This window comes from Medicago truncatula, chromosome 4 (assembly GCF_003473485.1).
Source record: "Medicago truncatula cultivar Jemalong A17 chromosome 4, MtrunA17r5.0-ANR, whole genome shotgun sequence".
NCBI classification, from domain to species: domain Eukaryota; kingdom Viridiplantae; phylum Streptophyta; class Magnoliopsida; order Fabales; family Fabaceae; genus Medicago; species Medicago truncatula.
The window spans coordinates 42,394,462-42,459,010 of record NC_053045.1 but is presented as its reverse complement, the minus strand read 5'-3'; the positions used below and the strand labels follow the sequence as shown (position 1 = coordinate 42,459,010).

At 32.9% G+C, this 64,549-nt stretch overlaps 5 protein-coding genes and 1 pseudogene across 12 annotated transcripts; 2 read left to right on the top strand and 4 right to left on the bottom strand.

Annotated features, from left to right (window-relative positions):
- The first annotated feature begins 17,883 nt into the window (after positions 1-17,883).
- LOC112421440 (uncharacterized) lies at positions 17,884-18,066 on the top strand (annotated as a pseudogene).
- A 109-nt stretch (positions 18,067-18,175) lies between these two features.
- Positions 18,176-21,655, bottom strand: LOC11446990 (putative transcription factor bHLH107). The gene is made up of 2 exons (XM_003608082.4): positions 20,888-21,655; positions 18,176-18,948 (listed from the first exon to the last, which is right to left on the bottom strand). The coding sequence occupies exons 1-2, from the start codon at positions 21,206-21,208 to the stop codon at positions 18,451-18,453; spliced, it is 819 nt and encodes a 272-aa protein (XP_003608130.2). The 5' UTR covers positions 21,209-21,655; the 3' UTR covers positions 18,176-18,450.
- Positions 21,656-23,335: 1,680 nt separating this feature from the next.
- LOC11446988 (acyl-coenzyme A thioesterase 9, mitochondrial) lies at positions 23,336-28,863 on the top strand. 8 transcript variants are annotated; one of them, XR_005645840.1, is made up of 6 exons: positions 23,336-24,078; positions 24,204-24,381; positions 25,712-26,181; positions 26,432-26,560; positions 27,294-27,498; positions 28,502-28,863. XR_005645840.1 is itself a non-coding variant. In XM_024782353.2 (6 exons), exons 1-5 carry the CDS (start codon positions 23,635-23,637, stop codon positions 27,429-27,431), a joined length of 1,359 nt encoding a protein of 452 aa, XP_024638121.1. In that variant the 5' UTR covers positions 23,336-23,634; the 3' UTR covers positions 27,432-27,466; positions 28,502-28,863. The 8 variants fall into 8 exon arrangements, 5 of the variants coding, with proteins under 5 accessions (XP_024638121.1, XP_024638119.1, XP_024638118.1 ...); XM_024782353.2 differs by having other exon boundaries at positions 27,294-27,466; XM_024782351.2 differs by having other exon boundaries at positions 27,294-27,466; positions 28,425-28,863.
- Positions 28,864-30,362: 1,499 nt separating this feature from the next.
- On the bottom strand, positions 30,363-34,121 carry LOC11444093 (formin-like protein 2). The gene is made up of 4 exons (XM_003608078.4): positions 32,477-34,121; positions 32,025-32,254; positions 31,588-31,832; positions 30,363-31,406 (listed from the first exon to the last, which is right to left on the bottom strand). The coding sequence occupies exons 1-4, from the start codon at positions 33,865-33,867 to the stop codon at positions 30,606-30,608; spliced, it is 2,667 nt and encodes an 888-aa protein (XP_003608126.3). The 5' UTR covers positions 33,868-34,121; the 3' UTR covers positions 30,363-30,605.
- A 9,692-nt stretch (positions 34,122-43,813) lies between these two features.
- Positions 43,814-46,131, bottom strand: LOC11445178 (ferrochelatase-2, chloroplastic). Its single transcript, XM_003608059.4, has 2 exons — positions 44,853-46,131; positions 43,814-44,575 (listed from the first exon to the last, which is right to left on the bottom strand). The coding sequence occupies exons 1-2, from the start codon at positions 45,003-45,005 to the stop codon at positions 44,438-44,440; spliced, it is 291 nt and encodes a 96-aa protein (XP_003608107.2). The 5' UTR covers positions 45,006-46,131; the 3' UTR covers positions 43,814-44,437.
- Positions 46,132-46,263: 132 nt separating this feature from the next.
- On the bottom strand, positions 46,264-54,503 carry LOC11445740 (proteasome subunit beta type-3-A). Its single transcript, XM_003608058.4, has 6 exons — positions 54,278-54,503; positions 54,090-54,197; positions 53,045-53,134; positions 49,713-49,797; positions 48,528-48,622; positions 46,264-46,717 (listed from the first exon to the last, which is right to left on the bottom strand). The coding sequence occupies exons 1-6, from the start codon at positions 54,463-54,465 to the stop codon at positions 46,669-46,671; spliced, it is 615 nt and encodes a 204-aa protein (XP_003608106.1). The 5' UTR covers positions 54,466-54,503; the 3' UTR covers positions 46,264-46,668.
- Between the last annotated feature and the right edge of the window lie 10,046 nt (positions 54,504-64,549).

Here is a 64,549-nt window from a genome sequence, read left to right as displayed (position 1 = left end):
CGGCCAACACCGCGTTGCATTTTTCCTCCGAGGTCAAGACATAGGACTTTTGGATGCTAGTTTGGTCCTTCAAATATCTAGTGAAGGGACCAAGCTACTACTTTTTGTATCATTCTCTAAAGTGACAATTACTTTGTAACATATAACATATTTTCATGAAATAAATGCTAGTATTAGGTGAAATGTACGAGACCAATGGTTTGATAATGCAAGTGTTGCACGCTTTCACAGTAAAAACGACTTTTTAATTTGTATTGATACTGCTATGAATTTGAGTAGTAAGTCAAAGATCTATGGAATGTTATAAAAACCATATCAAAGATCTATGGTTCAATGTTAAAAAAACATGAGCGGCTTGTGTATGCTAGTTGTGAAAATGAAGCCTTGAGATGATACTTTTGGAGGGTGGTGGTGATCACTTGGAATCAGAATGAATCTATTCCACAGGCACCCAGCTTCCACATGTAGATGTGCTAGTGGATCACTGAATGAAAGGCAGGGAACTTTATTTTGTGTGGGTGAAGGTGTCGGTATAGAGAATTGGGGCTAAATTGACTTGAGGGGAATTTGATATCATTCCTCCAAGTCCATTTGGTGTACATGGTAGCTTAGGAAATCTGGTGAAGAAATTGCATGTAGCCTTTGTCGAAGAGAAGGGAGAGAATAACTGTTGTGTGCTTGTTTAATAAGTAGATTATTTCTGCCAACATGATTATTGATTACTCCCTCCGTCTCAAATTGTATGACGTTTTGGGCATTTCACATATATTAAGAAATGTAATTAATATTATATGGGAAAGAGATATTATGAGTTGTTTTACAAAATTATCTTTAATAAATGATATGGGAAAGATAAATGAAAGAATTGATATGAGAGTATTATATATAACACAACAAATAGATACTATTGTTTTTTTTTTTTTTTGAAGAAAACAAATAGATACTATTGTTAACACTAAAAAAAGCGGATAGCTAAAATTTGTTTCAATGCACAACTATTTTTGTGAGAAGGAACTTGCAAAACAATATTTAAAAATGAGAGGAGAGGAATAAAAAAGAAGTAGTAGGAAAGAAGAACGGGTTTAGTGTCTTGATTGGGATTCCATTCGTAGTGCCAATGATTTAGATAGCAAACAGCCGTTTGGAAAAAGATTTATGCAGTCACACATTTGATCACGAAGGCGTTTCACATTCCATCCTTTGATTGGTAAGCTAAACTCGTTGAAGCTGTGCTGATAAACAAGGAATTCAACTGAGAAGATTCTTTGGTTGTTTGTTCTTTGAGTTCAAATCTGAGACCTCACACACTTCATTTATGAAAAAACTTAGAAGATTCCTCGGCTGCATATGAAATGGTTTTATACCGCGATTTTGATTGCTGCTGCTGCAGAACCAAACAAAGGCTAAGAATGATTCCAAGAGGATTGATACCACTCCTTTCTGGCATATAGGTTTCCATTCTCTAACACAGATGCCAAAGTGCATAGGGCTTGCAACACAAGATTTCTGGCATCAAATTTTGAGCATAAGTTAAGAATGTTTTTAATAAATGGTTGAAAATCTAATGAAGCGTGAGGGAACGTAATGCTTACTGCATATGATAAGGAAGAGACCAAGTTTGCAAATTCACTTACTATTGATTCATCTTCAAGGTCTACTCTCTTAGGCAGCTTGAGTAATATTCTAGCCTCCAACATGTTGTAACTAAGTATAACTTAAGCAAGATTGCCCTAAAAAAAAAGTATAAGCATTGAAACATATTCTTATTGTGTTGTTGAAGTCAGTGTCATTATGTCATTTCCCACATTCTCAATCCTTTACTCTTAGTTACCCTTTTGATAGGAATCTAAGAGAATGTATAGGGTTTATATATCAGTATTGCACATTAAGCATGATGGTGTGAAATCGAATTTCCTGTCTTTCTTTTTTGTGTTATTTTAATTTTAAAATAAAAAATAATGAAGATTAAAAATATACCTATTTTAATTTATAATTTATGGACATTAATTAATAGCATACAAGAGATCATATTGATGGGAAGATTTTGATGTGTTTGAAATCAGTTGCTTGTCTCAATTCCAACAAATTTAGAGTTAGTTTCAATCTGGGTGTTGTTTTTGCAGCACAGGCAAGTCCCACATCGTTCAAAAGTATGGGAAGCACGCAAAGCCTTTTTATAAATATCGAATTCGTTGTTCTTCCATATCGTTGTTCTCCTCTTTTGCTTAATAAGATTCACTTGTAAATTTGAATTTTGTTTAACTAAAAGGAGTTTGGCGAATGGGAAGAATAATGTTCTATTGTGTTAGGTGATTTAAAATTATAATTTTTGTATTAATTCAAAAAATAGCTTATAATGTAGTGGTTGGTAAATTTAGCTTAATTGAACTTTAGATGAAACTACGTAAAATATATATATATATATATATATATATATATATATATATATATATATATATATATATATATATATATATTAATTAAAATTACAGAGTTAAAGTAAGTGAGATAAAATATGTTATGTTATAGAATTTGCCTATATTATATGCTACTTGTTGAGAAACTGACGGTTATCAAAGGAGTCTATTCTAGTTAAATATACTTATAAAGACAAACTATAATTATAAACTCAAAAAATGTCATGCAAAGTCTATTTTTGTTAAATAAACTTATAAGATATAAACTATAAGTTATAAACTCATAAAAATATCTTGCCAAATAGATCCTAAATAGTTTAAATGTTTTCGCTCTTAGTGAAATCAAGGCTTTCAGTAGACAATAAACCTTATTAGAACGGGTCTGTTGAAACAAAAATCTTTTTGATAAATATTTTAATGATAACAAACCTTATGGAATAAACGCTAAAGTTTTATGAAAGGTGATATACTGATGTTTGCGCTTAAGTCTTTTCGCAGAAGTAGACAAGAAAGAAGTCTCTTACAAGTGCATAAATATACTCAATAGAAGAGTACTGTTGTGAATTCGGTCAAAATCACACCAATGAAAACAAAGATGTGTGGAGCAAAGGTAGCGGTAATCAATGGACAAAATAGCCTCAAGCAACAACAACAACAAACAGTCCCAAAACTAAGTGTAAAGCATCAACACAAGCATAATCAAAGCAATAAAACAAGCAATGAAAGAAAGAAAACAAACACACCAAGATGGTAACCTAGTTCGGTCCAACATGACTTACTCTGGGGGAGAGAGCAGCCCTCCAATCCACTAAGATGAAAGTGATACAAATGGGTTACAAGAAGATGATTTTTATGATTAATTGATTCATCCTCGTCACCACATGATTTTCAACAAAGCCATAAAAATTCAAGGAAGAGAAGGTTAATAGTTGAAAGGTACACAAGATCACTTTTACAATCATGTGACAGAACACAGATTGAGTTTTGTTACATATCTTGAGTATCTACAAGATATGAAAATTCAAGATTGATCTTCAAATAGTTTCTAAAAGAGTTTAAGAAAAAGGCATAAAAGTTTCATTCAAGAGAATGATTGATTTTAACTTTGTGACTACATGCATGCCTAAACTAAAACATCTCAAAGATACGCAATGCAGTAAAAACACCGTGTACAATCACCGAGATGAATTATGAGAATAATTGCATCGTCAAAATAATTCAGAGTTAATGACCAAGAAGATATTGTCTTCTCATATAGATGAGAACATTATCAACTTTGATGAAAGAATATTCTCATGATGAAGATGATTATTACACTTGAAATTATTCTCATTACTTCATCAAAATGATAAGAATCAACTTTGAAGAGATACCAATCCAGGAATAAATTATTCATTAAGTCATTCATTAATGATATTGATTGGAGAATTATCAAAGAAAATTCAAGACCATAAGTTTCTATCATAAAAGACTTAGGCTATGTTTGGATTGATGGAATGCAATGGGATGGAATGGGATGGAATGGAATAAATTAAAATTCCATTGTTTGGATAGTAATTAAAAGGATGGGATGAAATGGAACTCAATGGAATGTATTCCATCACATTCCATCACTTACTCTCATTTTGCTTACCCTCCAATTTGGATGGAATGGAATGGAATCATCAATTAATTTATTTTCCAATACTAATTACAAATATATCCTGCCTTCTCTATCTTAATTATATCTTCTAAATTCTATTATTTCGAGTCTTCTTCACTTCACCTATTCTATTCTTTTTCTTCGAAATATGCATGCAGTGTGTTGGTTCACAGAAATTATCACAATGGCCTCTTCTACCATTTTTTTTTAATCATCGTAACTGTCACAGTTCAATAACTTGCGTCCCTTTTGTTTTATAGAAATAAATAAAAATTGTTGCACTTTTTATTTTAATACCTTTTATTAATATTAGAAAGCTTTTTTCATTTCGTCCTACTATACCCTAATACAGTTTAGAAAATGTAAGATTATACTCTAATACAGTCAAGAAAACGTAAGATTTCAATTTTTTTTTATCATAACTGTATATTTTGTAATTATTTTAATACAAGGGTAAAATTGGAATAAGAAGCTGTAACACATTCCATTTCGTTAATTTTCCAAACAATGGAAAGGTAAATTTGTTCCGCTCCATCATAAAATACTCAAACAATGGAATAGACTCCCTACTCCATTCCGTTCCGTTCCATTCCGCTCCGCTCCGTTCCGTTACGTTCCATCAATCCAAACAGAGCCTTAGGATGATCTAAGAATCTTCCACCACAAACCTCTTCAAGAAAAACAGAACATCTTTAATTTCTCCCTCTTCAAGGATAATAGTTTGACCAATAAGGTTTTTTTCTTAAAAACGGAACATCTTAAATTTCTCTCTCTTCAAATATAATAGTTTGACCAATTTGATTCTAAAATTGTGGAATTTGACATTATGACATAGACCTATGTTCATAACGAATAAACTATCTATCTTAGATATCCATTTAGGTCTATAAAACATGTTGGGGTTGGTTGATTTACGGTAGAAACGCGATGAGCTTTACTAGTGGTTATGGGGTTGGTTGGTTTACGGTAGAAACGCGATGAGCTTTACTAGTGGTTACCAAGATTGATAATTTTAAGAATTAGGATGTTGATAATTTTACATAAAATGCAACAAAGACCATTAAAAATTATGTTGACGGAGTTTTCTTTTGGTTGAGAAGATGTGACATTTCCAGCTTCTACTCTCTTCTCATTGACAGATTTAGGGGTTAAATCCGACGATTTTGGGGTTGAACCAGATGGTTTAAGGATTGAAGACATGAGTTTTTTGGTTGAAGCCATTGAAGAAGTGTAAAGAGGAGGGGAAGATGAGAGAAGAATGGTTGTAGTTTCTTCTATGGTGTTTGAAATGATCAGAAGAAAGAAGAGTTGAAGTGACATTCAGGGATGTGTCTTGAAGAATTTCCATTTTAATTCTAAGTAACAAGCTTGACTCAAGCAGCAGGATCGACATTATTCCAGATAAAGTAGAAGAAAAAATTGATTGACAAAATGGAAAAGAAAATTATAATATATGGACATTAATTAATAACATACAAGAGATCATATTCATGGGAAGATTTTGATGTGTTTGAAATCAGTTGCTCACCTGCTTGTCTCAGTTCCACCAAACAAATTTAGACTTTGGTTTCAAACTGAGTATTGTTTTTGCAGCACAGGGAAGTCCCACATCGTTCAAAAGTAAGGGAAGCACGCAAAGCCTTCTTATAAATATGGAATTCGTTGCTTGAATTACCATGTGCTTAATGTTTGAAATGAATGTGCTCAACATACCATTCTTTCCAATTCCTCTAGCTCCATCTTTTATTTAATGAAATTCTCTTGTTAATATGAATTTTTCTAATTTAAGAGAGTTTGGAGAATGGGAAGAATAGTGTTTAGTTGGCATAAATGTTAGTTTAATGTTTTAATGCGTCTCCTATTATGTTACGTGATTAGTAAATGAAAGAAGGACATGCTATTTAGGTCCCACAAGACTTATATTGAAGTGCAATGGTGTACAAAGAGATGCATATATAAGGCAAAATGAACAAAAAGCATATGAAATTGGAACCAAAAAAATGAACAAAAAACAAACTCAGTTTTGTACCAAAATACACTCTCTATTTCTTTGCTCTTGGTTTTGCATTCATAACTTTTACCTCACAATCTCACAATGCATTTCACTCAATTTTATGGCATTAATCTCTCAATCAATATCTTCTCAACTAAAAGAAAACTCCGTCAACATAATTTTTAATAATCTTTGTTGCATTTTATGTAAAATTATCAATATGTAAATTCTTAAAATTTCCAATTTTTATAACCACCAGTAGAGCTCATCGCATTTCTACCGTAAACCAACCAACCCCAACATGTTTTATAGACCTAAATTGATATCTAAGGTGGATAGTTTATTCGTTATGAACATGAAACACATCTTTATAATAGAATCATTGGCTTCTCCTCCTTATCAATAAACTGCTACCTTGCACTAATTCAAGATGTTCAAGCTTCAACTGCTACCTTGTTTATTTTTCACTCCGTTTCCATATTAGTTCGTGGTATAAGCAACAAGCTTGATTCAAGCAGCAGGATCGACATTATTCCAGAATAATTGATTCACAAAATGGACATTAATTAATAGCATACAAGAGATCATGTTTGATGAAATCAGTTGCTTGTGTCTCAGTTCCAACAAATTTGGACTTCAGTTGCAAACTGAGGGTTGTTTTAGCAGGACAGGGAAGTCCCACATCGTTCAAAGGTATGGGAAGCATACAAAGCCTTCTTATAAATATGGAATTCGTTCGTTGCTGAAATCATTACCCTTTTATATTTGGCCTAAATCCAACGTCTTATTTGTTTAAGCAGGATAGCAACATACTTTTTTTGGTAGCAGTTTTAGGATGATACTTTTTTTGATTAATGAGAGTATCCTAAAATGTGTTTCCAAAGTAAGAATTTTGTTAGCAATTTTAATATATTAAATTATTTTTTCGAGGTAACAATTTGTCAAAAAAATAAGTTTAATATATTAAATTATTTTTTAAAGATAGTCCACTTAGAGTAGTTCAAATGTTTTCGCTCTTGTGCTAATTTATTCATTGAAATCATGGGTCTTTAATTTTTTTTCCTTACTTCCTCCGTCCCAAATTGTATGTCACTTTAGAAAAAATATTTGTTCCAAATTGTATGTCACTTTAGAATATCAATGAAACATTAATGTTACTTTTCCTATTATATTCTTAACTATTTATTACTCTTTCGTTTTTCAATTCTTTCATTTATTTTTCTCATATCATTTATTAAGGATAATTTTGTAAAACAACTCATAATATCTCTTTCCCCCACAATATTAATTACATTTCTTAATATGTGTGAAATGCTCAAAACGTCATATAATTTGAGACGAAGGGAGTATTATGTCCTAGCCCCCTTTAGCAAACGTTAAAGCATACTTTGATCAAAATTTGATTTCCAAGTTTTTGAATAATTTGATAATTTTCTATACATATTTTGACACATGTTGGACCTCATGGGATTTTTAAATTATAATTTATAAGAACAAACTCAATTTCTTTGCTCTTAGTTTTGCATTCATAATTTTAACCTCACAATCTCCTTTCTTTGGTTTTCATTGGACAATATATTCACTCAATTTTATGGCATTAATCTCAATCAACATACTTCCTCTGGTCATACTAGATACATCATTTATTCAATAAACTTAAAAAGTATTTTTTTTTTATCATAATAGTGACTAGAAGGTGTAATTTTTAATAGTCTGTTGAATTTCATGCAAAATTATCAACATCTTAACTTTTAAAATTCTCAATTTTTGTAACCACAAATAAAGCTCATCATGCTGGACCAAAAAAAAAAGGTCATCATGTTTCTACCTCCGTCAACCAATCCCAACATGTTTTATAGACCTCAAATGGATATCTAAGGTGGAGAGTTTACTGGTTATGAACTTGAAACACTGATTGAGTCTACGTCGAAAGATGGAGAGTTTACTGGTTATTCACAAGAAATGATTACACACTTCTTAATCAACTGTGGCTCGGCGTTTCAAAGGAACCAGTTGTGGAAGTTCGGCAAAAACCATAAATTTTTTGGTTCATGGCTCGACGATTGGGTCTATGTCGATTATGGGAGTTATTCAAGGAATCATGATACACTTATTAGTCAAACATAACTCGACATTTCATTTCATTTTATCATGAGACAAATTCAACGAGTTAACTGTCGAATCGAGTTCTAAACTATATTTTAGTTGATTGATCATTGAAGGTCATATTCAAACTAGACGTTAGTCGGATATATATATATATATTCTCATTCTATTCAAGTCTAGCAATCTGCTCTCACGTTTCTCTACTCCAATTAATTTAGACGACCTTAGTAGTCTCTTTTGGCTTTTCGGAGTTGATAGAGGTTGGATTCATGAACAACGATGATGAGAAATTATTGATACAATGCTAGAGAGAAAACAACAATCTAAAAGTTCTACTAGGACCATAAAAAAAACAATGATAGATTGAAGTCGTGAAGGGCATATTCGATTGATCAATAACAATTTCTCTGAAAATTTGGTATACACAAGATGCTAAATGTTGACTAAGGTTTCAAATGCATAAGCACATATTTCTTTCAAATTGTAACCATGCTTAAAAGTTATGATGAGTATTTTCAAATGAGAGTTGAGGATGGGTCTTTCACCGTTGTAGAAAGGCATCGACGGTATTATTTGTATATTGTTTTTTTAAAGATGGTGTTTATCTAAATTAAATTAAGACCTTAACGTAAATACTCTTACTTATAATTAGTTTAAATGTATATTGATAAATAATTAATTTGTTTTCCTGGTATTTTTCATTATTTTGAGTAGATTGAGGATGGTTATAGTATAGAATTATTGAGCAATGGAATTAGAAAAGGATGATTATACTTGGATCATTGTAGCTGGTATGAGTTGAGACGTTTAACAAGAATTAATATAGGAGGTGAATTATTTGATATCAGTTGTTAACAACATACATCTCTCTTAACAATTAATTACGGACATTTTCCCTAAAAAAAAAAAAAATTAATTACGGACATTTGTATATTAAAAAAAAAAAAAAAAAGTCTAACCAGTTTTGACTACGAGATTTTTTTAGGAGAATATGAGATTCTTAAATTTTAAATGCAAATATTCCTTGTCCCACATCAACAGTAGGTGCAAGTACACACGGCTGTGTAATGCATGTCCACAACAAAACTTTAAAGCAATATATCTTAATCAATCTGATTGCAATGAAAACTTTTCTTCTTTATATTTTTCTCTTTTGATTAAGATCATCAAATTAAAATACCTTGTAAAAAGAAGGGTGCAGACACATTTGATCAGTTAGAGATGATCAAGGAAATGTGTGATTTATTTCTCGAAGGTGTTTTCACATTCCATCCTATTCTATATTGGATGCCACAAAAAATAGCAGAAATTAAGAAAAAAAGAAAATCTTAGTAAGATAAAATCTTTGAACTTGTAAACGAAGACTTCAACTTAGAAGATGACTTACAGAGATTACTTTGACGGTTGCCTCGATATTTTTGGAATAAGAAGTGACATTTCAAGCTTCTCCTCTATTCTCATTGACAGATTTAGGGGTTAAATCCGACGATTTTGGGGTTGAAGTAGATGGTTTAAGGATTGAAGACATGAGTTTTTTGGTTGAAGCCATTGAAAAGGTGTAAAGAGGAGGGGAAGATGAGAGAAGAATGGTTGTAGTTTCTTCTATGGTGTTTGAAATGATCAGAAGAAAGAAGAGTTGAGGTAACATTGAGGGATGATGTTTCTTGAAGAATTTCCATTTTAATTCTAAGTATCAAGCTTGATTCAAGTAGTAGATTCGGCATTATTCCAGAATAAGTAGAAGAAAAAAATTGATTGACAAAATGAAAAATAAATTTATAATATATGGACATTAATTAATAGCATTCAAAGATTTTATCTTACTAAGATTTTCTTTTTTTCTTAATTTCTGCTATTTTTTGTGGCATCCAATATAGAATAGGATGGAATGTGAAAACACCTTCGAGAAATAAATCACACATTTCCTTGATCATCTCTAACTGATTTTGATTTTGATGTGTTCCAACAGATTTAGACTTTGGTTTCAAACTGGGTGTTGTTTTTGGAACACAGGGAAGTCCCACATCGTTCAAAAGTATGGAAAGCGTACAAAGCCTTTTTATAAATATCTAATTCGTTGCTTGAACGCAGCACGTCCTCACCGTTTGAAAAGAATGTGCTCAACTACTTTTTTGCCCTATTCTATTGGCTTTCTCTCTTTTTGTTTAACAAAATTCACTTGTAAATTTGAAAAGAATTTGCAATTCACTTGAAAATATGAGTTTTGTCTAATTGAAGAGAGCTAGAAGAAGGGATAGAGTAGCGTTGCTGACATAAATAGTTTAACGTGTTAATGTGTTTAAATTAAACTTAAATGCACTTTTGACCTTCTATGTTTGTCATGTAGCAATTTTGGTCCTAACTTCACTCCTTTTTGTAACTTTGGTCCTAACTTCACTCCTTTTTGTAACTTATAGGCTCAGGCTCCCTCTGGTTTTGATCCGGTCCAAGACTATTCTTAAATTAAATTTAAATTGAAAAGAATGATAGGAATAATTAATAGCCTTAGGATTAAATCAATGGTCGAGATTAAAAGACTCAATATAAGTGTTATTGTGTCTCTTCTATCTAATAAACCTCATTTCTTCTTCTATTCTCTTGTTCTCACATCATCTTCACATGGAAATTTTACCATGTACAAATCAAATAAAATTCCAATTTTATCATTGTATCATTTCACTTCACCCCACAAAACAATTTAGACACATAATTGGTGGACTTTTCTTCTTTAATTCTTCAACCACGAACTCCAGCACATGCCAAATGAAAACTCCGTTCGCATCCATCACACACCAAACCACCGGCGCCGGACTTAGTACAAACATCACGAGGTATCACCGCCGGGAAGAGGCGCCGGACCTAGAGGTGTCAAATGGGCCGGCCCGGCCCGACTCGGGCCCGAGAGGCACGACTATAGAAATGGGCCAGCCCGGCCCGTTTATGATTGGGCCGTGAATTCTAGGGCCCGGCCTGGCTCGGTTGGGCCATGGGCCAGCCCGGCCTGGCCCGTTTATGTTTTATTTTTAAAATTTATTCACTTTTTTTTATGTATTAGTTATTCACCATTATTTTTTTGCTAAAATATGAATGAATGGACACAAAAATATAAATAATTTTTACATTAACATTGAATAATAATTAAACTCTAGATTATTCTTTCAATTAAATCAAATTAATAATTTATAAACTTTAAAATTTTAAAACTGTAATCTAAATTCATCCATATTTATTAAGTTTATTTATTTAAATGTTTTTTTGTTAATAAATTTTAAATTAGTTGATAATTATTAAAAAAAAATATGTTGTTTTTTAACAAAAATAAAATGAAATATGGGCCAATGGGCCGGCCCAAAGTCCGGTGGGCCCGCCCAACTTTTGTATGGCCCAAATGGGCTTGGGCCAAAAAAGCCCGAGTGCATTTTTTCGTTAGTTTTTTAGGCCCGGCCCGGTCCAAAAATATGGGCCAATGGGCCGGCCCATGAGCCCGACCCATTTTTGACAGCTCTAGCCGGACCACCTAGAGGAGGAGCAGGATTCTCGTGATAAGTACGAACGATGTCGACACTGAAGTCATGTAGGGTTTCGACGAAAACAATCAAATAAAATTCAAATTTTATCCTTGTATCATTTGACTTAATTCTCCTTTAATTGCAGACTTGAATGTGGAGTTTTTTAGTTTCTGGGTCTGTGGTAATGATATGAAGGTGATACTGATGGAAATTGACCTTTCTAGGTTTGTTGTTGTCTGGGCGTGTGTTGTTAAGGATGAGAAAATGAAGTAGTAATGAGTGGAGGAGGAAAAATTAGCTAGGACAGGGAGCATGTGAGTTCTTTTAATCTTGACCATTGATTTTTAATCATAAGGCTATTAATTATTTCTAATTTCTTTTTTTTGTTGTTTTTTATTTTAAATTACAATGTGGCCTTTGACCAGATCTAAATCAGAGAGGGCATATGAGTTGCAAAAGGGGGTGAAGTTAGGGGGCTGAAAAGGGGTTTTATTTTAATATGGGGCCAAAATTGCTGCCATGGTAAACATAGGGGGCCAAAAGTGCATTTAAACCTTTAAATTAATATTAATTTTTGTACTGTCTAAAAAAATTAATTTTTGTATTGAGTCGAGTAGTTCAAAAAATAGCTTATAAAGAAGTGGTTGGTAAATTTAGTTGTTGAGTTGAACTAACTTAGTGTGATATGTTATAAGCTACTTAAATTTATAAGCTATCATATCACAAGCTACGAGAAAGTGACGGTTATTAAAGGAGTCTATTTTAATTAAATAAATTTATAAGACAAACTATAAAAGTATAAGCTCAAAAAAATATCTTGCCAAATACACCCCAAATAGTTTAAATGTTTTCGCACTTTTGCCAATTTTTTCATTGAATCGTGGCTTCGTACACAATAAACCTTAATTTGACCGGCACGGGTCTCTTTTGACTAAATCAAGGTTCTGGGTTCGAATCGAACCTTGGGTATGCATCAACATTAAAATTATTAGGGAGGATTTGCCGCCATTTAGATCACACAAGGTTCGAGGAATTAGTCTCCACAAGTTACGTGCAGAGGATACCCAATTTACAACAAAATAAATATTCTCTTGGCCATAGAGAATAATATTTTCTTGAAAACGCTTCAAAAAAAATTTCCTGTGAACCCTTCAACTTTTTTTTGGGTAACAAGTTTAATATTTGATGCGTGGTTATAATATTAAATTATTTTTTAAAGATAGTCCATCAGTGTAGTTCAAATGTTTTCATTCTTGTGTCTCGTGGGTTTAACTCAGTTGTGCATAATATTTGCATGGTGAACTCAACCAACCAAAAAAAAATGTTTTCACTCTTGTGCCGATTTTTTCATTGAAATCACGGCTCTTCAATTTTTTTTCGTTATTATGTCCTATCCCCCTTAGCAAACGTTAAAGCATACTTTGATCAAATTTTGATTTCCAAGTTTTTGAATAATTGAAATTTTTTATACATATTTTGGCACATGTTGGACCTCATGGGATTTTTCAAATTATAATTTATAAAAACAAACTCAATTTTGTATAACAGATAAAACTCAATTTATGTGCTCCTAGTTTTGCATTCACAATTTTAACCACGCAATCTCATTACTTTGGTTTTCATTGGATATTATATTCACTCAATTTCATGGCATTAATCTCAATCGACATACTCCCTCTAGTCACACTAGATACATCAATTACTTAATGAACTTAAAAAGTTTTTATTTTATTTTATTATAATAGTGATTGGAATGTGTAATTTTTAATAATCTTTGTTGAATTTCATGCAAAATTATCAACATCTTAATTTTTAATATTCTAAATTTTTGTAACCACGAATAAAGCTCATCACGTTGGACCAAAAACAAAGTCATCAGGTTTCTATCTCCGCCAACCAATCCCAACATGTTTTATAGACCTCAAATGAATATCTAAGGTGAAGAGTTTACTCGTTATGCACATGAAACACTGATCGAGTCTATGTTGGAAGATGGAGAAAAAACTCAAGAGTTATTCACAAAAAACGATTATACACTTCTTGCCAAGTCTATCAAAGGAGTCTATTCTAGTTAAATAAATTTACAAGACATAAACTATAATTATAAGCTCAAAAAATGTCTTGCCAAGTCTATTTTACTTAAATGAACTTGTAAGACATAGCTTATATATTATAAGCTCAAAAAAATGTCTTACCAAATAGACCCCAAATAGTTTAAATGTTTTTGCTTTTGTGCATATTTTTTCATTGAAATCGTGGCTTTTAGTAAACAATAAACCTTACTTCGATAAATTTGAATAATTCATAATGTTCTAATGCTTGATGAACCATATTTCACATTTGCAATACTTTGACATGCCTCAGCATTATCCCTTTAATTTGCAACATGTAAAGACAAACACATTCTTCATCCTGCTATCCAATGTTGACATTTCCACTTTCAATAGTTGAAGTTGAGGTGTAATAACCATTGACCTTCAAAATCAAATTTGGCGCACTTGATAGTTTTTAATTGCTTAAATAGTAATTCTTTATTCATTTTTTTTTTGGAAAAATAATACTTTTATTGTTAACCGAGTTTATTTATGTTAGGTAGATGAAGGATGATTATACTATTGAATTATGGAGCAAAGCATTTTAGCCTGTTCAAAAAAAAAAATTATTGAGCAAAGGATCAATGGAATGAGTTGAGAAGTTGAACAAGAATTAATATAGGAGGTGAATTATTTGATATCAGTTGTTAACAAATACCTCTCTCTTAACTATTATTCACTGACATTTGTGAATTAAAAATGGAATAAAAGTCTAACCAGTTTTGACTATGAGATTCTTTTTTTAGGAGAATATGAGATTCTTAAATTTTAAATGCAATATTCTTTGTCCCACATCACCAGTAGGGGTAAGGCAACAAATTAAGATAAGATGGTGGTGTGCAAGTAAACAAGGCTGTGTAATGCATGTCCACAATAAAACTTTAAAGCAATATATCTTAATAATTTGATTACTAGTGAAGAATTAAATGACTCAAATTTAAATTAAAGTCACAGTTAAGTTTATATTGAAGTGCAATGCAGACTGCAGTACAAAGAGATCAAAACTCTTAAGGAGAGTTTACCGTCCATTTGGCTCACACAAACTCGAGAGACTAGTCTCCATAAATTGGGCGCGGAGGATATCCAATTTAAAAAAAAAAAAAAAAAAAAAAAAAACTTGATTTGATCAAATCTGAATAATTGGTAATGTTATATACATAATTTGACAAATGTTGGACTTCATGGGATTTTTCAAAGAACAATAATTTATAAAAACAAACCCAGTTTTGTACCAAAAAACCACTCTCAATTTCTTTGCTCTTGATTTTGCATTCATAATTTTAACCTCACAATCTCATATTTTAGTCTTCATTGGACAATGTATTTCACTCAATTTTATGGCATTAATCTCAATTAACATCTTCTCAACCAAAAGAAAACTCCGTCAACATAATTTTTAATAGTCTTTGTTGCATTTTATGTAAAATTATCAACATGATAATTCTTAAAATTTCCAATTTTTGTAACCATCAGTGAAGCTCATCGCGTTTCTACCGTAAACTAACCAACCCCAACATATTTTATTGGACCTTAATTGATATATAAGAGCATCCACATTGATAGAGTCTTTACCATTTAAGATCCAGTACCTAATAGGTATCCCAATGTGGGGAAAAAAATTGGGGTCTCTTAAGACCCTCAATCTTAAGTGGACCCCACACCACTTTTCAATAAAATAATCATTATTTGAGTTGTTTTTCATTAATAAATAGTTATTGGTGGGACCCATTTAGACATTTTGATAGATGATCACCATTGGAGTGGTTGAGTACCTATTAGATATTTTATTAAAAAATAATAAAAAGTGATGTGTCCATGTGAAACCCATTTAAGACCTCAAATGTGAGGGTCTCCACTTTGAACATGAAACATGTTTTATAGGCTTAAATGGATATATCTAAGGTAGAGAGTTTACTCGTTATGAACATGAAACACCGATTGGATCTATGTCAGAATGTCAAGTTCCACAATTTTAGACTTAAATTGGTCAAACTATTTGAAGAGGGAGAAATTAACGATGTTTCGTTTTAAAAAAAAAACTCGATAGTTATTCACAAGAAGTGATGATACGTTTCTTACTCAATCATGACCCGGTGTTTCAAATGAACAAGTTATGGCTGCTGGACAAAAAGCATAGTTTTTGGTTCACGCCTTGACGATTACACGTCATATTCAAACAGTGTGCTTTCGACAACCGTGAATTTGAATCCCATCCAAGGCTTATTATGTATTACTTTGTTTTAATTTCATTACACTGCAAATAAAAAAAAATCTCAAACTTTTGCACACATTCATACATTCATGACAGCTTCAATATAAGATATATCGTAGTTCTTAACAATACAATTGACCTGATTAAAATCTAGATAGGCAAAATATATAACATAATACAACTCACCAAATGGTCACCCTTAGCATGAACAAGATCCATGGTTGCATGAGGAAGTAGATGTTTCAACAAAACTGACAGAGATTGCCTTGAAGGTTGCCTCGATAGTGTTGGAATAAGAAGTGACATTTCCAGACAAATTTAGGGGTTAAATCCGACGATTTTGGGGTTGAAGACATGAGTTTTTTGGTTGGAGCCATTGAAGAAGTGTAAAGAGGAGGGGAAGATGAGAGAAGAATGGTTGTAGTTTCTTCTATGGCAGTTCGCAAATGGAAAAGGTCACCAAATCAGAAAAAGTTGTCACACTGACTAGAGGATGATCTATTTGTATTATAGGTTGTGAATTCTGAGATCCAAAAAGAGTTAAGCTAAAGAGAGAATTAGAATAGAGAACCCTATATTTGTGCTGTGCATATGAAACAAACAGGGAAGCATAGAACATGGAGAAGAATTTCCATTTAAATCTTATGGTAAATATTTATTTGAGCTGTGTATCTAAAATTGTGAGTTCTTTCAGCTAAGCAAATTGTTTATTTTTCACTCTGTGAGATCCATATTAGTTAGTGTGTATACTAGTACTAAGTAACAAGCTTGATTCAAGCAGCAGGATCGGCATTATTCCAGAATAATTAGAAGAAAAAAATTGATTCACAAAATGGAAAAGAAATTAATAATATATGGAAATTAATTAATTAATAGCATACAAGAGATAATATTCAGGGGAAGATTTTGATGTGTTTGAAATCAGCTGCTTGTCTCAGTTCCAGCAAACTGAGTGTTGTTTTTGCAATACAGGGAAGTCCCACATCGTTCAAAAGTATGGGAAGCACTCAAAGCCTTTTTATAAATATCGAATTCGTTGCATGTATTAAGCATGTCCTCAACCTTTGAAATTGATGTGCTCAACATACTGTTCTCCCTATTTCCCTGGCTTGCTCTTTTGTGACATGCCTCAGCATTATCCCCTTAATTTGCAACATGTAAAGACTAACACATTCTTCATACTAGTTGAAGTGCTTTTTTGAGGTCAGATAGTTGCTATATATGCAAGACATGCATCCTCTTTCTCTTCCCAGCTCCCAAAGTAAAGCTTCTCCTCCATATCAGTAATCTGCTCCTCCATTACCTTGCACTAATTAAAGATACTCAACGTTTTAGGTTTGATGTATCAAATTGATTGCTTCTTTTTGTATTTTAGGTTGTGAATTCTGAGGAGGCCCAAACAGAGTTAAGCTAATGAGAGAATAGAAGAGAAGAACCCTATATATGTGCATATCAAACAAACAAGGAAGCATAAAACATGCATATTAAATTTCCATTTTAATACTTAAGCTGTAAATCTAAAATTGTATGTTTTTTTCAGCTAAGCAAATTGTTTATTTTTCACTCTGTGAGTCCATAAGCAACAAGCTTGATACAAGTAGCAGGATCGGCATTCTTCCAAAATAAGTAGAAGAGAAAAGTGGATTCAATAAATGGTAAAGAAATTCATAATATATATATGGACATTGATAAACATACAAGAGATCATATAATATACTCTTGCGAAGATTTTGATAAATTAGCTGTTTTATTGGTCTCAGGTTCCAACAAATAGTACATATTTAGAGTTGACTTGGTTGCAAAGTGAGTGTTTGTTCATTGTTTATGCACGGGAAAGTCCCACATCATTGAGAAGTATGGCAAACACGCTAAGCCTTGTTATAAATTTGGATTTTCTCCACTAATAGAAGCATGCCTTTCTCAGCCTTTTGGCTAAGATCGAGTGTAGTATAATATCTGATATGTGAATCAATGATCCACAAGATATTAAATTACTTTTTTTAAGGAGAGTTTGCATAAGTAGCTTGCTACTTGGGCTCTTAAGTGTTGTTGCATGGGCTGACACATTCCACCGATTCATTCAACATAAAATATAATTTTAGACTGTGTGCTTACACCTTTCAAATTTTCCTATGTATTATGGTTTTTATGTTCGATGTTCAATGACAACTTCCCTGAAAATTCAATATACACAAATGCTCAATTTTGACGAAGGTTCCAAAACGCATTTTTGTTATTATTCCTTGTTTTGACAGCACGCACTCAGACAAACAAAACACACTCAAGCATTAAGCATACAAGTTATTCCTTGTTTTAATAATGTTACACGCAAATAAAATAAAATAAAATAAAATGAAACAAATTTCCAACTGTTACACACATACACTAATAGCAGCTTTCACATAAGCCATTTTTAGTATTCTTATACCTTTGAAAAATTCAGATTTGTAGAAATACAACACCTCAAAATGGTCGCCCTTAGCATGAACAAGATGCATGGCTGCATGAAGAGGTAGATGTTTCAACAAAGCACATTCTTCTCCTCTTGTTTGGATATGAAGTTTTGAGTGAGAATTCCATTGAGTTAGAAGCCTTTTCCAACACAGAATCAAGTGCCTTGTGAACAACATTTGCAATACTTTGACATGCTTCAACATTAAAACTATTCCCTTTGCAACATGTAAACACAAACATATTCTTCATCCTGCTTTCCAATGTTGACATTTCTGCCTTCACTAGTTGAAGTTGAAGTGCATCGATTGCTTTTTTGAGGTCACATAGTATCTCAGGTTGGTAATCACAACAGATAGTTGCTATGTAAGACATGCATCCATATCCTAATTTAATATCATATGGTTCAACTTTCACTTCATCAACTTCTGTTGGAATGAGAAAACCTTTGCTTGCTTCCATTGCATTCTTCTTCAATTCCTTCACTTGACTAATCACTTCAGCAAGTATTGTGGCTTTATCCATCTAAAGAGTTATGAAACATTGACCCACAAAATCAAATTCAACACATTTTATAGTTTTGAATTGCTTAAATAATTTTCTTTTGTAAGGAAAAAAATGGTTGGTCTCTATAAAATCATGATCTATCAGCATTAGCATGTATACAATTACAAGCAACATAGACAACTGAATTAACCACATATTTGAACGTGATAAGTCATGTGTCGCACGGGTGTACATAGAGTGGACGTCCATGTATTATTACTGTAAAAAAAAATTATTAAATTTTGGTTTTAGTAGAATACAACAAATGTTCAAAAATTAACCACATATTTGAACTTAATTTAGTCAAGTTGAATGATCCTTTGGTAACATTGTCTTGAATCATTTTAATAACTGATGAAGAAACCAACAACTGAGTTGATTTATCTATCAAGGTGGATGAAGAATAATTATAATATTCTAACTAGTTTTGATTATGAGATGCTTAAAACATAAATACAATAGTAATAATTGCCCCACATCACCATTATATAAGTTAGGCAACAAATAAAGATAAGATGGCGGTGCAACTAAAATAGCTCAAGAAACTGACTGACTGTGTCATACCATCCAGAAGAATAAATTAACTGGCATGTCCACAACAAAACTTGAAAGCAATATTTTAATCAATTTGATTACAATGAAAATGTTTCTTCTCTTTTTTCTTTTCCTTTGACAAAGACATCAAATTAAAATACACCTTGTCAAAATTGACATTAGTGTTTAATGTTTTATACTTTTGTTCATGTCATGCATGGAGACCTAATCAAGGAAATAATATTGGATATAATCATATACATATGTATAATAATTAATGAATTATTTCCAGTTTGGGACCATAGAAGAAGATACCATAAAATACTAACAACACTAATGTCATGAACTCTATAATCGGTTGGATTGTTTGTCATATGGGATATATATAATTGCACATTATTACATAAGAAAGTGATGCACCATTTGACTTTAGCAATCAGTAACTCTCACACAAAGTTGACCATATAATGACAACCATAATGCTATCAGAATCCCTTAATTTAATTACAATAATGCACTTCAAATTTAAAAACTTGTGGTACTTATGATAACCAACTAAATGAGCTCCATTTTTCAATTATAATTATCAAACAGCATGAAAGTGAAATATATGTTCATGATAAATAAGCATTAAGAAATAGGGAAATACCAAAAGAATTTGTTAAGAAGTCTAAAGTATTTTTTTATTCTAAATTAGGAACGTGAAATGTTTAATTTTTTTATAAGTCTTGAGGAAAATTGGTTGGTAACACTGTTATTTAAAAATCAAAATAGAGACACATATGCAATATCATGTGTTTATCTCCATCTCTTTTACTTTTTACCGTATGCAACTTACACATATTTCAAAAATAAACACAAACTAAAGGATATGAAAAAAAAACACTCTATTTAGTATCAAAATTAAAAATAACTTCTTCTTGACAATTCATTTTTCCCTCAGGTACCCAATTATATTTCATTCTAACCTCTACCTGAAAGCTTGTATTGTCATGTTTGTTCAAACTTAAACTGGTTTACCCAAAAACCAAAACTATATTTGTTCCTCACCCAATTTCAACTTTCCATTAAATCTACTATAATTCCCTTTCTCATCTCCACAACACATGCATTTTATAGAAACACTAATATAAACACGGATAACCGACACGATATTGACACATGATAGATATCCGTAATAATTTAAGCAAATGAAAGTGATTTGATGTAACCACATACCACCTTCAATATGAAGTGCCGGTGCTGCATATGTTTACTTTTTACGCAAGAATCCGCTATTTTAATCATAACTTTTCAAATATAATATATTGATAAAATTCTAAACCAATCTTACAATTAGAATGAAATTATAAAACTGACAACAAAAAGAAGGAACAAAACATACCTTTTGATGAGTGGAAGCCACAAGACCACGTAATGTTCCAAGGTGACCATTTATTCTCTCCCTTCTTCTCCTCTCTGCTTCCCTATGATTCTTCAAAGAAGCTAAACCTTTGTCCTCAGAAACCTCATCTTTACCAACATTTTCAGTAACAGGACCCTCCACCACCTTTTCCTTCTCACTCTCCAAAACCAATGAACGTGGTGATGACAACCTACCAGTAGAATCACCATTGGAAGCTCCAAAGTTATTCAAAGTTGGATTGAACAAGCCCAAATCATCATACTCTGATGAATAAATTTTGTCATAAAAAGAGTAATCCATAGTTCTGAAACTTCGTAGTGTGATCAATGATGGTACTACTACTACTTGAGAAAGAGAAGAAGAAAACCGGGTGGACGAGTTGTCGGGGCGAACCAAAATGAAAGCTTTTGAGAATGGATGTTGTTTTGTTTGTTGATAATGTTGTTGGTCATAATTTCCATTAAGCAAAGGGAAGAAGAACGTTTGAAAGGGGTTAAAGGGGAAGTAGATTAATGTGAAAACATCCACATTTTCTTCTTGATGGTATTGAGTTCAACCATTTTTACGTAGGAAAAGACAAAATCAAGTACAGGAATTTTATGAATTTTTAGAGTGAGGTTTAACTCTGCCTTTGATTTCAATGAAAGCACAGAGAAGGTACAAAATGGTGCTGATGGAAACACGCGAGGTTTTAGAATTTTTAGATATATGGAGAGATAATCAATATGACCACCGTTTTTGTCTTTTGAACTAATAATATATGTAATGTATATTTATAGTGCTAACTTTATTGTAACAAAAAAAAATAGTGCTAACTTTATTCTGTTTTTTTAGTACTATTGTAATAGTATTAATAATAATAATAATGTTAGCTATTACTCTTTTAAAAAGTCTATTGGTTAAACCCGTGCACACTAAATATGGAGAATACGAGAAAGTGTAGTGTGCGTGTTCGAAGATGCGCTTCAACATATCAAATATCTTTACATTCTATAATTAAGTTGAACGTACGGATACGAATAATATTTAATTGGTATGAATTTTAAAATAGAATGAATTTTTGAGTTTCATTACTTTGACATGTTAAGTTTGGATGAAGTAGTGAGACTCAATTCTCAGCAGAAAAACTCTGTCTCTCCAATCCCTCTAGTCTAGTAGAAGACTTTTCATAGCCGAAGACAATATTAATTTGTATGAAATTTTATAATTTAATGAATTTCATCTAGACTTTTTCATTATAACGGTTAATTTAATGAGTAATAGTCAATTTTCCCCCCTGAAATTGTAAGTTTCATCAATTACGCCCCTGAAATTAACAAAACTTCAATTACCCTCCTGAAATTTCACAACGTTAGTCAATTTACCCCCTCCGTCAAATTTTTCTGTTAGTGAACATGACGTTTTGCAAATACCCCCGCTGAAGTTTTGCACTTATGTGCAAAATGTCCCCCAAACTTAAAAATTTATATTATTTTTTTCTTAAAAACAAACAATTAATAGTTAAATATTAAAGCTAACTATTAATTTTGGAGTTTGAAAAAACTACATATATATATATACATCAAAATAGGGAAAAATGAATATTTTTAAAGTGACAATAATGATTATTTCTAATAGACAAATTATTATTTTTAGAGGTTTATAAACAAATTAATAATCATATTTAAATTTATATTTTCTCCTTCACCATCTTAGTCTTTTAACTCCTCCAACTCCTTCAACAATTTGCTCAAACCATTTAAACTACACAACCCCCAATATTAATCCACAAATCATCACATTATTGTCACTTTAAAAAATACATATTTTCCCCCATTTTGGAGCCTATTTTGATGTATATATGCATATAGTTTTCCCAAATTCCAAAATTAATAGTTAGTTTTAATATTTAACTATTAATTGTTTGTTTTTAAGAAAAAAATAATATAAATTTTTAAGTTTGGGGGGCATTTTGCACATAAGTGCAAAACTTCAGGGGGTATTTGCAAAACGTCATGTTCATTAACAGAAAAATTTGACGGAGGGGTAAATTGACTAACGTTGTGAAATTTCAAGGGGTAATTGAAATTTTATTAATTTCAGAGGATAATTGATAAAACTTTACTCTTAATTTAATTGACTTTGTCTTTCATAAAGTAATAAAAGATACTATTAAGTGATCTGAATGTATAAATTTAATACTCCATCAAAGTACCTGACTTCAACTCATCCCATCTTATAATTCCACACAATTATTTACATCAAAGTGCTATTGTGACTTGCTTAGGATTTTTGCTGGAGCACTATGTATGTTTATGTGTGAGTTGAAAAATTCATAGAAGTATTGTACCAACAATTTGGTTGATTTGGACATCCCACCAAAAACTTTTTTATTTTATTTTGACATTGTTATAGGGTTGAAGTACAACTACCAGATTAGTTATTTCTTTGATGTAAATATAAAACCACTTCAGCATCTTCCATGCCTCCTTTTTTCTTGGTCGAAGCATTCCCCATATAAAAAAAAAAAAACAAAAAAAAAGTGAAGTGAGAGATTAATTGGAAAAAACTCAAAGTTGAGCCGTAAGTAAAATAAAGTTTAGAGGTAGTTGAATCTTGAAAATTTATGGTAGAAACTTTCATTCCAGTACACCCTCCAAATCAGGAGTGGGAATATTAGACACATAAGCTCCACAACAGCATTATTCAGAATCACAACATAATCGATTAGTCCATGCAATGCAGCAATGCAACCATTCAGAAAACCAAAGCTATGTCAACAGCTCCATCACCTTTTTAGATTCACTACCACACTGAATCTTCATCTTCCCCAAATCAAATCCTTATCCACTGATTCCAATGACCCAAAATCATCATCACCACTTCCCAATCCAATCGATGCAGGCTCATCTAACCGAAAACCCATCAGTTTATGGCCAGGGATGCATCATTCCCCAGCCACTCACGCTCTTTGGGAAGCAAGATCCACCATTTTTGAAAATACCATTAATGGCAATAGTAATAGCAATGACCCTCATCCAAAATCTCCATCTCAAAGTAGAACAAGTATCTTGTATAATTTCTCTTCTGATCTTATACTTCGTGAGCAATATAGAAACCCTTGGAATCATATAAGAATGGGGAAGCTTGTTGAGGATTTTGATGCTCTTGCTGGAACAATTGCTTTAAAGGTTTTTTCTTTTTTTGAAATTGAATTATGGGTTTTGTTTTTGACAGGTTTTGTAACAATGGGTTTTGATTGTTTTGTTGAAATTGATGATAAATTTCTAATTTTTAATGTTTTTTATGAGAATAGCATTGTTGTAATGAAGATGGTAGTACAAGACCTCTTTTGTTGGTTACTGCTGCTGTTGATAAGATGGTTCTTAAGAAACCGATTCGGATTGATGCTGATTTTGCTATTGTTGGTGCTGTTACGTGGGTTGGTCGGTCGTCTATGGAGATTCAATTGGAAATGATTCAGTCACCAAATGGTACTAACTGCATAATCTATGCATATTTATTGTGCTTTATTTACTATTGTTTTAATATTATGCATATGTTTTGATTGGTGGTATAAGGTGGAGTGAAATGAAAATGGATGCTATATTGGATTGCCAATGGTGTGAATTTCTTACAGTTTATTGCAGTCGATCTATCTAATCTGTTTGATAGAAATCAGACAGGCCACATAGTGATTTTGACAAACTGAAAACCTAGAATCTTAACCGTTTGATCTTGATTAACGGTTGAAATCACCAAACTGAAGTGGCTTCTGACATCAGAAATACCAGTTCTGTCATTAAGGGCTTACAAGCAGACACATGACATGTTGACAAATACATGTTGTGTCGTGAATTTTGCTCAATTGCCTTTCTTGTGTATGTATGGAATAATCCATGCTTACTCTCATTTTATGTAGCATCTAATGATTGTCAAAGTGTGCTACTGTGAGTAAATAAGAATGCAATATATAAGAAGTTCAACGGCTAAATTTGATCGTTAGATAAACATTGACGTTGCTTGTCACTTACCACGGACTTAATTGTCATTGCAATAGTTGGATGTGTTTGTACTGCTAGTAATAAGTATAGTTAATAGTTAATCTGGAACATATGAAATTTTAGTTATAAAACCTGTGTAAGTTTATTCTGTATCCTGTTTATTAAATTCTACATTCTGGTATGAATATTGTGGTTTTCTATTCTCATTCTCACAAACTTAATAGTATGTTGTTCAGTTGTTGTGGATAAAAATAGTAAAGGTTCAACCTTGTCCTTCAAAAAAATAGCGCGAAAATCTATTAGGTCTCTGACAAATGAAAAGTATAAATTTGAACTTAAAAAACCTTAAATGTTGGTCAAATTAGTCTTTTTAAAGATAATTTTTAAGTACATTTTAGTCCATTTCAATGACTAATATGACTGACATTTGATTTTTTTTGTTTAAGGTCAAAATGTTACTACTCATTTCTAAGTGATCAAATCAGTCTCCATTTTTTTCTCGAGGATCACTTTCTGCCTCTGCTAATAACATGAAGGTACTAGAGTAATGAGAAATAAAATTTCGGTAAAAGAGTGATTGAGTATTTTCAGATATTATTGGATTGATTTCTTGTATCTTAGTATAGTTTAATTTACTGGTAATATTAGAGTAGCACACAGAAATTGATTACAAACCAGTTCATGATGTTTTGGTTTTTATAAGCTCAAGTCATATGTTTGTAAATTGTAATGCTATGTCTTTTGATAGTCCAATAATTCTGCATGGTATTGGTATCTATCACTGCTGATTTTTCCCTAACCATACATTGAAATTTGCTAGCAGGAAATCCAGATACCTCAGACTCACCTGCAATTGTTGCTAACTTCACATTTGTGGCTCGTGACACTAACACAGGAAAGGCAGTCCCAATCAACCAGGTCTCACCTGAAACCGAGAAAGAAAGATTGCTCTGGGAAGAAGCAGAACAGGGAAACAAATTAAGGAAAAAAAAGAAGGAAGAACAAAAACATGGAGAGAATGCAGACAATGCCAGGCTCCGTGCACTATTAACTGAAGGGCGTATCTTCTCTGATATGCCGGCATTGGCAGACAGAGACAGCATCCTAATAAAAGATACTTGCCTTCAAAACTCTTTTATCTGCCAGCCACAACAAAGAAACATCCATGGTCGTATTTTTGGGGGATTTTTGATGAGAAGAGCTTTTGAACTTGCCTTTTCAACAGCTTATGTCTTTGCTGGTGCAGCACCTCATTTCTTGGAAGTTGATCATGTTGATTTTTTTAAACCTGTAAGTAATCAAGGAAAAAGTTTATTACAATATATATTGAACTGAATTTCATGCTTATAGGATCGATGTTAATAATTTGCAGTACCTTCTGTTGTTATCTTTCAACAATAAAAATCTGTTCTGAAGAAACAGACAATTATGATCACCTCATTTATGTGATTTTTTTATAGAAAGACTTAGTAGAAGAGAAAAAAACTATATTGGCATTTTTAAGCAAGGTATGGAATTGAAAAACAATATGATGATGCAGGTGGATGTTGGAAGTTTTCTTCGTCTCAAGTCTTGTGTTCTGTACACTGAACTTGAAAATCCAGCTAGACCCCTGGTGAATGTGGAAGTAATCGCGCATGTCACAAAGCCTGAACTTCGATCAAGCGAGGTGAGCACTGACCTTACTCTTATATTATATATTAGATGCTCATAAATTCCCTTCTCAACTCGAAAAAAGTAAGTCATTGACTCATTGTGTCTAGACATTTACGACTGTTGCATACAAATTCCTATCAATTTATTTTACAACCCGAATGAATAAGTAGTGAATCGCCAATTTAGTCCATGATATTGTGAGGTTCCATAATGCGGTCTTCGAAACCACTTGAATTTTAAAATAACTCCTAAAAATTGATTAACATTCTTACTTTATGTGAAAACCAGATACTATATTTTAGATAATGATCAATGTACAACCACTAATGTGTTTGTATATGCTATTCTAACGTAATGGGCATAATTGATGAACTAATGGGCTGAAAACAAATTAATAATAATAAAATAAAAATTACTACTAATGATAGTAAAAATACATTATTTACAACACTTTATGTACCACTACTTTAGTCTCTAAAGTTGCTCAGGAAGACTAATATGATCGAAAAATTTCTATTTTAAAGACCAATATTAAATTCATTTATTTCAAGAATCAAATTGTCTAATATTTAATTTCATAACCTAATTTGGCGATTTATTCAACAAATAAACTAATATCAGTTTACATATTCATTATTTAGTTCTAATAGAATAGAATACGTTTTAAAAAAAAAAATTAGAATACAATCAACGTCTCATTCGTATATTAAATCATTTCACTTCAGTCCTTACTTTTCTTGAAATAGGTATCCAACAGATTCTACTTCACATTTGGTGTTGATCCTGAGGCCGTTAAAAATGGATTGAGGATCCGAAATGTTGTTCCTGGTACAGAAGTGGAAGCACAGAAGGTGCTTGAACGCATAGATGCTGAGAACTCTTGATTTTGTTGAATCAGGATAGTGCTGGTACGTCTAAGGTGAGGGAATGGTCAAGTCCATCACTGGTGAGGTAATTAAATTTTACCATATGATTGGTTCAATGGTTTAGAATCTATTACTTTAGATGTGTTCTATTTAAGCGTAGAGAACACTTACACCTCTCCACACACAATCACAAACCACAATTCTCAACAAAAAATTGCATTAACCACGACTTATTTTCAACCAAATCTTGTCCAATCCAAAACTCCCTCCTCACCATCGCCGGCGACATTCAACGCCATCCACGGTGGCGAATCACACCACCAACCACCACACAACAAACGACGGCCACCAACTACGACATTTTCTCTCATTTCTGTTTCGATCCAAAACTCTCTAACCTTTGGTCATTTACTTCTTCGTCCTTTCCCATCTTCTTCGAAAAACTCTAATATACATGTATAAGACCAATTCTAAAACACATGTCACAATATCTCAATATTTCATAAGACCATCAAGAACACAGAGCACAAAACCAAAACTAATATATTGTGTTTTTGAATATATAGACCAATATATTGAGACAAAAATTGCTGCCTTTTTAAATATAAGACCATCACTCAAAATCAATATATAAAAATCCATCATTTTAATTAAGAAATTTTAATTTCTAGACAAATACCAATACCTGGACTTTTTTCTCCTTGCAGCAACTTTGGTTACATCAACCACCCAATTGTAATCTTCATAAAGATCACGATGTAACCAATCATCATCACCATCTGACGAATCGTCATCAGTGTCGACTTCAAACACGATATATTGGTCTTATATATTCAAAACCACGATACATTGGTTTTGTGATCTTGATGGTCTTATATAATATTGTGACATGTGTTTTTGAATTGGTCTTATCAGTGTATGTTACAAAATTATCACTTTGCATTTGCCATTTCTTTGAAGTGATTACACTGTTAAAATTGCAAATGATGTTATATCCATTTCATTTTGTAGCATATTCCTGCCAACACATCAATGTTTGTCATAAAAAAAATAAAAAATAAAAACGTGAGTCAGTTAACCTTTGCTAGGAGGGCAATGATGCAATGAGGTCATAACTTCAAACAGAGGTGAGTATGAAAAGTATATTGGAGAAAAGAGGATAAACTTGTGAGGAAAGCAGCTCAAGGTCGGGGACAAATTATAGTTTTCTCTTGATGAGCCACTGAATAATCTGTTTGTTCAAATTGTTCGCCGCAATGCACGTAGCTGAACAATTTATGGAAGAAAAAAAATTAATGTACGTAACATTACGACTTCATATGGTGTATTGAGTTGATCTGTTAAGCTTAAACTACAATTTGAGGTTGTGTTCTAACCACAAATACAATGTTGTTTGTTTTGAAACACCTGGTTGTCTATCTATTATAGCTTAATGTTGTTTGACTATCTATTATTTCCTTCTAATCAATATTTATAGTTTTGTGAATATAAAAATCAACAGATTGTGCGTGTGTTCATTGGCGAAATAATGAAATTAGAATCTGATTTCATATCATACATTTTTGAGAGGAGAATCTAATATCATACATGTATGTATGTTCCTTACAATTTATAAAATACATTTTTTTAAAGGAACAATTTATAAAATACATGTTATTAACTTTTTTTCACCCGGTCATACAGAATTGAGAAACATGAATGATTTTTATCATCTAATAGTATATCTCTATTCACTATTGTACAAATAAAATTATATCTATAACTATTAATATTATTTGTCAAGTTGCCAAACGATTATAACAAACTTAAAATATATTCTTTTGAAGAGGGCTTAAATAATATTTTTGTTACATGCATAAATGTGAATATATGTCGATAATATTTTGCATGCAGATTGTGTTTATATTTAAGTTTAACTGTCATTTTGACGGTTTAAGGGTACAATTTGTGAATAACATGCTTTTTTTTTTTTTTGAGGGAATGAATAACATGCTTTATTATTTTTAAAATTTGCCATTAAAAATTTGTGAATAACATTTCAATTTCCGATGCATTAAATGCACAATTTTTCATAAAAATTTATTATTTAAAGTTTTTAAAGAGTGCCCAACATTTCCCTAAAAAAAATATTATATCTGAAATTTCAAGGAACTTTTTCCATTCTCACTTTGCTAAATATACTTGTCCTATCCTGCTACGGGAAGCTGTAGCACCTCATGCCTCAAAATAATGAAGAGGGAAACCAAGAAGCATAGTACAATGTACAATTATGAAGTCCATTCTGAGACACTCCATTAACCTCCAAGGCTTTAAACTGGTGTGGTTTGGCCATTTATGTGTCAGAAACACATCAGATTTCAGCTGGCAATAATGGTATTAATGAGACAGATGATGCCATTATCGTCCTTGACCTAATTGTGGTTGCTATTTACACTGGCTGTCACAATGATACTAAGGTCCAAAAAACTCTAGTCAAAAGTTTACCAAAGAAAACTCAAATACCCCTTTTGTCATCATCCAAATAAATTATGCTTTGCCATGTACAATGGTTACTGAAGTTTAACACAACATAGCTGCTGTATTAGTTACTGCCTAGTTAGGGTGAGGCATATAAGTAACACAACCAAAATATACAATTGGTTGTCCCAATTGATTGCCGCTGCCACGGCGCCATTCTGGCACAGCTGCAGCCACTGCAACGATGTGCTTTAACACTCCGTGTTCTATTGTGAAATCCACTCAAAATGTCAGTCTTCGCTGAACCGATACCAGAGTCTAGTGCCTCGCCTCAAGACCGATGGCCAGAAAGTGCTTTATGACCCTGCTCCGCCACCATAGCTATGATAGCCATTTTTGCATTGGTCCGAACAATTAACATGCCCAAGTTGTGCACCGTATAAGCCACAATTCGTTAGTTACTCTTTTTTTTTACAATAAAATTCCCAGTTCTTGAAATACATTATGATTAGTATAAACAATTCCATAATTTTGGTTGATCATTCATATGAATACAATGCAGAGAAGCAACCAACTGAGCAGTGAGCACAGAAAAAAGTACTAATTAACTTGTTATATAATAGTTAAACATGTACAGAATTCTTAAGGTACAAAGACAGTGCTATGATAGCAAGAGCTTCTCATTATCATCGAAGAGATGATAAAATCCAACCCATCAATGAACAATGGTGTAAGCTAATCAGATTCTGAGGAATCAGATGTTTGCTTACCATTAAACTCAGGGAAAATTGGTGTCAATGTAGTGACTGCAGGCATCACATATTGCCGCGACCCAACTAAAGTCCTCTCGTTTGCTTTCCCAACTTGCTTGCATACACCATCTAGTATCGAAAGAAAATCCCGTACAACCATGAATATCCTAAAACGATGAGCTTCTTCCTTTGCTGAATTACCATGGAAATACTCGGTTATATCCTTCACAGAAGAGAGAGCATTTTTCTCTTGTGCCATGATTCTTGAAATCTCTTCCTCTCCCCTCTCCAAGAAACCTTTCATTGCCTCAGAAAATTTTTGGTTAGTTTCTTTCAATGGTGATTCTTCATTCAATTTTACCACTTCCGCAACCTTTTTGATTCCTTTGGCAAGTTTAGAAACATCACTACTCAGTGCGTCTGAATCCATAACAGCTGCCTTTTTAACATTGGCGAGTTCCCCACTCAAACCTGATACAACTTGCAGTCCAAGCTTCATAGAGTCAACCTCGTCTTGAAGAGTATATTCAGGGTTGTTGACGGAGTGATTACTGGCACGAGATACATGAGAACACTCAGTTCTGACAATTTCTTGCACAACGAAATGTAAAAGAGTAGTCTTTCCATCAGTTCCCTTGATATCAACCAACTTCAAAAGTGTGTCCAGTTTGAATGCTTGTGCGTCACCACGGTCGGTGCCAACGTTCATTCGATTTCCTGTTCTAAGAACTGCCTCAAGTATCTTCATAAACATTCTGCTATTCTTTAATTCCTCACAAGCCACCTGAGGCAAAGAATAAACTATGAGAACTGCAATTATATTCAAACAAAATCCAATGCATAACAAGATTAGAAATTAAAAAATACAAGCTAATGTTAAGCTTGATTGACACAGAAAGGTCACTCAATTTCATACCAGTGAAATCAATAGAAAGAAATTGAAGAATATATATATATATATATACCTTCAGAGTATCAAAGGACTTCTTAAGGTATTCCAATTCTGAATCAAAATTAGCAATGTAGAGCATAGCATCCATTCTTTTGAATGCAAAAGGTATATCAAGCATGACTTTAAGAAATTTCTCAGCTGGGCCTAGCTTGAAAGGCGACTCATCTTTAAACTCCTTCAGCTTAGATTTTTCCTCTTCAGTAGGAGCCATCTTTAACAAACTTTCAAGAAGTTCTGTTCCCAATGTATCACAATTGCCTATTGAAAGCAAAAGTAAGCATTAATGTATGCCAAATTAGAAAGCCACTCACAAGGATGGTAATACTTCTTCCTTAACCTCATCTTCTCATATGTGAAAGACATGGAAAGCTAAAACATATGCAGGCCAGTATAGAAAGCTATAAAAGCATGCAGTCTATGGAAAGAAAATGCTTAGAGATTCATGATCACCTTCCCTGAGGGCTTCACAAACTTCATCAATTGTTACATTCAGTGCTCGAAGCAAAATGGCAATGTTCTGAGACTTCTTAGGATCAAGTACCCTATTTTCAGGTGGCATTGGAGAAGCATGAATTATTTGATGCCTAGCATTATCTTTAGGATTAGAAGCCAAAGCAGAATTTCCACTAGAATTGGAATTATTTGCCATGAATAGTGACTCAATCATATCCTCATTCAATCTGCAACTCAACCCAATTATTAATTAACAAGTAAAAATAACACAACACATGGATGATAATTGATATAATAATTAAAAAAAAAAAAACACACACACAATGAGTATGAAATCAACATTCACATAAAATAGAATAAAACAAAGATACTATGATAATGACAAGTTTTTTGTTTCTAAGACAAAGTCAAATGTTAATGATGTTAGTTAAGTCATAAGTGTGTCTTACTGAAAAGAACTTGGTCTCAGTTGATCCCAAACCATGGCCCTATCTGAGCTAGCCTTAACTTTATCCCAATGCAAAGCCTTCAACTTTGGCTTTAAATTTTCTTCATTCTCAACACTAACATCACCATTACCATCTTGAGAAACCACCACCGGAGTCTCCCATAACCTCGGCGGCAGCGGCGGGGGAACAGGAGGAGCCATTTTACTCACCTGAGTATCATTACCATCCCATTTCAAACCAAAATCTTCCATCGGCATAGGAGAACAAGATTCAGAAGAAAAAGATGGTGAAACAGGGTTTATAGGAGGAAAAGATTGCACACTTTCAATAGGGCTAAGATTAAGTGAAGGAGAACGTGAGAGAGAGTAGGAAAGAGGGTATGAAGCAGTTCTTGAAGTAAAGCTTTTACTACCAAATTTATCATAGTGAAAAACGTTGAAGGAACGTGAGCTTGTAGCAGCAACAGCAACTGTGACAACCGGGGAAGAAGAAGGAGAAAGAGAAGGACTGTGTTGTTGTTTGTTCCCAGAAGGAGAACCTTTCGGTGAATAAAACTCTTCATGTACTCTTTCTTTTTCTTTTTTTTCTTCTTCTTCTTCTTCTTCTTCTTCTTCTTCTTTCTTCTTTGGTTCATTCTTCCATGTTCTGACATTGTGACGTGGCAGTGGTGGTAAAGGGTGTAACTCCGGCGAGTCTGTAACATACCGGTACGGCGGAGGGAAACCGTCATTGCTGTTACCGTTACAGCTTGACTCTGCTGTTGCTTTTGTGTCATCTAAAGTTGTTATAGTTCCAAGGTTGAATAACTCCGACATAGAACTTGACTTGTCGTTGGTTGTTTGGTCGACGGAGTCTGAAGTAGCGGTGTTTGGTGGGAACAAACGGAGACTATCTGATCTTGAAGCATTATCATCGTTAACGGTGGTGGAAGAAGTTTTGTGGCTGTGACGGTGGCGGTGGAAGGCGAAGACAGTGGAAATAGAGAGGATAACGAGGGAGAGGAGAGAGAGTGAGATGACAATAGCAGCAGCGTGGCGGTGGTTGTGTGTTCGAGTGTGGTGTTGTGGGAGGAGTAAGGAGGAGATGTTGGCTGGGAAAGTGGCGAGGAAAGGTGGAGAAGGAGGGAGTGGTGGTGAATAGTAAGATGGGAAGAATGGTGTTTGTGGTGGTGAAGATGAAGAGATGGAGGAAAATGGAAGTTTGGGTTGTGTTTGTTGTGGTTTTGGTTGAGTTTGTGGTGAAGAAGATGGCGGTTGTGTTGGTGGAAGAGAGATAGAAGGAAACGACAGTGGTTGGTGGAGGATACGGCGGTTGTGGTGGTTGGAGGAATGAGCACTTGATGAGAAGAATATGTGAAGAAGAAGAAGTAGGGTTAACGTCATTGTAGTCATTGTGATGAATGAGTAGGTCCAAGTTTGAACTAGAAGTAGGAAAGAGTTACTAGTATTTGTTCATTTTGCATTTGTTGTTGGATTTTTTTGGTTTTATTAAGTTGTGGTTTCTAGCTAGCATATAGGTAGCTATGTTATGATGAAATGCTACAAGCTAAGAACTGGTTATTACTGTGAAGGTGGTAGCCGATGGTAAATATGAAATTGGGAAGCACGGATACTCTTCAAATTAGACATATTACATTATTGGATACATATCATGTTACACATCATTAATACATATAATTATACTGTGATGTTGATGTATTGGTATCTGTGTTGTGTCTGATGTTTAAATCCGTGTTTTATAGACGTGGAAAATGTTGTTGTGGATGTGTGAAATGTGCGACCGAGAATTCAGAATCTAAGTATGTGTGTGACAGTGACTGTTTAGCAGAGTACTAGTGTCTAGTATTACTTATTAGAGAGAGAGAGGAGGTGAAAAATGCTTGCTAGCTAGCTGTTGCTTTCTCTCCTTTACTACAATCTAATCTCTGAAAAGTTATGATATTTTCCTTGTCTTCATGCTGCTAGTGGTCACGGTCACTTCTCACCATTATAAAATTCAAATGTTATTTTGATTACATGTCTTGTTTCATTTTATAATTATTTTGGGAAAAGTGTCCGATAATAATACTCCGTTCCTTTTTAATTGTTACATTTTGATATTTTATACAAATTAAAACAATCAATAATTGATATTACTTTTGATGCAATAAGCTATACTTTTAATATAATGACCTTATTCATTTAATATTTTATTTCATATATTTATCTCTTCACAATAAATAACTAATGATAATATTGATAAAACAACATTTAATATTGCATTGAACTATGAAAGTGACAGTTAAATAGGAACAAATTTTTTCTTCAAAAATGACACTTAAAAAGAAACAGATGGAGTATAATAGTAGTATTAGTACAAGTTTTTTTATGAATGACTCATTTTGTTTGAAAAAGGACAATCCATTCAAATTTCGATATTTTTCAGGATGTTTTTCGGAGCAGTGTCTAATCAATTAAAATGGATAATTGTTATTAGACCATGTACAATGGTTCCACAAATTCAACACCAACTTTTTTAATTTCCAACATTTCACATCATTTTCTCTCTCTTAATTCAACACCCTTTCAATTTTTACCTCTCCAATAGTTTTTCATTCAACATCCTACCCCACCACCTTTTATTTCTTATTCTTATTTAATTTTATATTTTTGTTTTTATAATTACATAAAATTACGATTAACGATTATAATTAAATTAAAGTTGTTGGTTTCATGATGGTTGTTGGTTTCATGATGTAATTAAAGTTGTTGGTTTCTTATAATTAAATTAAAATTACAATTACAATTTTATCCACCCACTAATTAACACTAAATTTTGTTCAGTATTCCATGATGGTTGTTGGTTTCTCTTGCTCTTTGGAGTTGTATCCTCTGGAGTTGGAGCAACTTCATTATCTCGTGTCATTCCACCACGATTTATTTGTGATGAAAATTCAGGATATTCACCAACACTCTGAAAATTTTCATTCACCATTGGCATATAACCATTAAATGGGGGTTTTTGAGATGGATATCCCATCATAGATCTAAAATATGGATTAAAGTTGTTTGGAACAGAGGATGGGTGATTGAAATTTGAGGCAAAACCAAAATTAGACATGTTTTGAGGATTTTGGTTGGGGAATTGATTTGGGTTTTGAGGATGTTGGTTGGGGAATTGATTTGGGTTTTGAGGATGTTGGTTGGGAAATTGATTTGGGTGTTGATAATTGTTGGGATTTTGGTAGCTAAAATGGTAATCAGAATAATTTTGGGTGTTGAATTGATTGTTAGTGGGATCCATTTCACTAAATAAACACTAAAACTTCAAAAGAAAGGCTAATACAAAGCTAATAATAAGATTAAGAGAGTGAAAAACTTGATTTTTTTTCTGTGTCCAAATCAAATAATCCAAGTCTCTATTTATAGAGAAAAAAAAATTACGAATTTTGATAAAAAAAAAAAAAAAAAATTATTTGCAATGAAATAATTGGGTCCAAATTATTAAGAAGATAAAAATCGAAACAGCCAATCACATAATGCCATGTGTCTTTCCTTTATCCATTTCCTCTCTTCTCTCTCCGCGTGTGACACGCTCCCTGTCTGCGCGTGTAGCGCACGCGCCTGGTTCAGCAAATCTGCGCGCGCCAGCTGTCTCCGTGGGCCACCCTTTCAACTAGTTGAATCCATTCAACACTTCCCTCCTCCAACTCAGATTTTTCCACATTCAACACCCCTCATTGCATGGCTTCAACATGTTGAATTGCTCATTCAACAGCCCATTGTAGTTGGTCTTAAAGATGCTAATAGCATTTCATTAATACAATAAAGAATATCAAAATAAATGATAGGACTAGATGATAATGTGTACTCTTCTGTTATTGTATGAATTATCTCATTTTTTGTCGTCTATTGAACTTCACTAACAATTTGAAACATCAGACATGTTGGAGCGAAAAACATCATTGGTTGTTTTAAAATCTACCACAAAATTAACATTATTCATTTGCATGTCGCTTAACCATTCTAAAGCATAAAACAAACTCAATGCTCTAGAGAGACGAGATATAATGGTGAAAAACTTGTAGTTTTGGTTGAACAAAAGCTTCATCACCATCACACACACACGCATACCAATTTTTGTATGGTTTCAAACCTACAAAAAAGAAGCATTTATATTACATTTAATTCTACCTCCAAACCACCATGATCTTTATTCAAGCACAAAGTATTCCATTTAATCTATGATATTTTCCTAAAATCTTCACCCCTCTCCAAAATAAAATGCATTAAAAATATATTCAAGGGAATAAATAATACATGAGGGGGCCTTGAAGAGGGAAAAAAGTAGTCCAGAATGGAAGACAACACATATTTAAGAAGAATTAAACGGTCCCCCGTAGATAAATGTATACTCTTTCATCATGACAACCTTTTTTTAATCTGATCAAACAATAGATACCAAAACCTCAATTTCCTAAAGTCCCCTCTAATAAGCAACCCCAAATACAAAAATGAGGCACGAATATGCTTACAATTTAAAACCAAAGCTGCCGCATGCAACCAAGAATCAAATATATTCATTCCTATCAGCACAATTTATGAAAATTAACTTTTAGCCCATAAACTGCTTCAAAAAGAATCAAAACTACTTTGTTATTGAAAAAGGTAAACATAGTTTGTTGGGTTTATTACAATTTGAAAGCCACAATACATGTACTTATAGTTTTAATCAAAATCAAAATTTCATATAAAATACCGTTCATAATTTGCATGTGTTAGCGCAACGAAAAGAGCGCAATAATTTACATGTGCCCGTCTTTTCGCTAGTTGATTTATAACCTAAATGTATCAAATCTTTTTTATTTATTAATGTATCGTAGAAGCTCCTTTTTTAATTAAGGGTTATGCTAACAAATGCACTACTGAAATTGTTTAAAGAATTCATTGTAACAAATGTGGCTGAAGAAAAATGTTGTAATTGTTTCTATTTGGCTATTTGGGAGGTGACTGCCTCCTTTAGATTGCTAGGGTGTTGGTTACATGTTTTTATTTTACTTCTTTTTATTTTATTGTAATTGAACTCTATTGCTCTTTTTTGACACATCTTATGATGAGATAAACATTATTTGTCGTTTAATATAAGTTTCATTTAGATTTGTTAAAAAAAATTATCCTAAAAAGTCAAACAAATATAAATGTATTAATTACATAATCTTTTATACAAAAATTACCACTTTTAATTATTTAAACAATGCCCAGAAACACAACATTTTCCTTTAATTAAACTTGAGGCTATTTTGTGTGCAATGTGATCTTCATGTTCATGCGGCTATTTTTGGTCTTCAATGATTTTTGAATTATTATTTGGGTCATGTTATCTTGTGTTCTAAGGACACAAATTAAGGAGTTTAAAATGGAATTAACAAATAAATTTTATACTTAAATGATGCTAATTTTTGAAACTTTCAATGCATTGAATGCACAATTTTAAGAAAAGAAAAAATTACATTTGGTTCCTGAACTTATGCCTAAAAGGCACAAGTTAACATTTGCCATATTATTTTTGATCTTCAATGATTTCTGAATTATAATGACATGTTTCGTACGTGTTTGCAAGTGACCACCTCAAATTTTGTGTCTCCAAAAAGTACATCAGTGTCTCTAAACCGAATTTACTATCGAAATACCGTGAGCAAATTTAACAAAAACCTCAAATAAAAAATATTTGAAAATATATCCATAAATATGAATAAATTTTTAAGAAAATAGTTACTTCATCTTTTATGATTTAATTTGTTTATTTGTTCATTTGTATGTATGTTTAAATACTTTTAATTTAAAGTTGAATTATTTTGTATTTTGAAATGACCCCACTTCAAGTAGCAATGTGTAATGTGTTACGGCCTTCTGGTGTTGATCAATAAAAAGAGAGGGAAAATAAAGTTGTCATTAAAATTGTTATTAAATAGATGTACGAATATCATTGCTATTTTTATAAGAGGCTACTTTTTTATTTCTCCTTTTATTTTTATTTTAGAAATACTAAAGAGTATCTTTAAGACATTAGTTAAAATGATATAAAAAAGTATAAATATTACATTGTAAAATGATGAAAAGAGCTGTTTGGGAAGAAACCAAAAAAAATTCTGCAAATCAATCAATTTAGTCCTTCGAAATGTTTGTTATTATCGGCCAAATTAGTCCCTGCCTATGTGGCGTATGACATGTGAGAGGTTAACGGCCACGTCATCCCCTTTAACGCCCTGTTTGAATAGAATGACTAAATTGATCGACAATTAACAAATTTAGGGATTAAATTGATATTTTGCATAATTAAGAGACGAATTTGACCGATCAGGGACTAAATTGACGATTCATTTCTTTTTAAAAATTAAAATATTGTTGAATCTAATACAAACCTACTGATTTCCATTTTTTTAAAAAGTGTCCTAGAGATTAGGACCCCTATTAGCCAACACTTTTTCTTTTATTTGTTGGAAGGTAATGGTTCCGTGAATAAATGTCTTTTTTAACGCACGGTGTGTGTATATATATATGGGCCATCTTCATCCTTTCGATTTTTAAATGAAATGAAATATTCAAAAGTGAAATATGATACCAATGAGGTATTGGTGTGATCCTTAAAAAAAATATTTGTTTGATGGTAAATTTTAGTGTAGATCAATTTTAGAAGTGATATATTGTGGCTCGGTATATAAAACTATAAGAGATTCCAACATTGAACGATATTATCATCTAAAAATCACGATCCTTGTTAGGGATGGCAATGGGTACCCAATAGGTAGGGTACTATAATGCCCATCCTCATACCCGCATTTTTAAAAATTATCTGTATCCGTGCCCGTACCCTCGTGTGCAACAACTTTAGTGTCATTCCTCATACCCTATGGGTATCTAAGTGCACATACTTGCACTCATTACCCGCACTTTAACTATGAAAAGACAATAAAAACATCACAATTGAAATAAAACTATGGTCAAAATATTTTAAAATTAACTCATAAAATAATATGAATCGTAGTATTTAGTCCAATTAAAAACATCAAAAATATCTCTAAAATATTGTACACCAGCAGGATGGAGTTGTTATTATATTAAGCTGTTTTTTGGTTTAGGTTTTAGTTTAGGCTTAAATAGCTAAATAAATTATTTAATTATACACTAAAAATAAATAAATTACTTATGATATTAAATAAATATGTATATGCGGGGTTGCGGGGCTGGGCAGTATAGTACCCTTACCCGTGCCCATACCCATTAAAATTCGTGGGTATTACCCGGACCCGTCCCCATACCCATGATAGCGGTGTTTTACCCTACCAATTGTGGGTATTTTATGCGGGTATCCATTGGACCTGGGTCCAATTGCCATCCCTAAATTCCTTCTCGTATTTACAGTTAAGACAATGACTTGATTGAAGTCGATTCATTGCGAGTTACATATTTTTTTTTTTTATCAAATTAGTACTCCTTCCGTTTTCAATTATAAGCAAATTTGAATTTTTAGGTTCATTCAATTAATGATATATGTGGTTCATATAATGGACCATATACATGTTTAATTGAATGAACCTAAAAAATCAAATTTACTTATAATTAGAAACGGAGGGAGTGTCAATTAAGTCATTGTATTTTTTTAAAAAAATATATATATTAAGAGAGAATGCTAAACATTGCCTTGAGGCATTGGTTAAATAAACAAACCAAGTAACTTTTTTATAAAAATTAGTGTAATTATTTACCTAATCAAAACTTATATTTTCAAGACAAATTTTTCATTTATGGTTTTCTTAACCATTGTCCTAAGGGTAGGGGTGGGAATAGGTCAGGCCGCTCGTCAGGGGCCTATGGCTCGGCCTAGTAAAAGTTCGGGTCGGCCTAACTCGTTTAATAAATGGGTCAAACTTGAGCTTTTTAAAGAGCCTATTAATTTAATTAGTCCAGGCTTAAGCTTATCAAAAAAGCTATCAGGCCGGCCCGTATACAAATATCTTAAATTTTTTCATATTTATTATTTATATTTATATACATCAAAAAGAATTAATGATCCTTCAAATTCTCATACCACAATTATTATTATTTCATTTTTTTTTTTTTTTGTATGGCTTGCTACTGATATATTTATATATATTTGCGGGAACTATTAAGGCTTGCTATTGATATGCCTAAGGTTAAGTGGGGTTATTAGATTAAGTTTGAAATCCTTGTTGTTATCAGACATGATTATTCTTGAGTTTCTATCCATCTATAAATTTTACAACTATGTTTCATTAGTTTAATTTGTATCTAATTAATGTTAATGTTTATCTTTATATTAAGTATGTTGCACAAATTGAAAGGAAAAACAAAATTGATGAACATATTCTTTTTGAAATTCGTAACGTAAACTAGGCTTTTAGACAGGCTAATAGGACAGGCCAGACTTTTAAAAAGGTTAGGCCAAACTTAAAATAAAGTCTTTGACTGGTAAAAGGCCAAGGCTTAGGTCTTAGTTTTTTCAACTATGCCTAGCCTATTTAAGCAAAGTCCGGCTCATTCCCACCCCTAGAGCACGAGTTAACAAGACCATTATTAAGTCATTCTTTTAATATAAAAAAAATAAAAATGACCATTGCCATTCGCTACGAAGAAATGACATTGTCGTTGTTGGAATTTTAAACATTTTTTAAGTCTTTGTCCGGACCATTTATAAAGGTTGTGCATAGTATAATTTCTCTTTTTAAATAGGTTAGATTAAGTATCATTAATCTTTTATTTGTGTGTATCTCTCAAACAAACCTTTGGTTGATAAGGAGGAAAAAGAAGAAGCGATATGTTGTGGGAGATATAAGATAAAATCTAATAGAAGTGTAAAATCTAATTGGTGTTCTATAGTGGTCTATCATGGACAAGGTTAATAATAGTCGGCTTAATATATGTTTTGGTCCCTTAATTTATTTTTGAATTTTATTTTGGTCCCTTAACTTTAATCTATCTCAATTTGGTCCCATAACTTTACCTCCGTTTACCTAAGTGGTCGTTAAAAAAACTAACAGAAGGGACCACTTAGATAAACGGAGGTAAAGTTATGGGACCAAATTAAGACAGTTTAAAGTTAAAGGACCAAAATGAAATTCAAAAACAGTCATACAATATAATAATATAATATAGTATAATCAAGTCTAAATTATTAACCAAAAACAAAACCAAGTCTTGTTACCAGTACTATTGTGTTGTTGACAAGCCATGAAGCCAACAAAATGAGCAAGGATTTCTGCACCCTTTTCAAACTCTATCTCTCTTGTCAACAACATAGTACAATTGACAAAGTCTCTCATAAGTTCAAAAGGAATTTGTTATAGGTGCCGTATAGCCTAGACCTATTGATGTATTGGTCCATACTGGACCAATTTTTCCCACCATTGGATTAGGCTATCCTACCTAATTTTAACATGGTCATCTGCACCAAATATAGTCTTTCAATTCTATCTCTCTCGTTTCTCTCTCTTTCTCCAGTATCACCAGCACCAAGTTTGTTTATTATTGTGTATTCCAACTTTTGGATTTGGGTGGTGATTGTGTTCATTTACAGTTTATTTCGAATTGAACAATAACAATAAATTCATTTTGCTACTAAACTTCAACATTGAACAGAATAATCTCTCCCTCTATGCTGAGTTCCCCAAACTCAAATCTCATTTCTACAACCTTCAACACTACCTCAATCAACGCCTATGTGTCCTCTCTGATTCCCAAATTGTTGTTAGTTTAAACTGAATTTTTATGATTTATTTTCACTATAAACTGATTTTTTTTTTTATATTAATTTTGTATTAATTTATCATTTTAGTTTCTAGTTTCTGGAGGTTGTAAATTAAAATTGAGTTTGTGATCTTTCATTTATGGTGATGTTCAAGGAGTTGTGTGTAGTCCTTAAATAGTGAAGCAAGAGAACATCTGACGCAATGAAGTTTGTTTTAAATTTTTTTTTTTTTTTTTCACAAAATTTTAAAATTTGTTATTATAAGTTTCTTTTAATATTTATTTTATCATAAGAGCATCAGAAGTTTTTCCACATGGTTTAAAATCTTTGAAATTGGCCACATTCATGTTCAATGTTGCTAGTTGTTGTTATGACATACTGACTTTTGGTTTTGTAAGTTGAGAAGGAGATAGAGGATGAGGACCTAGGTGAATTAATAACCTCAAAGTTTTTGTTTGGTTTTGAATTGAATAATTAATGAATGTGAAAATGATGAGAGCATGAGAGAACGATTGGTGAAAGAAAACAGAAAAAAGAAAACCAGAAGAAAGTGTGATGAGAGATAGAGAGAGAGCAGTCCACAATGAGATAGAGATGATGAGTTAGATTGAGTGTGGATAGACTATGATATAGCTTGGTGTGATAATCTAATCAAATGGTTGAAAAAAGTGGTCCAACATGGACCAATATTTTTAGAGGTCCATTTTATATCAATAACTGCTTTTTAAGCTGCAACAGCTCATGAAGCCCAAATAAAAATGCTTTAGATACATTGATGAACACTGTTTTGTGAAAATTGTTCATATTTGACTTTTAATTATGAATTGGTAAAAAGTTGCTTGCTGAAAGATTAAATATAGGCACAAAACATAAGAAATAGACTGAAAATATTGTGAATGAAATGATGTGCAAAAGGAACATGAAAATTATATATTGGGATTAATTTTTGACAATTGTTTGAGTTGAAAACGATAATTTGGATTTGAATAGGTGTTTAGGCTGATTTGTGGATTCAAACAAGAAATGGAATGGAGGGTTTAGGGACGCCACACTTTCTAATCGTAGAAAATGATAAGTTTGTGGGAATGAAGATCACCACAAGAAAGGATTCTTGATATGATCAATACAAGGTCCAATCCAGAACCTAAAGAGCAGTTACTCACTTTTTTTTTTTTATCAAAATTCAACTGTTGTTTCATTCTTCATTTGCGCCATATATAGGCAACATTCTAATTACAAAATTTTAAGAGACCTAATTCAATCATAGTAATGGAATTTCGGCCCTTGAATGCTAGATGTTACAAAAACTAACCCTAATTACTCATAGTAATGAAAATTCGCCCATATGAATGCTAAAAGTTACAAAATGAAAACTCCATTGACGAGAAGCTTGATGAGGGCGCCACAAAGGCAAGAAGGAGGTTAGAATGCTGAAAATCCTTCCTTGATTGCCTCATTATGAGCTCTTTGAATGCTGATTATTCTTTCCTTTTTTTCTTGTCTTGCGCCACTTCTCTCATCTTAATTGCACCATTGACTCATTTGTTTCCTCCTTGCTTCAGAACCTTTATTTGCAATAATTAAACACACAACTTTACCATTCCAAGTTTGGAAGCTTTAAGATGACCTTAAAATTAGGGAAGACTTAACTAAGTGTCTTTGGGCCAAATAATGTACCCTTTCACTTTTTATTACAACATAACAATATAACTAGATAAAATGGGCTGCAAGAGATGCGCTCCACCCCTCCTCCAATGGTTTGATGCACATGATCATTCTACCCTTCATGCTTCCTAGTGTAGGTTTGAACTCCAAGAAGTTTGCCACCAATTGAGTTAGCGCCTCCTTAGCTTTCTTGGCCCTTGCCCTTGTCATTGGTCTTCCTAGCCCTTGAATTGAAGCACTTGTGTCATGGACAATTATGCCCTCATCATACATACAAGAGGAAATCACTATACATTACTTTTCTCTTTCCATCCACAAATGTTGTGTCTAAATTAGATTTTAGAATTCCTTCTTAGTGCATGACTTCGATTATACGCAGCATATGTGATGCTAATGGTATACATATACAGGAAAAACTAAATTCCATTGCCGTTGTGTGGAGGGTAGCGAAGGACTCATTCATGTTCACCTAAATAAGGGCAATATTTCCCCACTGGTGCAAAAATCCCTCTCCGGTGGTGACTTCTAAAAACAACAGAAGCAACACAGCAATCATAGCTGCTCTTCCATTCCAAGTTTCAGCACTCCTTGTCCATTCCCATTTCCACACCAATATTGGTGGTGGCACTCCCTATGTTGTGAGTCATATGCTACCAATAACTCTTCTACACTGCCCAGGGGAACCAAAGACTGCAAACAAACCAAAAGTTTTTGTTAAAGCATGCAATTACAAAATACACTACCACGTGAATCTATATGACTTGATTTATGTAAAAAATATGCTGATATGGAAGATGTCTACACATGTCTATCCTTTTTCCGGTGAGCTCAGGGTTATCCTTATCCCCGGCCAAGAGTCGGAGTCTCGAGGTATTGACAATGACATTTGACAACGTGGCAGATAACGTTTGAATAAAATATTTTCCTTCCAGAATACGAAAATATAGATGAGAGTTGATTAGCGTACCTGTCGAGCTTCAGGGTTTGAAACGGCCATTGCACCAACATATGGGAGACTCTCAATTACAGCATCTGCCAAGTCTGAAATGAAAGTGGGTTCACATCCAAGAGCAGGAACACGGCCCCAATTTTCTATTCCAGATTCTAAAGTACTCAACATCGATGAACAACAAATATGTTAATATTTTTTTACTGTCATGGAATGCGTGTTAGCCTATAGTTCGTGCAGAGATACACTGTTGATATAAAAAATAAAACCCAAGTTTGAAGGAGTTGATTGAGGAGTTAGTGTTCTAATTCTATAATTGCTATAACTGATTTAATTTTAATAATTTATTATTAAAATTTTATAAACTAGTAATAAAATGTAAATTTATTTTATTTTTTTTGAGTAAAAAATGTAAATTAAATTTGTTCACCTAAGCACTGCCACAACATTAAAATTGACCCTAAAGTAGGGTGGAGGATAAAAAAATCTGATTTTTAAAATGAAGAGACCAAAACTTCAGATTTAAAAAAAATAAAAATAGAAAGACTAAAATTTAAGCCAAATTGAAACAGCCTTCTTATTGTTCCAAACCCTATATTACTCCCTTAATCAACAAAGTCACTTGTTACTCACATGTGAATAACAACATTTAAGGGTAAAAACGAAGAATCCGCGAACAATATGTGTCTTGCATGCCAGAGTCTATTTTCACTGATAATTTTAAAAATTCTATATAGAAAAACTGAACTCGTTTGTAAATAATTTTTCAGGTATATCCTCTATACATACAGTTGAGGATAAGTAAAATGAGACCATACGCATGACATATCAAAATTCAATACAAAGAAAAGGTTACACGTGACAATGCAAGGTTGAAGCAATCATAGTTAAATCATCATTTATGGCAAACTTTTTTTTTTTTTTTGTTAATTACACCATTTATGACATATTAAAGTACGAAAACATAACCACAATCAAATAAAATCTTAATTATTCAACCAAAAAACTTAATTCATTAAATTTTATTATTACAAGGTGAGTGAAATTTTCTCTAAAAAATTATCTAAAATGACATAATTTCAAAATAAAAAATAGAATTAGAATCTAATGTCTCATATCTCCTATCTTCTCTCCTACGCATACATTTTAACATAGTCTACATAGCCAATCCACATGACAGTCTAAATTTTTCTATCAAAGTCAATGCCACGTGTCATCTTTTTTAGCAAACCATTGAAACGAAATTTTTTTGTTGGAGGAAACCATTCACATTAGTTTATATGTCATAGTAAGCCATTCAAACATGAAGCAAATATAAGCCCCGGACACATATTTATCTTTGATACATAAAAATATCATTGATGAATAACACAGCGTGGGTCAAAATTTGTCCACGATAAATATAAAGAAAAACATGGGACACGATAAATATAAAGAACCCATTTGCATCATTTTGAATATACAATTAAATAAAGAAATCAAGAGGCATAATGTAATGAAACCCAAGTAGGAAACGTCAGCATACGATCACATAAAATATAAATGTGTGACAAAAGGAGGAGGGAAGGAATCTGTGACGATGGGTATGGCGGTTTGGGAGAGAGGGTAAGTTTTTTTTTTTTTGATGAGCTAGAAGAGAAGTTAAAAAAAGATGTGTGATCTAATGTGTACAATGTATAATTAGATCCGTACACTCAATTAATCAAGTGGCTCCTAATTGTAATTCAAAGTGGTCCATTGGTGAGGGACTTGCTAGAGCCCTCACCCTAGAAACAACCAAATATTTATCACTATCCATAGTGAACATGAAATACTTGACCAGATGGCTTAAAACTTAATCCATTCTTCCCTTCAAAATCCTTTCCTTTACTTCTGTTGGAGTGCTGCAGCAAACAAAATTTGAGGACCAATAAGCCACTATGATAAAAGTTTAGGTTTGACATTTTACAAAATTTACATTATTATTAACCAAAGGCAAATCAGTAATTTCCAATTTAATTTTTAGGAAAGAATGATTAAGGAATGAAAGTGAAAGGAAAGTAAGATGATTTTTAGGTTGTTTAGAATAGGTGAAAAAGTGAAAGGAAAGAAAGATGTATATTAAATAAATGACATAAATACCCTTATATAAAGATTGTAATTTACATGCATATCAGCATGTAGAAATATATGTTTATTTAATAAAATTAAATATAAAATTAAGTACTTTGAATAAGAACTATGACAGCACGTTAATTGCACAACCCACATTTGCCATTTTCAGAGAAATAATGGTGTATATTATAGAAAAAAATAACATGGGACTATAGATGATAAAATAAGGGCTATATTGTCTTTTCATTCTAAAAGTTTATCCACTCCCACTTTCTTCACAAATTTGAGTGTAAAGAATATTTCTATGGGTCCCATAATATATCATCTTCTTTCCTTTGTCATGTTCCTTTGTTCCAACCTTTGTCACGTTCCTTTGTTCCAAACCATGGAAACTCTTTCTTGTCCTAAACTTTCCCACCCCCTTCACTTTCTTTCCTTAGAATCAAGGCAAATCAGTAATTTCCAATTTAATTTTTAAAAACTTGCCTTGAGAGATAAAAAATATGATTTTATATTAAAATAAATTAATTTATTTAATTAATATTATGAGATCAAACCAATCCTAATTAATAAAAATAATATTATGATTATTCAATTCACTTTTAGTTTGTATTATTATTATTATTATTTAAAAAAAATCATTTGAACTTAAAAAGATGGTGGATTCTAGGGTGAGGGATCAATTAAGTACCTCACCGGTGAAGCATATAAAAAATACCATTTGATTGAAACAGTGGTCCAGATTAATTGAAAGTAAAATATAGGAATATATACACCTTCCACACACAATTATGTCCATGCTCCACAAAAAAAAAAACACAATTATGTCCATGTCTCGGTCTTCTCCAACTTGAGAAAATGTGTTAGTGTGTGGTTTTGTTTTCTGGGCAAGATCAATATATAACCATGAATTTTCATCAAATCTAACAATTAAGTGGCAGTTAACAACCGACAACAAAGAAAAAGTAGCCATTAACAATAACAAACAATAGCACAATTATAATTGAATTGAATCCTCTTCTCTACCTTTGCTACTAAACCCAATAAAAACAAGATCAACCATCATTTTCATTCAATTTTACCATGGTGTTGCCAATTTCTATTGACTCTAATTATCCATTACGGGTTCCATTTTATTTTCAACCAACATCTTATGGTTAATTGGAAAGAGTACAAATGGGAAAGATAGATGGGTAGAATTGTGTGTGGAAAGGTATACATATTATCATATTTATTTTCAATAAATCTAAACCATTAACTAAATCTAATGGTGGCTTAAAGTGCTCCACCGGTGAGGGACTTAATTGATCCCTCACCCTAGAATTCACCTACAAAGATGCCATACACATTAATATTTTTTATCTTACAATTTTTATGAAAAATACATGAATATATACAAAAATTGTTTTCATCGTGAAGTTTTGTCAAAATGATTTTCCACATGCCAAGGCAAAAGTCGTTTGTCAAACCTAGTGGCTTGTAAGATGAACTAGTGCATAAAAAGTGAACACATATTGACTAGTGCATGAAAAGAAAAACTTATGACAATTCAATAATCCCCAATAACAAACAACTAAAGAAGATAATTTATAAACTTACACAACATAGACATGTCCACCCCAGCCACTAAGACAGTCACGGTCGACAGATGATAACAGTGCTTGGGAGATGGTCTCAAACAATTCCTCAGCTTCCTGAATAAGAAACCAAGCACAAAAATCATAAGCTTCCCTTTTGGCAAACATGGAGAAACGATGTTAAAAAAATATATCAAGCTAAGCTAAATCATGGGGTATGAAATAATGCAAAACTTTGTTGCTGAAGAAACAATCGCAAAATGGTCGAATGGCTTCCTCTATTTGAATCTCAGATTCCCTTTAACCTAAAGAACGTCTCACTTCCACTCTGAAATCGGACATTGCACACTACTCTTACATTTTTGTAACCCAATAACTATTTTAAATTAACCCTGATCTTTTCTGCTTGTTGCTTTTTGCCCAGCAGTACAATCGTCGATCTTCCTATAGAACTTGCATGTGGCCCTAGAATGTAGCTCAAACTCTATCTTAAACTGCTCGAATGAGATAGGGCAGAACTCAGCACTTGCTGGTCCTTAGTGGTTGAGCTTTGTAGTTACCCACTGAGATATGCCCTGGATCGAAGTGTCCTCTTCCTGTTTAAGAAATATCCCCCACACCTGCATCATATCCTCATGCTTGGAGCCAGCTTGTGTCCAAGCCTGAACAGTAAAAGCAGAATAACATGTCTTTTATTTGGAAATCTTGGGCTGGAAATTAAACCAGCACCACAGGGTGCAGGACCATAACCAAGTGCCTTTCCCTCGACAATTTTCAATGTGGTGGAACCCCTTCCATCCATGTGGTGGGGTGGGGTGGGGTGGGGTGGGGTGGGGTGGGGTGGGGTGGGGGGTGCTTGCTCCTCTCATACAACCAGCTCCTCGTTATATGATCTTACAGGCTCCATCAAAACCATAAAATGAAGATACAATCCAGAATCCCCGATTTCTTGGAAACCACCTCATGATGAAGGCTTGATGCCTTCACCCACAGATACCAAGGGTGTAGAGAAATTTGTTATACATGGATGATGTTCAATATAATTTAAGAAGCATTTAGTGTTAAAGGCATGTCTGATTAGATATATGCTTTCTTGTTATTAAAACACTACCAAAACAAGTGAAAAACAGACATGACTGCACTAATACGCAAAAAACCACAGAAAAGATGAAGTAAAAGACAAAACAAGTTAAACTTTGGGACAAACCATGTCAGGCTTAAACATCGATTCACAAGCACCATACAGAGACTCGGACGCAGTTCCAGCAACAACAAAGTCTTTTGCAAGTTCTCTGTATATACAAAAATATAAAATAAGTTAGAATCTCATAAATGCAGCTTATATATATGAAATATAACATTCAGATTAGTGTTGTCAAAGATCGGTGCCATGGTGGCAGATTGACAACCACCATGTCCAATTTGTTAAGGATGGCGGCATCAGAGTTTTACGGCTGCTTGAAATGACATATTTTTGGCTGTCCGCCAACAACAACACTGATTTAGATTATTCTAAAAATTGAGGGGAATAATATTTTGCATAAAAGGAACTTTCAAAACAACATACAATCCCAAATATTTTCAGATCAAAGGATTAACATGAGGTATAAATGTGTGTATGTGGTGGGCGAGGCAGGGTCATTTTTTTTTCTTGCTTGGCAATTATTGGATAATGATGCACAAAGCATATTCACACTTTTTTTTAACAATAAAACATATTTACAAATTATTATAGTAACTTCTCAAAAATTGTTTCAGAGCTTTATCAAAAGCTAAATATAGCATCTGGGAAAGAAAAAAAACCAAAAAAATATGTAGCCTAAACTGTTAAAGCAATATTTTTCATAGCTTATCGGAGGAGTATATTTCAGCGTGAACTGTTAAAAGCAATATGTAGCCTAAACTGTTAAAAGCAATATTGTTAAAAACCAAAAAAAAATATAGCATTTGGACGTCAAAGTTTGACAAGCAGATTTTTATAAACTACACATCTCAAACGGCATGTGATTTCTATGTATAATACTATTTTTTTTTTTGTTAATAAAAGAACAAAATCATAAATTAAACGGAAAAATTTATGCAAAGAAGGAAGGATAACAAATCACCCATCTCCTAAGCAAAAGAAGAAAAACAAAGATATGTAGCAAAGCTGTCCTTCGTCATTGGGGCTCTAGAAGCAGCCACTGGTAACAAAGCGCCAATAAAGTGTCATGAGGAATATCATGGTCAGGAGCAAAGTCATTGGCCCCTTTTTGTGAAATACATCTCTTCCTATTTAGTTCAGGGGATCTTCTTAAGAAGTAAACCTCTTCTTTAATTTAGGCGATTGAGGTGAGAAATGGCTTGACAACCCAATATATTTGCCACCCACAGGCTGTGACTGTGAGTACACAGTGCCCCACAACTATTCGAAGCTCTGTTGTCAAACGCGGCCACTCCCAGCGCTATCGCGTCACAACGCCATAACCGCACCCGTAACCCACTAGCTACTACTCCCTGTTTTTCTTTTGACAAGGCACTACTCCCTATTAAATATTAATAATTAATTGCTAATGTGATTTAAAAAAGTCACACTCATATAAAAATCATAATAATAATTTGTTTTACAAAATTAATAGTAACAATACTTTTTTTAAATGAATAGTAAATAATACTCCCTCCGTCCCAAATTGTATGACGTTTTGGGCATTTCACACATTAAGAAATGTAATTAATATTGTGTGGGAAAGAGATATTATGAGTTGTTTTACAAAATTATCCTCAATAAATGATATGGGAAAGATAAATGAAGGAATTGAAAGAAGAGAGAGTAATAAATAGTTAAGGATATAATAGGAAAAGTAACATTAATTTTTCATTGGTATTGTGAAGCGACATATAATTTGGGACAAATATTTTTTCTAAAGTGACATACAATTTGGGACGGAGGGAGTACATAGTATAGTATATTGTTTTTAAATTATGGCATGATATATTATTTTTGTCTTTATCAAAAAAATATAGTATGATATATAGTTTTTAAATTAATAAGTATATACAATTAATTTGTTTGACTAAGTTATTCAAAAGTAACCCTTCCGCCTAACCCCCTTCTCTCTCTAGATATTTTTGCTCTGCCCTCTCTCTACTTACGCCGTCTAACCCCATTTATCCAAACCCTTCTTCCTCCAAGATGTAGCGTCTTGCAACGGTGGTGCGACGAGCGGCAACGGCCCTCCGCACCTCCCTCTGTCCGGATCTCACGGCGGTCTGCACCGTTAGTTTCGGATTCAACTAGTACCGCTTCTGTTTCGAGCAGTGGTCGCTAGGTTGTTGGTGTTTGAAAATCGTTGGTTTTGCCGGCGATTTGTTTTAGTGCCACCGTCGTACTGCTCTAGATCTTCACCACCTTTTTTGATGTTCGATGGTGTCTTTTTTTTTGGGTCCCTTTAAACACAACAGAGGTGGTCGTTCGTATGTTGGTTGCGGTTCTTTCCAGCGAGCATGGCTGTTGTGGTGGTTCCAAAATTTGTTGATGTTGTGGTGGTTGCTGCGAGGTGCTCCGTCGTTCACATCTCTAGCGATGACTCCTTACTGTGTTGTTGCTGGCTAAGTTTCGTAACAGATTTATTTGACTAGAAATGGCCATTTTCTGTTTTGCTTCGCAGTTGTGGGTTCGGGAAATTGTCACCGTGTTGGCTGTCAGTTTCGGTTGCCGTTCCTCTAAGACAAAGAGATGAGTTCAATCTTGTCTCTGACTTCCACTTCAGTACCGGTATGAGGGCCAGAAATGGGTTATAATTTGCTGCCGTTCTTCGCAGTAAACAGTTGGTGATCGTGGATTCTTTAGTTACCGTGTTGGCGGTCGGATCCACTTCCCGCTTTGATTCTCTATCCCAGTCATCCTGTTGATTGACATGGACTGTATGGACTCGAAAGAGCAGTCAATGCTTGCTGCCGTGAGTTGATGGCACGTGATCCGATTTTGTGTCGACGATCAATTCATTTGCCAAACTTTAGACCCACGCTAAATTGTTAGATTTGTTTAGGGTTGGATCCACTTTGTGGATTTTTTATTTTATTTTATTTTTGCCCGTTAGGGTTGTTGACTGGGTCAAGTTTTGTGTCCCCTAGTTTTATGTAATTTTTCCTTTCTTTTTTTTTTAATAATATATATATGAGCAACTTGCAACATATTAGAGTAGTGTTCCAACTTAGTTGTACACGATTCTTTTTAATGTCATTTTGCTCTTGGCTTATCAAAAACAAAAAAAAAGTACATTGTTTAAGGTATTTTAGTTTTTTTTTTTAGCATTATGGTATTTAAGTATAATGTTTAAGTATATTATTTAAGGTATTTTAATATTTCTTTTTGAACAATATGATATTTTAACATTAAAAGTATTTAAGTATAATAGTATTTAATACTAAAAACAATTAATAATCTTTAATTTTTCATCTATACTAATACTAAACATATTTTTTCGATATTTATAACTTTAAGGCAAGCAAACCTCCCACTCCAAGATAATATATGAACAGTAGAACGATTCAACTTACTTTGCTCCAATCGCGTCCATTGTGCAAATGAATGGTTTGTCATCATCCCCTAATCCAGCAATTACAGGCTGGCAAAAGTATGGACCGAACCTAAAAAGAAAAGGAAAGCATATTTTGTTTTTAAAGTTTCAACACAGTGATTTGTAAACATAAAAAAAAGTGCATACAATCTTATAGTTTATTCGAAATTGTTATGATGTAATCAGGTATGTAAACAACCAAAAGGAAGAAACATGGCATTTCAGAGGGTTTAAATTTCAACAAGTTACTGGTCTATATGCATCAGCAAAACAGATAGAAAATTCATTATGATCAATTAAAACGACCAGTCCTCAAATGCGCCAATGTCGATACACTACACAGTTGTTTGGATTTAGATAGCATTTGGCAGAAAGCAAGACAGAATAAGAAAAAGTCTATAAAGCCAGTTCTACTCTCTTCCATTCCACCTCCTTAATTGAACCAAAATGTACTATTTTTCTGCCTTATGTCTAGTTCTGTTTTACTCTTCATATGAATAGAACATACGAGCTTTGTTCTGTTCTAACCAGCCTACCATATACTACCCTGATACACTTCACCAAGATTTAAAAACGAGGTTAATCTCACAGTTCCGCAGCAACTCTTAATATTGCCTTAAATTGCAGATAAAGCTGCAGTTAAAATCGCAACTTGGTTGCAGAGGCGTCCAAAACCTTTATAATGTGGTTGCAACCATGCACTTTGCAACCTAACTAACAACCCAATCCCTTTACTTCCAAAACTAATATACAATGAAAATTATCGTCGGCATCACACCAAGTTCTATTAGGGTTGTGTCACACATTAAAAAGTCAAAATACAAAAAAAAAAAAAAAAAAAAAAAAAAAAAAAAAAAAAAAATCATTTTTTTAACAGATTATGATTATAAAAGTCATAAATTTGATCTAATCTTGGTCCATCTGAAATCATCACATAAATTTCCCTAATTCAACCAAATCATTCAATTCACATCACAAAAATAAACCTAAACAAAATCCAGATCTAAATCAGAAAATCGCAATACCGTTTCTCGTATTGCATAGCAGAGACCAAACTAGCAAAAGTCTCCGGTTTCATATCAAGTTCTTCACGAAGCTGATACAGTTTGTGCCGAAACACAAGACGCTGATACCTTCAATCACAACAAAAAAAAAATCAGAAAATCCCAGAAAACGATTCAGAAAACAAGAAAAAAGCGAGAAAGTTAGTTACAGTGTTTGAGAATCGGTGGCGAGTCCAGAAAGACCGATGTAGAGTTTATCATGAATTTTGGAAATTCTTTGGAAATCGGTAGCTATGGTTTGAAGCTGAACACCGAGTCTTCGATCGCTGGCAATGGCGAAGCAATTCTTGCCAACCATGGCTACTACGGCACTTCCGTTGTGCTTGAAAATCGTCATGAGAATGATGCTGTAAAGTATGAACCCTGATCTTCAATTTATAGGGGGATTTTAAGCCTTTAGAGAAAAGAAAAAAAAAAAGTGTATTTTTTTTATTAGGTTAATGATAAACCCGAAACCCAATACCCGCCCGAAGAAACTTAACCCGATACACGAAAGATATTACACTCTCGCTCTCACACACAAAACTCAATGCAAATTGTGAAAGTCCAGTTACCGCCGCCCGACGACTTACACCACCGCTCTGTTGTCCGCTACAATTGCTTGAGTAGGCTTTGCAAACACATGGCTTTTCGGTTCCACAGGCTGTGGAACATAATCGACATTGTGTAATCATGTCGCTTGTCCAAGGTTATCCTTGCCTTTCTTTCCTTTTGTTTCAAACATAAAAGTCGTTTAGGGTCGGTCACATTCGTGCTACATGTACGAACAAGGTTAGCCAACTCAAATGGTGTTGGTTATTGTCATTGTATAATTGCTAAGTACTACCCAACAAAAATTCTGAATTTTGATTTCAGCTGAAATGATATTATTTTATTGTCCAAAAATCGAATTTTGATTTCAGCTGAGCTGCAACACATGGATGATTCGCCCATAGATGTTTTTCGTAATGCCCTGTATAGATTGAATTTACGATCCTCGAGAGACCTCCTGCATCTACCGGGACGTAGTGCGTGGTTTGCGGTTCCCACCCAATAAAGAATCCATGTCTAGATCTCAGAACTTCATAGTTGGGAGAACTTGGTTGAACCTAGACATTTCGAAGGTTAATTCTGATATCAAAATAACAGAGTACTTTTTTTTTTTTGTAAGTTTAGATTTGCGGCCATTAAAGAGGAGTCGTGCGGATCTAGAGTAATGCGTGTCTTTGAGTATGTGGATGGGGATTCACCCATTGAATTTAGGGGTCCAAATAAGATTTCAATTTAACCTCGTAAGGTAAGTTTATGATTAATTATTTAATTTTTTCTTTTTCAAATTCAATTTTATACGTATGTTTGAAATTCAAAGCTTATTGTTTTTTGGGTTAATAGAGTTTTTCACCCTTGTAATATAGGTCATTTTCGGTTTTCGCCCCTATAAAATTTTCGGTTTGATTTGCATCCTTGTAAAACTTTTTTTTCCGGAAAACACCCCTCTCCCATATGACTATGTATATTTGCTGACGTGGTACAATATGTGTCATGCTGACTGTGCATATATGCTTATGTGGCGTGCTAACTGTGCATATATATGCTTATGTGGTATGCTGACTGTATAATTAATTTTATTTTTCTAAGGGTACACGTGGCATTTGTGACTATTTTTAAAAAAAATATAATATAAATTCATTTATATTAATTTTAAAAAATTGAAAATTAATTTTCGAAAATAAAAAAATTCAGGAATTTTTTTTTATTACGAAAAATATTTTCCAAATTTTTTATTTTTTGTTTAAATTAGAAAATGATTTATAAAAATCTGGAATAAAATTTTCGAAAAAAAAATCTGAATTTTTTAAAAAATATTTTCCAGAATTTTTTTCGGGAAAAAATATGATTTATTTTATTTTGAAAATTAAACTCCAGAATCTTTTAAAAAAATTAATTTCGAAAAAAACCGAATATTTTTCTGATTTTTTTAATATTTGAATTTTTTAAAAAAAATCGAAAAATTTCAAAAAAATCTTATCGTTTTTTCTGATTTTTTTTAATATTTGAAAGAAAAAATATTTCGATTTTTAAATTTTTTGTAAAAAAACCTGAATATTTTTGTGATTTTTTTATTTTTGAAAATTAATTTTCAAATATTTTAAAAAATAAAATCTGATGTAGACAATTATAAAAAAAAAAAAAAAAAGCCAAGGCAGCACCACATATGCGCATTTGATGAGTTGGATGGAGGAGGGGTGTTTTCCGGAAGAAAAAAAAAAGTTTTACAAGGATGCAAATCAAACCGAAAATTTTATAGGGGCGAAAACTGGAAATGACCTATATTACAGGGGTGAAAAGCACTATTAACCCTTGTTTTTTTAAGCAACATTTGCTTAATCGATCTCTGCGGCTGGACGCAATTTTTTACTCGAATAATTCCATTGATGATACTTTTCTTGACACAACAAAAGGAGAATTAGCTGGTTTAAAAGAAAAATTTGATGGGAAACGGTAATATTCTTACCTAATCCATATGATACGTTTTATGATGTGAATGAAGTTGAAACGGTGAACTTAATAAGATAAATTGAAAAAATAAAAAGTAAAAATAGGTTATTAATGAAGAATCTTAGGTGACGGTAAAATTTCCTTCAATAAGGTAACAATTTTAAATAATAAGATAAGATATATAAGGATATTTTAATAATTTACTTAATTTATTATCGGGTATGGGTACCCGTGGATATGGGTACAATCAAATCCGTGTCCATATCCATATAATAATGGGTAGTCTAATACCTGTGGAAACCCGTTTATAGCTACCCGTCCCGTGTCCGTGACGGATTTTACCCACGGGTACCCATGGGTAGGGGTGAGCAAAATTAACCAATAATCGAACCGAACCATATCAAAATTAACTGAACTATTTCACTAATTTTTGGACTGAACCATTATTTTGATAACACTTAATTAACCGAACCATTAATAACCATAGTTATCCAAACCGAACTGAAGCATAACCATATAATACAATTACACAACACCTCTTATTTTTCAAATCACGAGGCAATAAACCCTGTGAAAACTTATTTTCTTTCAAATTACTGCAAACTGTTATGATCTCAACGGCTGAGAATAACCATCATAATTGAGAGTTTACGGGACACATGGCATGTGATCCACAAATGAAGGAGTTGAGGAGATAAAAAGCTAACAGAAAAATATTCCTCTACATGCTATAAGAGGCAAATCAAATGATTGGCAAAAGGGTGAATTGTCTGTGATGTCTCTCCTAACCTCTTCTCTTAGTTACTATCCTTATATTCTTGCAATTTTATTTTCCTGCAATTGTACTCTGTCATTGTGTGTTCACAGTGAAACATTATCAATTAATTGAGATTTCCTTATATCAATTTTAGTACCATTTCACAAACTCAGCACAGTTTTTTAGACAATCTCTATATAAAAGTATTTCAATTTTTCTGACATGTTTGGTCCAAAACTGACATTGTTTTGACGTGCTACCTGTTGTTAGATTCTTGAGCTTAGAAGCAAATAGTTGAATATATCTATCTATCTTAAGTCTACCAGCTTTGACTTATATATTTTATGGAGGGAGTATATATCTATTGTTTGCAATTGAAGTATGGTCCTAGTATTGAACCTCCAACATTTTGGAACATGTTTTGTAGGCAGGAACTGTAGCTTGGAAAATGTTTCTGTTTTGTTGATTTGTGATCTGTGGGAAACTCAATCTCCTGTTTGTATCTTAGTTTGGAACATATTATGCCTTTTATTCAAGTGTTTGCAATTTTATGTAGAAATAACTCATTTGGAGAACATGATAAATTGATAATCGAATGAGCAACATATATTTGTCTGAATTCAGCTTTAATTCTTTGCTTTTATATTCTGTGGCTAATGAAACAAGTTGGTGAAATTTCAGAGTAATTTCACAATCAATTAGATTAATTACACAAATCCTTCAATCGAGTTCTTTAACACAGTGATTTTTTTATTATTTTTTTTGACAAATTTAACACAGTGAATTTATTTCTTCTAAAAGTTGCTTTGGCATTAACTTCAATTAGATTAGCAATGCCCACCCCTTCCCGTGGGCATGAGTATTTTTGTCATCCCTAAACATCACATTAATATTGACTTTTTTTTTTTTTTTAAATGTATTTTCAGCTTTCTCGAGTTTTGCAGTTCCAGCAAGGAAGTTTTGCAGATGCCAAAAAATGACTTATTGCCTCTCCTATGGGAACACTTAGGGTCAAATCTTAAGTATGATATAATATTGACTGGCTGGGTCAAGTACCTTTTCATCAAACATCACCCGATGATATCGTAGGTTTTCGTGAAGGAAAATATGGGTCTAATTAGCTTGAGTGGCCCTGTTGAGGTAATGTTAGATAATGTAGAAAGTCTTCAATACACACCTGTTCCACAGCCAGGAAAAAATGAATTGGAATCGAATCTTGGGTGTATAGGAGCTATGGAGGAAACAGTCCTGATGAGTGGAAAAGGAGAGCAACATGCTTTTAAGCATCTGAAGGATAGGTATCCAACTCCAAAGTATGAAGTGGATTTTGTGAATATGACCGCCGTCCGTGATACGGTAAATGACACGATTTCCTTTTTTGAAGTCAAGTCGTCATCTATCAGTGAAAGAGAATGGTTTTATGCACTTCGAAAGCAGTTCACAGTTTTGTTCGTGCATGTCAATTTAAAAGATAACGGATGTGTTTCGTAAAATTAAGTTATAATCTAATTGATAGCTGAAAAGCTAGCTTATAGTTGAAAGCTTATAACTGAAAAGTTAGCTGATTAAAATTAAAGTGTTTGGTAAAATTAGTTTTTTAAGTAATTAATAAATATGAAATGACATAAAATACATGAATGTTTAATTTATATAAGTTATATGTATAAACATTTTTTCACTTAAAAAAATGTATAAACATTTTTAACTAATATATTTATGTATTTTTCCTCTTGAAAATTATAAATATGAAATATGAACTTCATTGAGATATTTTTTTAATTAAATTTGCTCATCCCCTTAATCATATCTTTCAATTTTTTATGAAAGATTGTATGTTTTATTTTGTACTTTTAAAAAATTTGTATGTTTTATTTAATATGGTAAATATGAGAAAAGAAAAAGAAAAGCTAAATAAGTAATAGGAATTGGCTTAATACATCCCTCAGTCCCTTAACTTATTTTATTTTCTCAGTGTGGTCCCTTAACTATAAAATGTTTCAATTTGGTCCCATAAATCTTCTGCCGTTTACTATTTTGGTCATCTCCGTTAGTTTTCTAATGTATAATATTTCAAATATGATTTCAGCCATTAGATTGAATGACCATTGTATGTAACGGTGAACCACCAACACCAATTTTTTTTGTTTTTCTTCATCTTTTCCCTCATGTTCTTCTTCATATTCTTCAACAACCCTTCAATCAAAAAATTCATCAACAACAACAACAAATCAAGATATTCATCAACAATAAAATCATCATCACCACAAACAATCCCAACAAATTTTTCAGAAATTCATCAACCCAAAAAATTAATCTTTTCAACTCAATTTTAAAACTCATAAATGTGAAAAATCATTTCCAATTTCTTCATCTTCAAACTTAGAAAGTATATTTCTCCAAATCAAACATAACCAGAAAAAAATTCTTAAATAATGACAAAAATCCCAAATTCTAAAGTGAGGGTGGAGTGTGCTGTTATCGTATCATGTCAGAAGGCTGTTTGGAAATTCCATTCTCATTACCCATTCCTGCAATTCCATTTTTTTCAAAAATAAAAAGAGGGCCAAATCAATTATATGTCTCTAGTATCTCCTTTCCACGTTTTCATTCCTGCAATTCCATTCTCATTACACTAACTGATACACAGATTAAATCAATTCTCATAAAAAATAACTAGGAGTGAAGAACGAGAACATCGAATGGGGTTTCAGATTCAATGTTGAATTCAGAGAAGAACGAGATTAGGATGAATCAGTGATGGTGCGATGGTGATGAATTAGAGATTGTGATGGTGTTGTATTCACGATTCTGATTAATTTGGGATTGTGATGGTGAAGACAATTATGGAAAAATGAGATGATGGACTCTCATGAAAATGAATTTGGGATTTTCTTTTTACCGTAAAAAAATTTAGGGAGTGAAAAAGATGAAGAAATGTTAATAAGTATGGGCTTATTTGAATATTTTGATGAATGTATGAAGATGAAGATGGGGAGAGAAGAAGATGAAGAAATGTTAATAAGATTACATGTTGGTGCTCCAACATAAGATACAATGTTCCAGTATAATCTAACTGTTCCCTTTTTTTTTTTAAATAGATCAAATGGTTGAAATTAAAAAATTAATAAGGTCTATGGTGGACTATCTATAATGTTAGTCCACCATAGACATTTGAGGTTAAAAACTAACAGAGAGAACCAAAATAGTAAACGGCAGAAGATTTATGGGACCAAATTGAGACACTTTATAGTTAAGGGACTAAACTGAGAAAATAAAATAAGTTAAGAGATCGGGAGATGTATTAAGCCATAGGAATTTAACAGAAACTGTTTCAAGCATAAAATCAAGAAAAAAGAGTAATGAGGTAGTCCAGGGGTTAAAGAATAATAACGTGGATAGCTTGTATTTTAACGTGGCCAGTTTTTTTTTGTTTTAAAAAATAATAAAATAATGTTAAAGGTTAAAAATGGAAGAAAATGTAAAAAACTAAAAGCTATAAGCTCAAAAGCAATTTGATTTAGCTTCTTAAAAAACATTATAAACTAGTGAAAAAAGCTTTTTACGAAATACATTGCGTTATATTAAAACAAGTTTATAAGATAGTCCAACAAACTATAAGCTAACTTATTTACACAGCCAAAACCTTCAATGTGAAGGAATATAACGACCCAGCCTACAATCTTGATTTGCATCTGGCCATGATGGTTGTTTCGAAGCTCAGGTCTAACTCTTAAGTTCTTTCAAGGTACGGATCTAACTAGTTTTAACTAGTTTTAGGTCTAACTAGTTTTGAAATAGAATTTTAAGATACGGATCTAAAATAGTTCATTTGTGGCCTTGTGGGGATGGTAATTGTTAGAAGTAGGGCTAGGTTTACAGCTGCAAACTACTGTCAGATCTTAATGCAAAAATATTTCATAGTATCATCACTCAAACTTGTGCTTATTCATAACTTTGGTTTTCTGAATGGTTGCATTGCTGCATTGCATGGACTAATCGATTATGTTGTGATTCTGAATAATGCTGTTGTGGAGCTTATGTGTCTAATATTCCCACTCCTGATTTGGAGGGTGGAATGAAAGTTTCTACCATAAATTTTCAAGATTCAACTACCTCTAAACTTTATTTTACTTACGGCTCAACTTTGAGTTTTTTCCAATTAATCTCTCACTTCACTTTATATATATATATATATATATATATATATATATATATATATATATATATATATATATATTTTATGAACGAAGGAAATTAAAAAAAAACTAAGAACTAATCTAGGGATACTACATCCTATTACATTAAATCAAAGTTTAAGAGTTAAAAAGAACAGAGAGACGTTGATAGTATGCCTTATAGGGACGTTGATTCACAAAGTAATTCACCTTTGGAGCCTTTCCCTGTTCCACATAATCAAACACTGGTGACCGGTCTAGAACATTTATATCGTTCAACATTCCCGGACATCCAAAAAAGGCATGTCAGATCCATAGATCATGAGATGCAACTACTTCAAGAATAACTGTGGTGGTTCCCTTATCTCCCCTGGTGAATTGACCTTCACATGCTTTAGGACAATTTTTCCACTCCCAGTGCATGCAGTCAATACCGATCATCCCTCGGAACTCTTGCATTTCACTTACATGTAGTATTCTTTCCAGGTCATCTTGGGTTGGTGCTCTAGAGTACACTTGCTCATACAATCGTATGATTCCTTTGCAGAATCTAAGTAAGCACTCCAATGATGTACTACTTCCTATTTTGATGTATTCATTAACCGCATCTGCTGCCACACCATATGCTAAAATTCGCATTGTTGTGGTACATTTTGCTAACGATGATATACCTTCTTTATTGGCTACATCAACTCGTTGGGTGAGGTAGTTATCACAACTTGAAAGGTCTCCAACAATTTAAAGGAAAACGTGTTTTTGCATCCGGTACCGGTGACGAAACATTGCATCGTCGTATGTAGGCTCATTGGCAAAGTAGCCGTCAATTAGTCTTTGGTTTGCTGCTGCATGATCTCTATTGAAATATTTTCTAGTACGAGATGCACTACCTTCCTCTAATTTTTTTCGACGCTGAATAAACCGGTTGACGATATAAGTGTCTTCAACATCACGTTTTGGAAGTAGGCTTCAATATCAAAAGGGTCCATTTAGAGCTGTCAAAACGGGCCGGCCCTAGCGGGCTTTGGGCTTTAGCGGGCCGGGCCAAAAAGCCCGGTTGACATAACGGGCTTGAAATATACTACCCGAGCCCGGCCCTACACGGGCCGCGGGCTAAACGGGCCGACCCGTATTAAAAATTATATATTTTTTTATTTTAAAAAAGTACTATAAAACATTGCTATAATTTTTTTATAAATAATATTTTTAATATGTTTAAATAATGTCTAGCACAAAAGTAAATTGTAAACATTTTCGTATAAACGTCGTAAACTAAAACGACGAGGAAAATGATTTTAAATAAATTAGATATGTTATGGTTATAGATATTTATATATTCGATCTTTAAAACTATAAATAACGAAATGAATAAATATAATTTTATATTACATTTATATTTGTGTTAATTCATTGAATTTTCACTTTTGTTTTTTACTTTGATAATCAACTAAGTAAATAATTATTTGAAAAATATATAGAATTTATAGAATTTTTTTTGTTATGCGGGCTAACAGGCTACCCGCGGCCCATTCGGGCTAGCCCTAACAGGTACCGGGCTTTTAAGGGCCGGACTAAAAAGCCCCATTAAAATTCGGGCTCAATATTTTAGGCCCAAGCCCATATTTATTCGGGCTAAACGGGCCGGCCCGTTTTGACAGCTCTAGGTCCATTGCTGGTTTTTTTAGAAGTAGATATGAATGAGATTTGTGAAATTGGAAGTAGATATGAGTCCCTATATATAAGTACATTGTGTGGTGGACACTGACGGATTCGAAATAAGTTATTGTATTGTATTAAAGCAAACAGTGGAGATAATTATTAAAGCAAATATTATGTGAAATAATGGACACACAGTGGGCATAATTATTAAAGCAAATAGTAGGTGAAATAATAGGCACACAGGTGGGCATAATTATTAAAGCAAAAGTATGTGAAATAAGTCACGAGGGACTAGACAACACTAGGGACTATCACTGAGGACTAGACAACACTAACAATTATTAAAGCAAACACTAGGGACTAGACAACATTGACAATTTTGACCGAATACAAACAAATATTTGATTGAAATTAATTTCAAAATAGCTCACGCTCCAACTTTTCCAACAACTCTTTTTTCCGGTCGTCGAGATGCAACTTAACTTTACATACAATTTCATTTTCTTCAATTTGTTTTTCTCTTGTTGCACCAAGTTGAACTCTTTCAATTGTTCAATCTCTTGCACCTTGATTTCTTTGAATTCAACCCACTCCTTTTCCACCTCCTCGAAGGCAGCAGCGTCCTTGCTTTTCTTTTTACCTTTTTTTTTTAACTGCCTCCCTACCCATTGGACGAGTACTAGATCCTACAGAGTCCTCGTGAGATCTCTTAGATCCACTACTTTCTGACCCAACATTTCCTCCCATATGACTACCATAACGTCGTTGATCACGGAGAGCGTGACATTCTTCCTTTAAAGTAAATTGAACATTCATCCCACATGCAAATAATTTCTGCGCTTTTGCCAAAACATCATCTTCCAACCAACCGCTTCCTTGCAAATGCTTAGCGCTTTCATAAACATCAATCCATTTATTTATTACTTTGCTCATATAATTAAAACGGTTTCGGCATGCAATTACATCACGCGGAGGATCGAATTTGCAATGCTCATTACAATACTCAGCAATTTTACCCCAATATGCTTCACCTGTCTGGTTTCTCCCGACAACACTGCATGTTCCAAATTTTATCCAACCCACTAATTAGCACCAAATTTTGTTCAGTGTTCCATACTGGTTGCTGATTTCTCTTGCTCTTAGGAGTTGTATCATCTGGAATTGGAGTGACTTCATTAGCTCTTGTCATTCCACCACGATTTATTTATGTTGAATATTCAAGATATTCACCAACACTCTGAAAATTTTCATTCACCATTGACATATAACCATTAAATTGGGGTGTTTGAGATGGATATCCCATCATAGATCTATGATATGGATTAAAGTTGTTTGGAACGGAGGATGGGTGATTG

Coding starts and splice junctions, on each gene's coding strand:
- LOC11446990 (XM_003608082.4), bottom strand. CDS start 21,208: ATGGATTACTCTTTTTATGACAAAATTTATTCATCAGAGTATGATGAT. Junction 18,949..20,887: donor TGGCTTCCACTCATCAAAAG/GTATGTTTTGTT, acceptor ATAACTCTTTAG/ATGGATAAAGCCACAATACT.
- LOC11446988 (XM_024782353.2), top strand. CDS start 23,635: ATGCAACCATTCAGAAAACCAAAGCTATGTCAACAGCTCCATCACCTT. Junction 26,182..26,431: donor ATGTTGATTTTTTTAAACCT/GTAAGTAATCAA, acceptor ATGATGATGCAG/GTGGATGTTGGAAGTTTTCT. Junction 26,561..27,293: donor CTGAACTTCGATCAAGCGAG/GTGAGCACTGAC, acceptor TTCTTGAAATAG/GTATCCAACAGATTCTACTT.
- LOC11444093 (XM_003608078.4), bottom strand. CDS start 33,867: ATGACTACAATGACGTTAACCCTACTTCTTCTTCTTCACATATTCTTC. Junction 32,255..32,476: donor CTGAGACCAAGTTCTTTTCA/GTAAGACACACT, acceptor GTTGAGTTGCAG/ATTGAATGAGGATATGATTG. Junction 31,407..31,587: donor AGTCCTTTGATACTCTGAAG/GTATATATATAT, acceptor TCTTTGCCTCAG/GTGGCTTGTGAGGAATTAAA.
- LOC11445178 (XM_003608059.4), bottom strand. CDS start 45,005: ATGTTGAGTACTTTAGAATCTGGAATAGAAAATTGGGGCCGTGTTCCT. Junction 44,576..44,852: donor CAAACCCTGAAGCTCGACAG/GTACGCTAATCA, acceptor GTTTGTTTGCAG/TCTTTGGTTCCCCTGGGCAG.
- LOC11445740 (XM_003608058.4), bottom strand. CDS start 54,465: ATGACGATTTTCAAGCACAACGGAAGTGCCGTAGTAGCCATGGTTGGC. Junction 49,798..53,044: donor ATGGACGCGATTGGAGCAAA/GTAAGTTGAATC, acceptor TTGTATATACAG/AGAACTTGCAAAAGACTTTG. Junction 48,623..49,712: donor CGATGTTTAAGCCTGACATG/GTTTGTCCCAAA, acceptor TTTCTTATTCAG/GAAGCTGAGGAATTGTTTGA.